The 72,089-nt window shown below is 33.3% G+C and overlaps 3 protein-coding genes and 2 long non-coding RNA genes across 7 annotated transcripts in view; 2 read left to right on the top strand and 3 right to left on the bottom strand.

Moving 5' to 3' along the window:
- Window positions 1-5,652: 5,652 nt before the first annotated feature.
- On the bottom strand, window positions 5,653-7,423 carry LOC148763717 (uncharacterized). The gene is made up of 3 exons (XR_016025132.1): window positions 7,327-7,423; window positions 6,588-6,672; window positions 5,653-5,759 (listed from the first exon to the last, which is right to left on the bottom strand). It is a non-coding gene; the product is annotated as an uncharacterized LOC148763717 (long non-coding RNA).
- A 16,352-nt stretch (window positions 7,424-23,775) lies between these two features.
- LOC148763716 (Calcium-binding EF-hand family protein) lies at window positions 23,776-24,429 on the bottom strand. Its single transcript, XM_088804607.1, has 2 exons — window positions 24,249-24,429; window positions 23,776-24,026 (listed from the first exon to the last, which is right to left on the bottom strand). Exons 1-2 carry the CDS (start codon window positions 24,427-24,429, stop codon window positions 23,776-23,778), a joined length of 432 nt encoding a protein of 143 aa, XP_088660733.1.
- Window positions 24,430-32,243: 7,814 nt separating this feature from the next.
- Window positions 32,244-38,177, top strand: LOC18604716 (HNH endonuclease). Of its 3 annotated transcripts, none has more exons than XM_088804382.1 (4): window positions 32,247-32,681; window positions 34,373-34,411; window positions 37,758-37,842; window positions 37,963-38,177. In XM_088804382.1, the coding sequence occupies exons 1-4, from the start codon at window positions 32,304-32,306 to the stop codon at window positions 38,013-38,015; spliced, it is 555 nt and encodes a 184-aa protein (XP_088660508.1). In that variant the 5' UTR covers window positions 32,247-32,303; the 3' UTR covers window positions 38,016-38,177. The 3 variants fall into 3 exon arrangements, with proteins under 3 accessions (XP_017973545.1, XP_088660508.1, XP_007037384.1); XM_007037322.3 differs by having other exon boundaries at window positions 32,252-32,681; window positions 37,933-38,177; XM_018118056.2 differs by lacking the exons at window positions 37,758-37,842; window positions 37,963-38,177 and adding an exon at window positions 36,517-37,660 and having other exon boundaries at window positions 32,244-32,681.
- Window positions 38,178-41,726: 3,549 nt separating this feature from the next.
- Window positions 41,727-45,187, bottom strand: LOC18604714 (cyclic dof factor 3). Its single transcript, XM_088804381.1, is given in 2 exon segments — window positions 41,727-43,598; window positions 44,466-45,187. A coding segment is annotated over 1 exon segment (966 nt). The 5' UTR covers window positions 43,103-43,598; window positions 44,466-45,187; the 3' UTR covers window positions 41,727-42,136.
- A 26,424-nt stretch (window positions 45,188-71,611) lies between these two features.
- Window positions 71,612-72,089, top strand: part of LOC18604712 (uncharacterized) — a 1,678-nt gene continuing 1,200 nt past the window's right edge. Inside the window, exons 1-2 of the long non-coding RNA XR_001926874.2 lie at window positions 71,612-71,903; window positions 71,992-72,089. The exon at window positions 71,992-72,089 is cut by the window's right edge and continues 107 nt beyond it. This is a non-coding gene — a long non-coding RNA (uncharacterized LOC18604712). The remainder of the gene's footprint in view (window positions 71,904-71,991) is intronic.

The raw sequence follows: 72,089 nt of genomic DNA, 5'->3' as shown, positions 1-72,089 counted from the left end.
CCAAGTATCGCTATACTTCAATCTATGAGATTGATTGCTTACTTCCAAAGTAAGGAACATAGAATATACCAGTCTTTAAGCATCATTGATGTCCAGTCTCAATGATACATTGACTAGGAACATTTTGAGATTATGCTTTGATGCATAGGAATCTCATAACTGCAACCCATTATAGTTTCCTTGCAAGGCATATTAATCTCATGGACTTCATCCAATTAGACTTATAACTCATTATAATTAATGTCTTATTGATGGAGGAAAACCTCTAATCATTCAACATGAATGATACTGTTGCATGATCAAAATCAAGCCTCAACCAATCCCAATTGGCTACAAGGCTCATCCCAACATCTCCCACTAGCACCAAGCCAATTGCTACCTCATCGTATGTGGATTCAATCCATCTAGCAATCGTGTCTACATGTAGACTCGTTTGTGCCCTTCAATATGGTTAATTACTTTTATCTATCTTCGTGATGTCCATGCATCACATCATGTCATATTACTATATCTAGATCCTATGAGACCCAGGTTCTGCTTGTATGGCTCCATTGTTACATTAGCAATGTTCAAAACCTTTTATTAGTTCCATGGACTAACGATCTAAGTATCTTCCTATTAGAGCCCTTTTAATAGGATGTATATGACTTTAATTATATACATGTACATAGTCCTCTTTCTTTCTTTGGAACCATTCCAACTAAACTATGTTGTATGCATCATATGCATTTGTCACTTTTCATTGTACCATCCGCCCCTTTTAAATTTTGGCACTTTCCTTTTATACACTTTGCATCCCATGTAATTGTATCACCAAAGAATTGTATTCACTCCCACTAACCTCCTTTTGTCTATGAGATAAATACACTTGTACATATTATTAAATCCAATCCTTTGGATCCCATATAATAGAACAAAGTGTATAACTCCAACGAAAAACATATTTAATAGTTCATCTCATATGAATAATACATCTTCAATGTATCTTACTAAATCCATGGAGTTCTCATACATATGATTATGCATCTCTATGCAAAATCTTAAGAGTTAGATTCCAATGTAACCATGTAATAACTAAAAAACTCCTTTTTTTAGTGTCGTCATACTCCCAATAAATCCAAGATCTTTTGTGAGAGTAATAATCAAACTCTTTTGAATTTTTAGTGATGTTACATACATACATCTCAATGTATGCTTGGAATCATATTGGTTTGGAATAATATAATTGGCTACATATAACTTGGAGAGATATGGACCAAATCATATCACTATGTGAGTTTGCTTTCTTCTTTGAACAAACATCTCTATGTTCTATTCATAAGAAAGTTCAATTTCACATGTATCTACATTCCTTTTTTGAATGATTAATTAATAAGTAAGAGTAATATTCACTAAGATCATATCTTAATAAGAGTACTTCATACTATATAGCTCGTATGATCTTATATTTGAGTTCTCTGAACATTTCAAGGTTTTAAATTTTATTTCTTTAAGTATACAAGACAAAATCTCAATTGAGTCTTGTGTAAACTTAATGAATTAGGAACATTTTCCATAACATTTTATGTTCAATGGTTCGTATACATTTATATGTAAAAGACCTTTTGAACATATCAAGTCATTCTCTTTTGCATGAAAATTGATTTGGTCATATAAGAATTACTAGCTCTTTTATGATTCCCAATCAAAAGGATCTACGTATCTTCATACTCTAATTCTTACTTCAATGACCAAGACAAAAATGCCATAATTGAGATCATATGCAATCAGTTTTCTTGACATTTATATTGAGCATTGACTTACTACTATTGTTTTGCACTTTATGTCATTACTTAAATACATTCAACATCTAGTATCGAATACTTATGATGTTAATACAACAGTAGTAACTTCTAACTCAATCAAAAACTTCGGCAAAGTAGAGGCTTCTATAAGCTTCCTCTTCCTTAACTCTATCAAGGAAACATTTTTTTTTATAGTCCCTCATTTGTCCATCTTTATCATAAAGATGCTTGAGAACATTTCCTAGTTAGTGCCATTATCGTGGGTGTCTTCTCAATTCATAATTAAGGCAATATAAATTCCATCTCATGGAAGCACACTCCTTATTATGAATTGTATTTGTTAGAGATTGTGGAACGAACAACCTTTCGCTTGAGAACATTTCTCAAGTCCTGGTACCTTTAAAAAAGGTTTGGTCTAGTGAGTTAGATTTGCATCCAAGATGCACCATAGTGACATTTTATTAGCCATGTATATAAATTATGTCTAAATAGATAAAATAAAACAATACGTAAATATCATGCATAAACTATTTAAAACAAGGTTTTAAAATTTTAAATAGTTCTCCCACTATTTTTTTTACAAGATGATAACATTCCATATCACCTCGAGAGATCTCTACTAGGATTCTCTTAGTGGGCTAGGATCCCATCCATCAAGTCATGACCTTGAGTGTGCTCAACAAACCATGATCGGTGGATTAGGTAGGCAACTGAGCTTACCAATTGTATCTCTATACAACTCCTAGATCAACTAGGTGACAACACATTGCCTAAACATATCATATATATTTCGCCTAGCCTTTGCCTCTAGTTTCATAATAATCAAGTTTCCAAGCATCCAGATTTTATGAAACTAGTTGAGTAAGACCCACCAATAGCTCAAACATACTCGTGTAAAAGTGTGACCTTGAGTGTGCTCAACAAGTCTCTGATTAAAAGAGCGACCAGGTTATCTTGCTATATGGTGGAAGGCAACTTGCTCATGTGTGGCATGTGACTCAATATATAATGAAGGATTTTGTTTTTGCCTTTATTAGGGTCTCATCTTTGCATGCATGGCATTTATTAAATCGCATAAAATAAATCTATCACATGCATATTACTTTGCATTGCATAGCATTTATTAAATTGCATAAAATAAATCAATTACATGCAAACTACTTTGGATGATTATGGACTTTAACTATACTAATTTCCTTGAGCCATCAAAGGAAACTAGCTTGGTCAAACCTAAGGGATTACATATAAGAATCTTCAAAAATTTCTTGCAATCTCCTTGTCCTTCTTGGCGCCTTTGATCTCCATCGTCAATTTTTTCAATTAAAATCTATCTAGAAATCAAAATAACTAGAACAAATTGTAAAATTTTAAAACTTACTAATTTGTGTAGAACAAAACCCAAACACCTCATATTCCTTTTCAACAAGGCATTAACAATAATAGACATAAGCATGAGTTAAAATCGAACCAAGGAAGGCTCTGATACCACTGATGGGTTTGGCTATGGATGGCATGCTCAAAATACGCAGCGGAAAGAAAATTAAAATTTATAACTAAACAACCAAGACATGCCTCCACCCATGGATCACCTTGGTGATTTTAACACATAAAAGCACAAAATAAACTATTGTTTAGAAAGTTACCTTGTCATGTAATTTCGTAATCACGATGGCACTTTTCGAAGCAATCCCGCGAACACTGCAAGGAGCAAAAACCCTAGCCAATCAAGTGCTTGGCCTCCAATGGTAGTACACACGATTGCACTTGAACCTTCAACAAAGGAAGGAGTTTTTAACTATACTTTGTGCTAGCAAAAAGGACAACAATTGCCCTTTTCTTCTTTTCACAATCTTAGCCGAACCTTTCTTGAAAACTGCTTTATAAGCAATTTTCTCTTTCACACAAAGGGAGTGGTGGCAAAGAAAGAAAGCGTTTCTCTTTTCCTGACAAAAACTACGTTTTCTTCAATTGTGAAAAACTCTCATAAGGAAAAATAATTAAAATGTGACTTATATTGTTAGGTTAAAATAACTTCAATTTTACAATTAAGCCCTCGATATTATAACACATTATAATATTGGGCCTATTACTTAATTAAACTCTTTTAATTAAGTCCTTGAAAATTAAAATCAAAATTAATTTCCTTTATATTTTGCAATCAAGGCCTTATAGTTATAACTATTTATAATATGACAAAAACTTAATTAAACTCTTTTAATTAAGTTTATAGAAGTTAATTACCTAGCATGTGATTTAAGTCTAACTTAAATCATCACTCTCCCAATTTAATTCAAATGCAATCATTGTGTGTGACCCATTAGGTTCCTAATATGTTGGCAATGGAGTTGATTAATGAGTTAATTGATTAATATAAATTTCAATCAATTAGTTTATAATCAATTCTATAGACCAAGATTGGCATCTAGCAATGCATCATGGCCACCCAATTGTTGGGAGAGTCAAAGGGTTCTTTGACAACCTTTCAGTGTACAGTCTATCAGTGTAATTCATTCCCTCATCGTATATCCCGGAGTTGATAAGAGCTTGGTACAATGTCTACTCTTATTGACCTCCATATTTGTTCCTGCAATTATAGCATTAGCTTTATAGAGAGTTATGAACCTTTTTCATAATCTCCATGTTGCCTTGGCCAAGGACTTCAATAAGCTAATGTTAACCAAGAACTGATAGGATATGTCCTCTAAAACACTTGAGGTGATGATTCCTATCTTGACCACTCATTTGCCTTCACATGCTTCATACTATACCCAAAAGCATCCTGTTTTGGCATCCTTGGTTAGGCACCCATAGGGATGAAATCAAAGCATAGCACTCCACACATAAGACAACATGGTGTCTCAAGTATAGGGAGTATTTACACAACTGACACATGAGAAGTGTTGCATAGACACTAGAGTGTATTACCAAATGCACTTCTCATGACGGGTCATGTTCAGTGAACTTGCTCTCCTAGGCAAACACCTATATTCTAGTTCCAAGTATCGCTATACTTCAATCTATGAGATCGATTGCTTACTTCCAAAGTAAAGAACATAGAATATACTAGTCTCTAAGCATCATTGATGTCCAGTCTCAATGATACATTGACCATGAACATTTTGAGATTATGCTTTGATGCATAGGAATCTCATAACTGCAACCCATTACAGTTTCCTTGCAAGGCATATTAATCTCATAGACTTCATCGAATTAGACTTATAACTTATTATAATTAATGTCTTATTGATGAAGGAAACCTCTAATCATTCAACATGAATGATACTGTTGCATGATCGGAATCAAGCCTCGACCAATCCCAATTGGTTGCAGGGCTTATCCCAACAGCAACAATGTCACGACCCGAAACCTCCCTCAGGCCCATGACAATCGTCGCGACGTCCCAATTGACACTCATTATCCGGAATGCCAACCGGAACCCCGCAAGGCTTACATATCAGTTTCTTTCCTTTCCTGTGAGCAATCATTGTTAAATATCAAGTTTTTAGAGAATATATACTATTTTAGATAAAAAACAATCAAAATAAAATTTTCGCCACACAGGGGTATTTTGGTCATTTTTTTTCTCAAAAATTTCAAAACTGGCTAAAACGTAATATACAAGTACAAAACACATAATTCATATTCAAAATGAGTTTAAAAGTCTAAAATCTTCATTTAAAATGAAATTACGATTATTTGAATATAATAAGAAAATAAAAGAAATATTAAGGGAAATATTCTATTTTCTTATAAAACAATATTTATAAAGTTATACGTGAATAATTTTTATAGCGTAAAAGCTAAATAAATTTATACATACTGAAATACAGTAAGCCAAAATATTTAATTTAATTTACAATAACAAGAGGGCCCCCGAATAAACAAAAGTAAAGAGGACTGTGAACCTACGGTTTGGAAAATGCAGATCCAATGGTAGTCCTCGATGAGATCAGCTATCTACAGTCTATACTGAACCTGAAATGGATGGAAAGGAGTTGGGTGAGATTTTGCAATCCCAATGAGTAAACAGACATTATCATAAATATCTAAAGGCGAGTAAAATGGAGGCAAGTTTAAACAACAAATTTCAATCCATTTCATAATATTTTCAATTTGTTTCTTAAACCATAAAATATTTGTAATTTACCAAAACAGTTGTTAAGGCTTATGTCTTTTATTAAAACAAGGCTCAAGCCAAAACTAATCCTCGGGGATACCTTGGCCGAGGTATCTAACCGAGTCCGCCAAGGGTGTTAAAATATTCACACGTGAAATACATTTTTTTTTAAAACTAGCCGTTCCTTGGCGTTGGCCGAGTTACACATTCACGTGGGGGTTCGACGTGAAGTGAGCTCTAATACTACCCCGGGAGTTACCCTCTTTGCCTCTACAACCGGAGTAACTATATAACTGGGTTTACCGTGCCCCTCTAATAGGCAGTCCACGGAAACCCGTCACTGCAGTGACTAACCCACCAATTTTAATAAAATTTTGACAGTATAACGTGGCTTTTATTTATTTATCTAGTCTGCATAGTAAAATCAACTTACATAAATTTTCCAAATGCACTCACAAAATATAGCCACATATATTCATTTCTCATAAGCCATTCCTAGGAAAATATATATTTTTTCAAGTCAGTTTGCAGCCTTTAATTACTCAATTTCATAATCAATACAATATATTTTTATTTATCACATTTATTCCTAAAACATCAAAAATTCCGTTTTCATTTCATAAAATACATAAAGGGCATTTAAAAATAAACTCTAGATAATTTACAATAATAATAAATTTACTCACCATTTGTACAAACTAAAAGCTTTCTAAGCGCCCCGATCACTACTCGTTGGGTACGACTTCTTTGCCTTTTCCAGAAGGCTCTCCTCTTAGACACATTAAAAAAATTTACACAATTCATCACATTGATGCTAAATCACTATATAATTAACTTAAATCCTATATTAATGCATGGTATGAAATGCAATAGCCTAAAACGGCTTAAACGCGATATTAACCTATTTTTGGTACTTTGCCCGATAAATTGCTAACGCGCTCCATTTTAGCTCTAAATCATCTCATTCTCTCTCCAACATTTCTAACCATTAAATATCAGCCAATAACCTTCGAAAAACAACAAAATCAGCTCACTCCCTTCCTTGGAAAATTCGGCCAAAAATGGGACATTAATTCGGTTAATTTTTTACTTTGTTTTTCAATCATGTTTAATCGTTTTTCATCATTTTCTCTTCATTTTCCTTAGAATAAAATCAATTCATCATCATTGTACAGCATTGAGCATCCAGCCAAGAGTGGGTATTGTGAAAATTTAATGATTTCTTACCCAATTTAATTTCTAAACACATTTAACTAACTAAAACTATCAATTTAACTAAAAATCAAAACCTAAAAATTTCAATTTCTCTCCCCTAGAATTTCGTCCAGCCCTTGATATCACTTTTTGATCTCTCTCCTCAAGCATGCTAAATGGAAATAAAGGCATAGGAAAGGTAGAAATCAAGCTAAAATCGAAAAATCTTACCGTTACAAGCGTAAACGGTCGAAAACCGCGAATTTCCCTTTGAATTTTCTTGTTTCTCTTTGGTTTTTCTTTTTCTCTTCCTTTCCTCTCTATTTCCTCTCTTGTTCTTCCTTATGGCCGGCCAGCACTTAAAATTTGGGTTTAAATGGGCTGACTTTTCATTAAAATAATATTATTTCATTAAAAAAAATGCCACGTGTCACTTTCCCATTGGCCCATTTTTAAAATTTCATCCATTTGTTTCCAAATTTTCACCATACACTTGTCCTACATATCCATAGCTTAGATAAAATTCTCAGACTTATCCAAAGTCTCGGTGGAGTAATTTTTGAAATTTACACTTTTGCCCCCGTAAAAGTGAAAAATTACATTTTTGCCCCAAAAAATTGAAAAATTGCCCATAGACATATTTTTCATCCCTTATACTCATACCATTCTCCAATTTGTCAAATTTGATCTAAATTCTCTCAAAATCTCAAATTTTGTCCGTGGGTGGCAAAATTACGATTTTGCCCCTACACTCCAAAAATCACCATAATTAAACTTTTTCACTTCCTATCATTAAATTATACTCCAAATAGTTAATCTTGGTCAAAAATTTCACTCCATGATCAAATTATTATCTTAAGTGGCAAAATGACGATTTTACCCTTGAATATCAAAATTTTCAATTTTACCCCAAATGAACCCTCGAATTCTGAACAATCATTTTTAGTCATTCCTAGACTATAAAATATTAAATTTCATCCTACAATTCCTATTTGAACTAGTTCGAGGTTAAATCAACTCAAGTGTACCGTTAGGTACGATATCGGGTTTCGTCTTTTCTTATGTGCTTTCCTAGCATAATAACATGCTAGTCAGTGCATATATATCATGACATGTATTTATAGAGTCAGGTTTTACAATTCTACCCCCCTTAAAATAAAATTTTGACCTCAAAATTTCACTTACCAGATTCGACAAATAGATGCGGGTATTGGTTCCTCATCTGATGCTCTACTTCCCATGTCATTTCCTCCATTTGAGCATTTTTCCACAACACTTTGACCATTGAAATACTCTTGTTTCTCAGTACTCGATCCTTTCAATCCAAGATACTCACAGGTTGTACCTCAAACTTCAAATCGTCATGCAACTCGATCAGAGGTGCTTCGAGGACGTGAGAGGGATCTGGTACATATTTCTTAAGCATAGAGACATGGAAAACGTTGTGGATCCGATCTAACTCCGGAGGTAATTCTAACCGATAAGCCACTGGTCCAATCCTTTCAATGATTCGGAATGGTCCAATATATCTCAGGTTGAGCTTTCCCCTCTTCGCAAATCGAATCACACCTTTCATTATCCAATAAAATACCATAATTTATCATGATAGTATAATCAATAAGATTTAATACTTCAAAGTATTCAAATTATTACCTTTCCAAGGAGAAACCTTAAGAAAAACTTTATCATCGATCTCAAACTCCAAGTCTTTTCTCCGTTTATCTGCATAGCTCTTCTGCCTATCCTGGGCTACCTTTAGCCTCTCTCGTATAACCTTGATCTTGTCATTAGTTAGCTCGATCAATTCCACACTCACTAACTTTCTTTCACCCACTTCATCCCAATAAAGTGGAGTACGACATTTCTTTCCATATAAAGCTTCGTATGGTGCCATACCAATGCTAGACTGAAAGCTATTGTTGTAAGCAAATTCCACCAATGGCAAATGTCTGTCCCAACTCTCAATAAAGTCAATGACACAAGCCCGTAACATATCCTCCAAGGTCTGGATAGTCCTCTCTGACTGACCATCCGTCTGTGGGTGAAAAGCAGTGCTAAATTTCAATTTGGTTCCGAGAGCTTCTTGAAATTTTGGCCAGAATCGAGAAGTGAATCGAGGATCTCGGTCTGACACTATAGAAACGGGAACTCCATGTAGCCTCACAATCTCATCTATATAGAGCTGAGCCAGCTTTTCAATAGAGTATGTACTATGGACAGCTAAAAAGTGAGCGGACTTAGTCAACCGATCTACGATCACCCAGATCGCATCCTTTCCCCTCTGTGTCCGCGACAATCCCAAAACAAAATCCATAGTTATATGCTCCCATTTCCACTCGGGAACAGGTAAAGACTGAAGTGTACCTGTTGGCCTCTGATGCTCCGCCTTAACTTGCTGACATACGAGACACTTTGCTACGAATTCTGCTACGTCTCGCTTCATACCCGGCCACCAATAATTCTCCCTGATAGTCCTATACATCTTGGTGCTTCTGGGATGTAATGCATAGGCAGATGAATGGGCTTCTTCCATGATCGCTTGTCTCAACTGGTTTCCCTCAGGAACACAAACTCGATCTCTAAACATCAAGACGTTATCCTCTCCAAATTTGAACTCACTGACTCCCCCATCGGTCAGTTTTTGAATTTCTTTTCTTAACTCATCATCAGACCTCTGAATGTCCTTGATCTGATTAAGTAACGAAGGTCGCACAATGAAGTTTGCCAATAAGGATCCATCCTCACCATTTCTCAACTGGACCCCAAGAGATTTCATCTCTATTAATGCTGAAAAATAACAACTCTGAAGTGCTGCTAAAGACGATGAAGACTTACGACTTAAGGCATCAGCTACAACGTTCGCCTTTCCCGGATGATAGTCTATCACCAAGTCATAATCTTTTATCAACTTCAACCATCGCCTTTGCCTCAAATTAAGCTCCTTTTGGGTGAGCAAATATTTTAAACTCTTGTGATCCGTAAATATCTGACAATGCTCACCATACAAGTAATGCCTCCAGATTTTTAAAGCAAACACCACTGCTGCTAACTCTAAATCATGGGTAGGGTAATTTGCTTCATGCCTCTTTAGCTGTCTAGAAGCATAAGCCACAACTTTTTCATCCTGCATCAATACGCACCCCAACCCCAACTTTGAGGCATCACTATATACTACAAATCCCTTACCATTAACAGGAAGTGTTAAAACGGGAGCGGAGGTTAACCGGTTCTTTAGCTCCTGAAATCGATTCTCACAAACATCATCCCACACAAACTTAACTCCTTTACGAGTTAGACGGGTTAAAGGAGCTGCTATTAAGGAAAACCCCTGAACAAACCTCCGATAATAACCGGCTAATCCGAGGAAACTACGAATCTCCGTCACTGTCTTAGGTTGCTCCCATTGTAAAATTGCCTCTATCTTCTTGGGATCAACATATATTCCAGTTCTCGATACTACGTGTCCCAAGAATACCACTTCCTGTAACCAAAACTCACACTTTGAAAACTTTGCATACAACTGTCTTTCTCGCAAAGTTTGTAATACTATACGCAAGTGGGCAGCGTGCTCATCATTATCTCTCGAGTAAACCAGTATGTCATCAATGAACACAATAACAAACTTGTCCAAGTAAGGGTGGAACACCCTATTCATGAGATCCATAAAAGCTGCTGGTGCATTAGTTAACCCGAAAGGCATGACCAAGAACTCATAATGACCGTACCGAGTCCTGAACGCTGTCTTGGGTACATCCTGTTCTTTAATCCTCAACTGATGATATCCAGACCTTATATCAACCTTGGAAAACACTGTAGCTCCCTGTAATTGATCAAAAAGATCATCAATCCTCGGTAATGGATATTTGTTCTTAATGGTCATTCTGTTAAGCTGTCGGTAATCAATACATAACCGAAGTGTACCGTCTTTCTTTTTCACAAATAAAACCGGTGCTCCCCACGGAAATATACTAGGGCGTATAAAACCCTTGTCCACCAACTCTTGCAATTGTACTTTCAACTCCTTCAACTCTGCCGGAGCCATTCTATATGGAGGGACAGAAATAGGTGCGGTACTCGAAAGTAAATCAATAGGGAACTCAAGCTCTCGATCAGGAGGCAGTCCCGGTAAATCATCAGGAAATACATCAGGAAACTCACTTACTATCGAGACATCCTCTAACTTAGGTTCCCCCTTTGAAGTATCAATTACATATGCCAAATAAGCTGGATACCCTTTCTGCACTAATTTTGAAGCTTTGATGGCCGAGATTACACAAGACGGTAATACTCGACGTTTCCCTACAAACACAATCTCTGCTCCCTCCGAATTTCAAAGAACAACTTCCTTTCGAAAATAATCCATGTTCGCCCGATGTGCAGTTAACCAGTCCATACCCAATATTAGATCAAAATCCAGGATCTCTAGAGGAATTAAGTCACCCCTAAATTCTTCCTCGCCTACCCTTACCCCACAGTCTCTATAACAACTGTTTCTAACTAGTTTTTCTCCTAAAGGGGTGTGAATTACAATTTCTTCCTCTAATGGTGACAAGTTTCTATCAACAATTGATGCAAATGTGGTGCTCACATAAGACCTATCTGAGCCAGAATCTATCAAAACATAAGCATCTTTATCAAATAAAGACATAGTACCTGTCACTGCTCCAGGTCGGACCTGTGTCTCATCTTCCGTCACAACGAAAACTCTTATCGAGGTACGAGTCTGTGGTCTCGAAGGTGGATGTGTCGGGGTATTACTCTCCACACCGGACCGTATGGTTACTCCTTGTCTCGGTGGTAACCCAGAAGAATCTCTCCTCTGCATATCAGTGTGAGCTGGTGAAGATGATGCAACTACCGTGGCTCGTCCTAACCGTGGGCAATTACTCCTAATATGACCCGTCTGTCCACATTGAAAACATCTTGTTGGCTCTCTACATAGCCCACTATGATAATTCCCACAATTTCTGCATCTGTCAAAACCTCCGAAACTCTTCCCAGAACCAGTCATAGCAGATCTGCTAAGCCTCAAAGGTCTCTGTTGTGATGGTGGAAATGGAGGTCGAGGAGATGTCACGGAAACAGAAGTAGTACTCCCTGAAATCGCTGAGTCCTTGCCTCTTTTTAATGGCTGACTAGAAGACATACCAGGATTCCTCCTTTTTGCAAACTTAGTCCGAATCCTCCTATTTTCAGTCGCAAGCTTCTCAGCCCATAAAGCCATCTGTACCATATCCTTATGCGGCTCCCTACCAGTCACTGTCATCCGCTCTCTAATCTCATTACGGAGCCCTTCCTCAAAATAACTAGCCTAATCCTGCTCAGATTTTACCAGATCCAGCACATATAACATCAACTCGTTAAAACGAGTCTCGTACTCCTCTACAGTTAGATTCCCCTGTTTCAAACTCAGAAATTCTCTCTTCTTTTCTTTTTGATGAAAATAAGTGAAATACTGACCATCGAACTCCTTGAGAAAATCGGACCACGTCTTAGGAGTAGTGGAACGGGACTTCACTGAATTCCACCAAGTATGAGCCCTCTTCTCTAATAATCTCGTAGCCACCATCAGTTTCATGTCGTCGTCTAATCTCATATCAGAGAGAGTCTCTGAAACCTGATTGATCCAGTCCTTTGCCACAGTGGCATCCAACTCACCCGTGAAAGACACACAACCAAGCTGTCTAGCCTCTTTTAGCTTCTTGAAAATGGATACATCTTGTACCGGTGGTGGAACTAAAGGAGTAACTGGTGGTACTATAGGTGGAACTTGACCAGTCGGAGCTCCACCAGCCATTCCGGTAAAGAAAGCTGCCAATGCCTGTGCTGCCTCAGTAGGCATGGCGGGAATACCAGTAGGTGGCGGAGGAGGTGGAGGATGTGGAGGACTATCGGCCTGCTCAGCAGTAGGTGCTGTCCGAATGGTAGACGCAGCCGATTCTTCCCCTACTGCATCTAGCTGACGACGTTGGGAACAACCTTTTCCCCTCCCAACCGATCTAGTGAGAGGTGTGTGTCCGCGTCGAGGAGGCATAATAATCTATAAGAGAAAACGAGCAAGCTTAGGGAACTTTAGGCTCTATATGAAAATGCATGCATTCTATTCAACCTAACTTAACTTAATCCGAGACCACACTAATATTGTAATTTTTTAAAACCACTTTAAAACCAAAAACTCTTATCTTTAAAATCAAAAGCTCTGATACCAATAGAATTGTCACGACCCGGAACCTCCCTCAGGCCCATGACAATCGCCGCGACATCCCGATTGACACTCATTATCCGGAATGCCAACCGGAACCCCGCAAGGCTTACATATCAGTTTCTTTCCTTTCCTGTGAGCAATCATTGTTAAATATCGAGTTTTTAGAGAATATATACTATTTTAGATAAAAAACAATCAAAATAAAATTTTCGCCACACAAGGGTATTTTGGTCTTTTTTTTTTCTAAAAAATTTCGAAACTACCCCGGGAGTTACCCTCATCGCCTCTACAACCGGAGTAACTATATAACTGAGTTTATCGTGCCCCTCTAATAGGCAATCCACGGAAACCCGTCACTGCAGTGACTAACCCACCAATTTTAATAAAATTTCGACAGTATAACGTGGCTTTTATTTATTTATCCAGCCTGCATAGTAAAATCAACTTACATAAATTTCTCAAATGCACTCACAAAATATAGCCACATATACTCATTTCTCATAAGCCATTCCTAGGAAAATATATATTTTTTCAAGTCAGTTTGCAGCCTCCAATTACTCAATTTCATAATCAATACAATATATTTTTATTTATCACATTTATTCCTAAAACATCAAAAATCCCGTTTTCATTTCATAAAATACATAAAGGGCATTTAAAAATAAACTCTAGATAATTTACAATAATAATAAGTTTACTCACCGTTTGTACAAACTAAAAGCTTTCTAAGCGCCCCGATCACTACTCGTCGGGTACGACTTCTTTGCCTTTTCCGAAAGGCTCTCCTCCTAGACAGATTACAAAAATTTACACAATTCATTACATTGATGCTAAATCACTATATAATTAACTTAAATCCTATACTTATGCATGGTATGAAATGCAATAGCCTAAAACGACTTAAACGCGGTATTAACCTATTTTTGACACTTTGCTCGATAAATTGCTAACGTGCTCCATTTTAGCTCTAAATCATCCCATTCTCTCTCCAACATTTCTAACCATTAAATATCAGCCAATAACCTTCGAAAAACAACAAAATTAGCTCACTCCCTTCCTTGGAAAATTCGGCCAAAAATGGGACATTAACTCGGTTAATTTTCTACTTTGTTTTTCTATCACGTTTAATCGTTTTTCATCATTTTCTCTTCATTTTCCTTAGAATAAAATCAATTCATCATCATTGTACAGCATTGAGCATCCAGCCAAGAGTGGGTATTGTGAAAATTTAATGATTTCTTACCCAATTTAATTTCTAAACACATTTAACTAACTAAAACTATCAATTTAACTAAAAATCAAAACCTAAAAATTTCAATTTCTCTCCCCTAGAATTTCGTCCAGCCCTTGATATCACTTTTTGATCTCTCTCCTCAAGCATGCTAAATGGAAATAAAGGCATAGGAAAGGTAGAAATCAAGCTAAAATCGAAAAATCTTACCGTTACAAGCGTAAACGGTCGAAAATCGCGAATTTCCCTTTGAATTTTCTTGTTTCTCTTTGGTTTTTCTTTTTTTCTTCCTTTCCTCTCTATTTCCTCTCTTGTTCTTCCTTATGGCCGGCCAGCACTTAAAATTTGGGTTTAAATGGGCTGACTTTTCATTAAAATAATATTATTTCATTAAAAAAAATGCCACGTGTCACTTTCCCATTGGCCCATTTTTAAAATTTCATCCATTTGTTTCCAAATTTTCACCATACACTTGTCCCACATATCCATAGCTTAGATAAAATTCTCAGACTTATCCAAAGTCTCGGTGGAGTAATTTTTGAAATTTACACTTTTGCCCCCGTAAAAGTGAAAAATTACATTTTTGCCCCAAAAATTGAAAAATTGCCCATAGACATATTTTTCATCCCTTATACTCATACCATTCTCCAATTTTTCAAATTTGATCTAAATTCTCTCAAAATCTCAAATTTTATCCGTGGGTGGCAAAATTACGATTTTACCCCTACACTCCAAAAATCACCAGAATTAAACTTTTTCACTTCCTATCATTAAATTATACTCCAAATAGTTAATCTTGGTCAAAAATTTCACTCCATGATCAAATTATTATCTTAAGTGGCAAAATGACGATTTTACCCTTGAATATCAAAATTTCTAATTTTACCCCAAATGAACCCTCGAACTCTGAACAATCATTTTTAGTCATTCCTAGACTACAAAATATTAAATTTCATCCTACAATTCCTATTTGAACTAGTTCGAGGTTAAATCAACTCAAGTGTACCGTTAGGTACGATATCGGGTTTCGTCTTTTCTTATGTGCTTTCCTAGCATAATAACATGCTAGTCAGTGCATATATGTCATGACATGTATTTATAGAGTCAGGTTTTACAAACAACCTGAAGGAACCTCAAAACAAGGAAACCGAAAGGAAGAAGGCAAAAAAAAAAAATCAATCACATTCAATAGAACACAAGTGGAAAAGAAGCCAACAACACCAAAGATCAAGAAGCAATGGGAGGACAGGCCATACTGTCATTAAAAGGAGGCAACCATTGAAAATCTAGATGAGATTGTTTGGTCTGTTAACAACAACTTTAGCAAAGCGGTCCGCCAATTTGTTTTCATCACGAGGAGCATAGACCATAGACCAATTGACAAATCTTTTTTTGAAACAATTAATGTGGTTCAAGAAGCTTCTAATACTCCAATGAGCTAACTTCGGTTGGTTGCACCACTTGACTGCGTTCGTGGAGTTGGATTCAATAATAGAAAGGACCCAAGAACAGGCCGCAAAAAGGACGAAAACTTCCCTAATGGCCTTAATTTTTACTAAATTTGAATCACCAATACCCAAAGACTTTGAAAAGATGATTTTAACATTACTATTGCAATCTCTCCGAACACCCCCATTCTCGAATCACCTAGGCAATCCCTAGTAGCACTGTCATGTTATTTTGATACAGCCATAAAGTCCAAAAGATAGCATACAATGTCGTACGCCAAACCGAGAAAGAATCACTACTAAGAAAAATATTGTTCCATTCAATAAAAAAGTCCTTCAAATTATTTGAGGGAACCCAATAAAAACTCCAAGCTTTCAACCAATAAGTCCAAATCCTCCAAGTCACCGTACAATTGACGAACAGATGATTAATAGTCTCAACTTCATTATTACAAATGACGAGGATGGTAGCCCCACTACTGATGAGTCTTTTTCTCAAAAGTTCACCCATAACAACAATTCTGCCTTTCACAAAAAGCCAACAGAAACCTCCACTATATGAGGAGCAAGATTAAACCAAACCATCCTCTAAAACCATTTATCTCAAAAAGGATATCCCATGGTAGAAATGAGAAAGGATTTGGCAAAATAGGAACCACCTGGTTTACCTTTCCATATAACCTTGTCAAAGATGTCAAAATCAAGCGAAAAATTACCAATAACATACATGAGACCTTGCCATTAATAATTTTCCCAATCAAACAGTGGTGTTTGAGGATCAATATTCCATATCCAAGTATTGTCAATCTAGTGGCCAAAATCAAAGAAGGTTCCATTCTTTTTAATTGAAAGAGCGTAAACGCAAGGGAAATAAGCTTTCAAGATTCTGCCATTTATCCAATCATCAATCTAGAATTTGATTTGATCACCTTTTCTAGTGATGAAGTTAATTCCATTTTTATCAATGTCAACAATCCAATCATTAGAAAAAAGAAGGCTTACAATATTCCGCCACACTTTAAACGTATTTCTAAAGGCCAGACAAACAGGAAGGAAGGAACTAAGATCCATATTATTTCTTTGAACAATAACCTTCCTTCAAAGGCAATCAGAGTCCTCCCCAAAGCGCCAGATCCATTTGTCGAGAAGGGCAACCAAAATTTTTCAAATTGAGATCCACAATTCCTAGTCCATTTTTGTCTTTCAGGTTGCAAAGAGTGTTCCAATCCACTAGATGGATTTTCTTGCTATCATTAGCACCGTACTAAAGAAATCTTCGCTGTATTTTATCAAGCTCAGCCTTAATGCTAGCAAGGATCTTGAAGATAGACATATAAAATAGTGGGGGCAAAGAGAACAAATTTCAAAAGAGTAATCTTGCCCTCAGAAAAAAGAAGGTTATGTTTCCAGTTAGAAAGGCAAGATTCAAATCTATTAACCATTATCCTGCACAAAAAACTAAAACTAAAGTTAACCCTATGAGGAAGACTCAGATAAGTAGTAGGTAGAGAACCGATATTACAAGAAATCTTCAAGGCCCAACTAGCAAGAATACAATCATCAATCTCAATTCCAAATATATTGCTCTTTCCAAAATTAATCTTTAAACTTGAAATAAGCTGAAAGCATCGGAGAATCCTTCTTAAAGATAAAATGGAATCCAAATTAGGCTCATAAAATAGCATAGTGTCATCAGCAAAGAAAAAATGAGTGATAGATAATCCGTTTCTCCTAATAGAGATCCCACAACACAACCCAATTGAATAAGCTTAATTAATCATAGCACCAAGAGCTTCTACAATGAGATTAAAAGGAAAAAAGGGGCATCCTTGGTGAAGACCCTTACTTATCTCAAATTGGTGTGAAAAAGTACCATTGATGAGCACAGAAACAGTAGCAAAAGATATAGAAAAAAAATCCTACTTCTCTATTTAATACCAATGCCCATTTTAGACAAAACCAAGTCTAGAAAACTCTAATCAATGTTGTGACTGCCTTTTGAAGTCAACTTTGAGAAAGACGCCTCTCGAATTATCTTTCTTAAAGTGATTAATAAGTTCATTAGCCACAAAAACATAATCCAATATTTTCTTGCCTTTAGTAAAAGTAAATTGGCTCTAACTAACAATAAAGCCAACAACCATACATAATATGTTGGCAAGAACTTGAGCGATCAACTTATACAAACATCAAACGAGACTAATTAGCTTGTAGTCATTAAGCCCAATCGAATTTTGTCGTTTCGAAAATAGTTAAATAAATGAAACATTGATTTTTTTTGTCAAAGCAACCAGTATCAAAGAATCCAATAAAAAGATTAAAAATGTCAAATTTGGCCTTGGGTAACTGGTTTTTAAGGAAGCTCATGTTAAAGTCGTCAAGGCTTAGGGCTTTATTTTCGTCACAGTCTTTAAGAGTCTCCTAAATTTCAAATTCATAAGAAGGTCTTTCAAGCCAAGCTGATAATTGAGGCTCAAGAAACTTAAGAAGGTAATTAAAATCAACAACCTTAGCAACTTTCTTTTTCCTGAAGTGACATTCAAAGTGGTTAGCAGCAACTTCGATAATAGGTTTTGGATCAGATAACTCCACCCCCTAAAAGGAAATTTTCTCAATAAAATTATGTCTTCTTTTGTTAGAAGCGATAGTATAAAAGAATATGGTCTTGCAATCTCCCTCCAAAAACCATTTGACTCTAGATTTTTTGTGCCAAGATCTCTCCTTGGCATTGTAAAGCTTCCAGAAATCAACTTTCAAATTGGAAATATCCAAGGAAAGAATAGATTTCTTCCACATTTTCCTTTACCTTTTATTCTATGATTTAATCTAAGTCTAAGCATTTTTAAAATTATAATAACCAAACAAATCATTTTTTTCTTGTCCAATGCTAATTCTACTAGATCACATTGAGTAAATGAAGTATCCACTAAACTAATGAGTGCAAGAAATTTCATGGGTCAAATCAAAAATGCCCCCTTAAAGCACTTCAAAAGGACACTTTGGTCTCTCTTATTTCAAAATGATGTTTTTGGCCATTTGACTGTTAACACCGTTAGTTAATAGTTAAAAAAAAATACCTTTAGACTTAATACTACATAAATATTTTAAGACAAAGTATATTCTCTTTTTAAAAAAAACTTCTCATCCTTCCCTTAAAGACCTCAATCAGAAAAAAAATCTAAAGATTTTAATTTGAAGTCTTGGAAATTTAATGTTATATCTATTTTGAAAACCATAAACTTCTTTCTTGAGGTAAAGTCTATTATCATTAAATTCTTTATTTTTTTCCAATAGTAGGAGAATCGTTTTTCATTGAAAGAATGTATTAAAATTAATTTTTTTTTTCAATGATGGATATTTTAAACTTGATGTTGTCGAGTCAAGAGATTAATTTTTTACTGGTGATTATTAATTTTGTTGAAAAATTTTTACCCAAAATTTGTTCTTTGAGATTAAGATTTAAGGTGGCGTAAAAGGATTTTGACTTGATTACTATATATTAAAAGTTTAAAGGTTTAATGGTGCACCATGTAATGAGTGTTGTTCTCTATTTGTGAGACTTTAGCTCTACCATGTTTTTGTTTTTGTTTTCCTAGTTCAACTTTATTGTGTTTTTTATTTTGTTGGGTTTGAGTTTTGCTAGCTATTGGGAAAGGGCTTTTGTGGTTGCCTTGAGATTTGATGGGAAATCTTCTTGCAAATTGAGAAGTGATCTTGAGTTTCTATTTGTTGATCAGATTTGGATTTTTTGGGTTCTTGTTTTACCACAGCTAGTAGACCTTTGTATTTTTTTTTTGTTATGAAATCAAAATTGCTTTTCAAAAAGAAAAAAAGTTTCAAGTTTTTTTTATCAAATATTGAATTTTATTAAATATCAAAATGAGACAAAGTAACGCATTCACAAATCCCGTCTTAGAAATTTATTAAATATTAAGTTTTTTCTTCTTTGTCAAATATTAAATTTTGTTAAATATTAAAGTGAATTTTATTAAGTTTTGGAAGGAAACATTGTCATGACCTGGTACTTCCTTCGATCTCGTGACAACTGTCGCGATGTCTCGATAGACATTCATTACCCGAAATGTCAACCGAAACCTCGCAAGGCTCTTGCATCAATTTTACGTCTCCCTTGTGAGCAACAATTACTAAATATCATGTTTTAAAGGAATATAAACTATTTTTAAATAAAAAACAAATAAAAAGTAATTTCTACTATACATGGGTATTTTGGTCATTTTTACTCGAAAATTTTGAAACCAAGTGAAAATACAATATATGATCGAAAAATATACATTTCTTATCTAAAAATAATTTTAGTAATCTAGATCATCCATTTAAAATGAAATTATGGCTAATCAAACAAAAAAAAATATTAAATAAAATATTCCATTTTCTTATAAAATAATATTTATAGAATCCTTCATAAGCAATTTTTGTAGCGTAAGAGTAAAATAAATTCATATATATAATAGCACACTAAACCAGTTATACAAAAATATTCTACAATGACATGTGGGCCCCAAAATAATCGAAAATATACAAGACTGTAGACCTATGATTTCTAAAGGTGCAAATCTAAAAGCAAACCCTCGACAAATTTGACTATCTACAGACTGCTCTGAACCTGAAAAGGGTGAAAAGAAGGGGGTGAGTTTTTATAAACCCAGTGAGTAAGTAAAGTTCATCTGCAACATCTAAAGCCAAGTAAATGGAGACAGTTAAATCATCCCATCATAATATGATTCATAACATTTGAAATGCATTTCAATTCATATAAAACAATTACATTTCATCGAAATAATCAACAAGGCTTATGATTCTCTTAAAAAATTGGCTTGTGCCAAAACTCATACTCAGGGACACCTTGGCCCTAGCATCCAACTGAGTCCTCCAAGGATGTTAAAATGACATATACTCATAAAACATGTTTTTACTTTTAAAATATAGCCATTCCCTGGCGTTGGCTGAGTTTCATCCTCACATGGTGGTTCGACGTGAAGTGAACTCTAAACTTACCCTAGGAGATACCCGCCGCGCCTCTCATACTAAAGTAAAATATAACAGGGTTTACTGTGCCCCTCTAATAGGCTGGTCCACGAAAACCCACCCACTGTAGTAAGCTAATCAAATAACCCACCAAATCAATACAATTTTGACAGCATGACATGGCTAATATAATATTACATAGCCTGTCAAGGTAAAACAAAATAATTTATATAATCCACAAACCACAAATCCAGCTATTCATGCCATCACATTGTCATAAGCCGTCAATTCAAACCATATATATATATATATAGATAACACAAGTATATAGTCTCCACCTACTCAATTTCCAAAATCGTTATTGAATTGCAAAATAATTTATAAATTTCATTCATTTAACCAACACTTAACTTATAAAACATAAAAATCTACGGTTTAATTTCATTATTCTTTAAACTCATAAAAACGAGTATAAACTACTTTAGATAGTGAAGGTGAACATTTGATTACTCACAATAATGGGAGTTTGGAGTACTCCTATTCTTGGTCCTCGGGTACGATATCTTTACCCTTATCAGAGGGCTCACCACCTATACATAATACACGATACGTAATTCAATATATTTGTGTCAAACTGTTATAAAACTATTTCAGGCTCTATATGAATGCATGAAATTGAATGAGAATTGTTCGAATAATCACTTAAAGACGGTGTTCTAAGTGGGTTCAATTATGATCGAACTACATTTGTATTCGACCTAACTCGAACTATACACTGTTGAATTAACCAAAACATCCGATTCAACTTCAAATATATTCATTACACTTCCACTATTCCAAATACACCAAAGTACCTCAATGAGCTTGATTGTGACTTAATTCATCACAACCGAAATTCATTCCGATTTCGAATTAACGTGCTACTCAGTGTTAACACAGTCTAATAAATCCATCTATATCATTAAGAATCAAATCCAAGTTCATTCACTATGATTTTCTCATTATTGTTCAAGTCGTTTACTAAAGGAACTATACTTTTCGATAACCGTTTTCGATATCCGATACCATAAATCATCAATTACGAGCTAAATAACATGAAATACAACAAAATCCATCATCAACATGTCACCTATAACATTCAGCCAAAGAGGGTTGTTGAAGGGCATGTGATTTTCTTGCTTGTTTTTCATGCCAAACATCATCAAACAACTAAAAACACTAAGATATCATGAAATCTAGCAAAATCCATCATCAAAACCTCTCTCCCTATGTTCGGCCAGCAAGTATTCCCTCATGAAAACTTGTGTTTCAACCATAGAAAATGAAAAAGAAAGCATGGGAAAGGTAGATTTTAAGCTAAAATTGAAAAATCTTACCTTTGATTGCTTTGTTCTTTGAAATTCAACAAATATCTCTTGAATTTTCCTCTCTAGGGTTTGTTTCTATTCTTTTCTCTTTGTTCTTTGCTTTGGCCGGCCATGAAGAGTGAAATGGGAGAGTTTATGTTGAGTTTATAAAAGAAATTATAAAAATATTAAAGCTTGACATGTGTCACCATGTGATTGGTCCATGGTTAAAACTTAACAATTAAGCATTTTCTCACCACCACATGTAATCTCTTAATTATCCAAAGTATAAAATAATAATAGGTAAAATTCATGGGCTTGACAAGTGTTATGGTGGTGTAAAATTCCAAAAATTTCAATTACGTCCTTGTGGACACGTAAAATGACTGTTTTGCCCTTATGTTCGAAAAAATGTCGAAATTAAAATTTTTCATTTCTCAAATTCAAATCATGCTCCAATTAGTCAAACTTGGTAAAAAAAAAAAATTTCGTCCAACATTCCAATTTTGCCCCTATGTTATGAAAATTCCTAATTTGACTCCAAATTAATCATCGAACTCCAAATCACCATATTAAGACATTCTAAGGTTCAATAACTCTCAAATATATCCTAAAATCTCTATTCAAACTAGTTTGAGCTTTTAATCAACTTAATTGTACCACTAGGTACGATACTGACTTTTAACGATTCTCTAAGGCATCCCAGTATGTAGATATGCTATCAAGTACATGAATGACATGATAAGTATATAATAGAGTAGGGCTTGACAAACATGAATAGATTTTTTTTTTAAGAAGGTATTTGTATCTTAAAATATTTATGTAGTATTGGTATAATTTTTTTTAATTATTAACTAATGGCATTAATAGTCAAGGGATCAAAAACATCATTTTGAAATATGAGGGACCAAAGTGGCATTTTGAAGTATTTTGAGAAAGTTTTTTTGATTTTACTCAAAATTTTAAAGTGCTCATAGATTGACCTAGACTAAGCTTGATTACATGTTAACAGTCCAAGGTTGAGTTAAAATAATCTTATTTGAATATTTTTAAATACAATTTAGCATTAAAATTAATATTATTTATTAATATAATAATATTCTCAAGTCGAATCCGAATCTAAAAATTATGTTCAAGACCAGACTTAAATTTAGTCAAGCCCACGAGCTTAGTAAGTAACAAAGTAGAAAAAAAAACAAATCAAGAAAGAAAGAAAGAAAAAGTAAAAAAAGCAAGGTAGGCTAAATGCCTAAGTCTAAATGGGTAAAAACACTCAATTGTTGACCTTTATTAACATTTATGCCCAAGTCTAATGAAGGAACTGATCAACTTATCTAACCCTTATTAAGGTTACTCTTGAATGGATAATTCTCATGGAATGCCTAGGGTTAGGGGTGTCCATCAACTTTTGTAAATCGTACGACGGTGTACAAACCACTTATAAAGACAAAAGAGGCAATTACTTCAGCAGAAGCTTCTCTCCAAAACTTTTGTCAATTCACTTAAACCTATCTGTCCATTTAAATCATCATTAAAGGCTTTGATCATTCTTCTACACTCCTCTTCTGAAGGTTCTAGAAAACCTAACGAAATTAGCACATTCCTTAACTCTTTGGCATCTATGAACCCATCCTTGTTCTCATCAAATACATCAAAAGCTTCTTTAACTTTCTTTGGACTTGGTTCCTCTTCCTTGAATAGGCCCACAATTTTATCTATTCTTAGATTCTCTTGAATTTCACAGCTTTCTAAGTTGCATAAAGTTCCCTATATCACCCTTTTCACTCTTAATAAAGAGAGATTTTGATCATTGTCATCTGTTTTGTCGACCTTGGTCTTTGTTTCATCTTTTGGTAGTTTAGTCTCTGCTAGAATACTTCTACAGGTTTAACAGTTCTCAATTGGACTTACTGTCGCAACTAAAACATTTCAAATACAAGAAATGATGCGTAGAAAAGATTTGAATATACTTACAATGCAATGAAAACCTGAATAGAAATCATGCAGTATAATTACCAAGTTAAAGATGACAAGAGATAAGATGATTCCACAAAACGGAATCAGATCAGTCGATGATGAATTCTCTGTTTTCCTTTTGGTTGTACCATTGAGCGGCATTGAAGGAAATCCACCGAAAGTGTAACAACCACTAGACCAAACTTGCTTTATTATTAAAGGAGAAGAAAAGGTGGTCACCTTGTCTCACTCCCCTACTAGGAAAGAATTTATCTAATTTAATTCCATTCCACAATGAGTGAGAATTACAGCATTTCCAACTTCGTATTAAGATGTTAATAATTTTACTTAGGATTCGAGCTTCACCAAGGGTATCATAAATAACTCCTATCTACGCCGATCGTAAGCCTTCTCAAGGTCAATTTTAATCATCATCCATCTCACCTTACCTTGATTTATCTTGAATGAGTACATTACTTCCTGCACCACAATTATAGTATCCGTTAGCAATCTTCCTAGAATAAAGTTTGCTTGTGTTTTTTGCACCAAAAATGTCATATATGGTTCTAGTCTATTAGTAATGACCATCATTGAGACTTTGAACACAACTGGCAAAAGACTTGTTGGTCGAAATTGGGAAATGTATTCTAAAGAGTTGATTTTTGGAATTAAAACTATTAACGAACTACACAGCTTATCCCCAATCTCTGCACCATTGAAAACATTTTGAATATAATCAACGAATTTTTACCCCATCACATCCCATTTTGACTAAAAGAATAAGGTTGGATATCCATCAATCTCTGATGCCTTGAAGGGCTTCATTTCAAATAAGTTACATGTACTTTAGTTTTCTCCACAGGTCGACTCATTTGCTCATAAGTTGCATTAGGCAAGATTGGAAATTCACCACTTATTGAGCATGTAGGAAGTATTTCCTTCTTTTTAGAATACAATTATTGAACGAAAACGATTGTTTGTGCTCGTAACCTATTCTGATCATCCTTCCATCCTCTAATTGGGTTTCGAAAGTGTACTATTTTTAACTTATTCCTCCTCTGAGTTACTTTAAGGTGGAAATATCGAGTATTACGGTCTCTTAATTTCAACTAATCAACTTTGGATTTTGCATCCAAAAGACTTCTTCTTGTTGTAGCATTGTCTCATATTCCACTTTCAATCTATATTCCAAGTCTCGTAAGTGTCTATTAGGCTAAACCTCTACTTTTTACACACGTCTTAACTTTGCCAATAGTCTCTTCTTCTTGTAGAATATATTACCAAATGCATTTTTATTCCACTGTCGAATCTTTTCAGAGAGTTGCCTTAAAGCAGTTTGAATATTAATGAAATTGTTCTAAGATTGTTTTAAAAAATCATCAAAATCTACATGTGTCAGCCTAGCTGCCTGAAATCAAAAATAAAAAATTCACTACTTAGATTACCCATCATATACAGAAATTAACAATGGCCTATGGTCGAAGTTAATCCTTGGCATGTGATTCACAACATCATCACGGAACATTAACCTCCACTTCTTATTACATACTGCTCTGTCGATTCTTTTAGATACTAGTCCTCTTCTTTAAGTTAATTTCGGACCTTTGATGTCAAACCTTGTTCTATAAAATAATTACGACGTCATTTACATGTTCAATAGAATGTTTGCAGATTTAGAAAGTTCGAGGAATCGTTAAAAGATGATATTGCCCCTAATGGTACCATTGAGTCGATTAAGCCTCGAACTAGTTCAAATAGGAATTTTAAGGTGAAATTAAGAGTTTCACAGTTCATGGATGACTCAAAATGGTAATTCGGAGTTCGAGGATCAATTTGGAGTCAAATCAGAATTTTCACTATCTATGGGTAAAATGGTCATTTGCCACTTGGGGACAAAATGAAAATTTTTAGAAAAGATTTTTTTTGGTCCATTTGACTTATTGGAGTATGATTTAAGTATTGGAGTATGATTTGAAGTTTAGAAGTGAAAAATTTTAATTCCGGTATAATTTGGAGTATAAGGGTGAAATGGTAATTTTGCCACCCCGGGGGCAAATCGGTAAATTTTCACCCCCGACACTTGTCAAGACCAAGGGATTTTATTCATCATGGAAATGGATAAACATGAGAAATGTGTGGTGGAGAATTAAAGAATTAAAAGTCAAATATTTAAAATTTGAGCCAATAAGGAAATGCCATGTGTCATGTTTTTATTATTTTATTATTTCTTTATAAAAAGGCAAAAAATCAGCCCATTTCTCCCATAGTGATCAGCCAAACCAGAAGAGAAGAGAAACCAAGGAAGAACAAACCCTAGGTGGGAAAAATCAAAGAGAAAGTGTTGGAATTCAAGGATTTGATCAAGCAAAGGTAAAATTTCTTCGATTTTGCTAGTGATTTACCTTACCCATGCATTTTTCCTTAATTTCCATGGTTAAATTATATGTTTTCATGATGAAATTATGGCTGGTCAAAATGGGTATGGAGAGAGAAAGATGTTGGAATTGTTTGATTTTGAGTTATGTTAGTGTTTAGAGTTAGTTAAACATGTTTAGAAACAAAACAACACGAAAAGAATCCATTTTCCCCATGAACCTTCAATGGCCGAAAGTTCCAAGAAGAAAAGTGAAGATAAATTTGCCTAATTGTGTGTTAATTAGTTGTGCTTGGTGAATTGAGGGATTGGAAAAGAAATGGAGAAAGTTGAAGTGAAATTGGACGCATTGGCCAATTTATTGGATGAAAAATGGACTTAGGTCAATACCGGGCCTAGATGGCTACCTGTGCATTTTTCATTTCATATCATGCATATATATCGAGCCTGAAATAGCTTATGACTGTTAGACACAATTTAATTGAAATATGTGCCATGGATTATGGCTAGGTGGTGAGCCATTAGATACGGGTAAATGACTGTACTTGCGGACTGAAAATAGGAGTATATCGACTCCTAGAACAGTGAGTAAACATACTATCGTCTTAATTATCTAGAGTAGATTTATTTAATTGTGTGATTTTATGGAAAAATGGTTTAATTGGAAAATTATTGTGTTTTATGGGAAAATGAGATTTTATAAAATAATTTTATAAAATTTTTGTAAATTTAATAATGATTTAAAAAATAGAGTAATTGGAGACCTATACTATGATTATGTTGTTTATCCATGATTTTACATTAAATGGCTTATGATAAATGTGGGTATGACTGGTTATTTTTATGATTTTAAGAATATGTGAACTGTGTGTTAAGTGAGCCATGTCATACTATTATGATTTTATTGGTTGGTGGATTATAAAGTGGGTACTACAGTGACGGGGGTTCCGTGGGCCAACCTAATTAGAGGGGCACGGTTCTCAATTATTGAGCTTACCTTGATTGGAGAGGCGCGTAGGATAACTCCCGAGGTAGGATTTGAGTACATTTCACGCTAGCCACCACGTGAAACTGGGACTCAGTCAACACCGAAGGACGGCTGTGTTGTCAGAGGTGAAATGTGTTTGTGTGTGTGACAATAAATAGCCTTGGCGGTCTCGGTAAGATGCCTTCACGGGGTATCCCCGAGAATGGATTTTTGGCAAGGGCCAAGTTTTTGAAAAGTGCACAAGCCATGTTGAGTAATTGGATGAAATCCAATTATTTATATGGGTTAAGATGAATTATTTTAATTGTCTCCTATTACTCGGCTTTAGATTATTTTGATGATGTCTGTCTACTCACTGGGATTTTATAATCTCACCCCTTCTTCCTATCCATTTTTTAGGCTCAAGACAATTTGTTGATAGATGATTAAGACGAGAATTAATCTCGGAGTTGCATCTTAGAAAGTAAGGGTTCGTAACCCTACATTTTCTTAGTCAGTTGGGGGCCCACGTGTCACTGTAAAAGAAATTTTATTCTTCAGTTATTTAATTTAAAATATGTATGAATATATTTAGCTTTTACACCATGTTTTTGGCGAGTTTCGATATTTTCGAAGAAAAATGACGAAAATACCCCTGTGAGCCAGAAAGTAATATTTTATTGTTTTGATTTGGAAATGACTTATGCTTTTTTTTGAAATGTGAGATTTAATAACTGTCGCTCACTAGGGAGATGCAGAAGCTGATGCTAAGCCTTGCGGGGTTTCTATCGGTATTCGGGGTAATGAGTGCCTATCGGGACGTCGCGGCGGTTGTCACGGGCTCGATGGGAGCTCCGGGTCATGACATTTGAACCCAAGATCAATTAACAGAAACTCATTTACAAATTTTTGATAAATAAGACATGGTTGACTACCTCTATTTGAGCTTCTAGCTTTTTCATGGGAAAATAAAAAAGAGTTAAAATCTCTGCCAACATCTAGGATTGGGCAGCAGTCGGTTGCAACCGGGCAACCGTCACGAAGGATATAGGAAACACATAAACAAAGCATGTCCTAGATTTCGTATACCGTCGTGATGGACTGTTACTAGGGATTGCTATAAGGTTTATATTGATGGAAAAACTCGAATGAGAAGATTGTTAAGATCATGTCCTGGTAAAATGTGTCTCACCACTAACACATGGATTTCGATACAAAGAATTAATTATATTTGTCTAATTACCCATTTTATTGATAATGATTGGAAGTTGCAAAAAAGAATTTTGAATTTTTGTCCGATCACTAGTCATAAAGGTAAGGCCATTAGTAAGGCAATTAGTAAATGTTTGGGGGATTAGGGGATCCAAAAGATTTTTTCTATCACTGTTGATAATGCTAGTTCAAATGATGTTGCAGTAAGACATTTGAAGAAAAAATTAATGTTACTAGAACTAGTATTTTAGGGGGTAGATTTTTTCATGTGAGATGCATTGCTCATATTGTTAATCCTGTGGTCTTTGATGGATTAAAGGATATGAATACCTCAATTACTCGTGTTAGAGGGACAGTGAGATATATTAGACAATCCCCTACTAGATTAGTCAAGTTTAAGGAATGTGCTACTAGTGTGGGAGTTGAAAGCAAGTGTTTATTGTGTTTGGATGTGAGCACTAGATGAAATTATACTTTTTTATGTTGGATACAGCTTTGAAATTTCAGAGGGCTTTTACATCATTTGAATTATGTGATAATAGCTACATACCTGAGCTCATAAGGTTGGGAGATGGGGTGCCCGATGATAGAGATTGGGTAAATGTTATGAGGATTTCTAGTTTCTTGAGAGAATTTTATGATTTGACCTTGAGTGTTTTAGGTACATCGTACATTACTACTAATTCTTTTTTGGATTCCATTTCTGATGTGTATACTACTTGGATTGAATGGCAAAATGGTGATGATGTTGATTTACAGTCTATGGCAATTAAGATGAAAGAGAAATTTGACAAGTATTGGGGGAATGCGGACAAAATGAATTTGGTGTTATTTATTGTTGCTATACTTGATCCGAGGAAAAAGCTTTCTTAAGTTGAATTCACTTTGCTAGACATGTATCCTCCTACTCAAGCTTCAAGGATGTTTTCTTTGGTGACACAAACAATGGATGAGTTGTTTTGTTGTTATAGAAATATGTTATAACCTTCAACTCATGATGTTGGTGAAAGTGGTCAAAAGTGTCCAATGTCTATGGGTCAAGGCACTAGTGGTGGTTGTAGTGATAGTGTTGCTTCGACTTTGATTGGCAAGGACACAAAACGTACTAAAAAAAGATTGGATAGGTTCAAGACGCACCAGTTAAACACTAGATCAAAAGAACTAAAAACGGAATTGGAGAAATATTTATCTGAGCTTGTGGATGATGGGGGTTTCGATGATGATAAGTTTGATGTTCTCATGTGGTGGAAACTTAATCAATTTAGGTTTCCTGTAGTTGTCGCTATTGCTCATGATGTTTTGGCTGTTCCCGTATCAACAATTGCTTCGGAATATGCTTTTAGTACCGGTGAACGTGTGCTTGATGCATATAGGAGTTCTTTGACTCCTAAGGTCGTGCAAGCACTTATTTGTACTCAAGATTGGTTACACGGATTGGCACGTGGTGATCCGGATTTGATTGAAGATGATTTGGATGAGCTTGATAAACTTGATTTTGATAACTATTTTATTTATAATTTAATTTATTTGATTTGTCAAAAATTAATTTACCATATTTGTTATTTTATTTTTTAAAGTTGACTACTATTGCGTTGGAGACAATAAATGAGTCTAAGCCTGAATCAGACTAACATTTTCAGGTAATGTTATCATTAGGTATTATGCAAAATTTATATGTTATTTATAATTCATGTAGGTTATCTTACCACAAAAATTTACACTAATTATATATTTGCTTTTAACTTTTTTAGGAGCATGTTTTGCAAAATCATTAAAAATTGAAGTTGTAGCCTTGGAGATCCATATTTTGAAATTTAGTAATCTATGTCATTAAGCTTTAAGTTGTGGAACTCTTCTTTGTTCATTTATTGTATGAAGATTAATGTTAATTTCTTTGTGATCATATTTAATTATAGAACTTTTGAAACTAATGTTTATTTATTGCATGAAGGTTAATATTATTAATCATTTGAAAAATAAATAAATAGGTCAAAAAGATGACCTAAAATAACTCTTTGTAAGAAATTATATAAAAAAGGCCCATGTCAAACAAAAAAAAGACCAAATTATTTAACTATATCAAAAGTAGAAATCTTTGTGATCTATATACCAAAAAAGTATCATTGTTTTAAAATTTGATTTGCCTTGTTTTAGAAAGTGACAATACTCCATTCTTGAATTACTCTAGTACTCATGAAAAAATAAGAGCATGAAAAGATTTAGCAAGACCATTATTAGCCCTTCCGTCCTTGAACAAATTAATGTCATTGTGTTTGACTATTTGCTACCCATGGATTGTTAAATCATTATTAGCTCATGGATCCTTAATCATAATTAACAAGACCATTATTAACCCATAGATTCTTCACAACCTAAGTCAACCCCATGGATCTTTCACAATCCAAGTCAACTGTCATAGCCCAAGTCAACTCCATGGAACCTTCACAGCCCAAGCCCAAATTAAAGTCTACTAAACCTATAAAAATCAAATCACAACTGACTAAACCGAAGCCTCTTAAAATCGATTGGATCGATTTTAGTCACATGCAGTTTGATCAGTTAGAATGTCTTAATTTTTTGATCAATTTTAAAAAAAAAGGGAATCGAAAATCGACCGAACTGATATTTGCACACTCCTACCAACATCCACGGTTTTGTGATAGAGTTTGCAAAAATATGAGTTCCTCCCGTAAACTCTTTCTGATCCTTTGGTTTGGATGACCATATGGAACCATCAATACCCACTTGTTTCCCACTGAAAAGTCTACCAAGAGGTGTATACACTGAACGTGATGCCGAAGCATAGATATCCGAAGATCTTCCTTCCAAAAAGGCGAATTCCTCTCGAGAAATCATTTGCATCCACTCTATATGATCTATCGAACCCAAGTGACCCTATAACTCTATTAACATGAACACCGCTAATTCTGAGCTCCATTAAAACTAAGATAGAGAATTGGTAGTGTTGTCAATAATCTTTAATTAATCTAATAAACCCTCTTATCTCCCGCACCTTGACAATTCCAAACCAACAGCTTTAATTCCATCCGTTAACAATTAAATAAAAGGTCAATCACAGAGGATTTACAAGCCATCTTCGTTCTCCGCTCCAAATGATGCTAACTTTACTGGATCACCAACCAAATCATTGGACATCTCAGAATCCACTGTATCTATGGTGTTTCAGATGCTAGGATTATTCTCATCCAGTAGATTCGGAAGTACAATAATCTGCTTGCTCGGGACCTTACCTTGGGACCGACCGTGCCAGTTTTTTAAGGGAGGTCCTGTGCATTCGAACCACGGGCCTTTTATCCGGTGGTCAAAATATATTTAAATAATTTAATTTTTTAAAATATTATACCTAAATTTAATTTAAGAAATTGAAATTGTTTGCGTGGCAAATGATATTTGGCCAACATATAATACCCGAAATTAACCACGAAGAAGACCAACCAAATCCACAACCAGAAAATCAGAAAAATGATAATGCATGGCAAAGACTCCAAGAGCAAGAGACGAACAAGCTCCCGCCCTTCTTCTCCACCTCGTTCACGCTCATCAAAACTGACTCCACCGTCAGCCTCTTTGGTGGACGGTGAACCGGTGACTGATCGAGAACGAAGCTCCACAATTACTAGTCTCTTTGAAGATCTCCAAATTTCACAAGATGTAAACTCTAACCCCAGGAGCTTTCCTTACAGCGTCAAGCAACAATGTTGGGAAAAGGCGGAGAAGGTCAAGGGACGAGACCCAGATCGCTGGAGGCGAGACACTGTTGGTAACATTGTTTTCAGGAAGCTTGTTGGTTGTCCTGGTTGCTTGTGCCATGACTATGACCATATTATCCCTTACTCCAAGGTGGTTTTTTCTTTCCCAAATTTTTATCTTATGAAAAGTTGTGTTTTTCTTTTCCTGGTTGTTGTTGGAGTTTTATGAATTGGCTTTTTTGGGGTCATTTCTTCAGATATGGTTTATGGTTTTTGATCATGTTTGTGTCATTATTTTCGAAAATTTGTTTTGTGGGTATTGTTTATTTGGTTTTTTTCTGGGGATTTTGTTGAGTGAATTGCTGTAACTTTAGTAAATCTGGTTATTTTTTTTTCTAATCCTAATAATGATGGACAATTCTATTTTGCATTAGCTTTGAAACTTCGAGGACCCTTAATTTGTATTATGCCTGTATTTTAATTGCATTGTTTGAACTTCTCAGACAACTTATTTTTCCCCAAAAAATTCGATTCTTTACTAATTGTTCAATAATACTCCGCAGAATGTTATTTGTAGGCTGATTTTAGGTCATGCACCTTACAATAAAGTGGAATATATTTCAAAAAATGGTTTCTTGATCTTCTCTAGTGAAAAATAAATATTAAGCAGCGAAGAGAGGAAGAGAGATCGAAGATTAATGTTGATCTTTTGCTGCATTTCTTATGTGAAAATATAGCCCTGATAGGATTACAATGGCATATGCGATTACTCAGAAGCAAAGAATTCCATCACTATTCTATTGCTGGGAGTGAGTATAAAATTCTAATTGAGCACTTGCCACCTTTTTTCCATTTTTGAATGGTATTTCTTTATAGAACTAGAGAAAAATTTCTTTTGGGGGCTGAGTATTGTATTCTGAATTGCTCTTCCTGATGCAAAACTTGAAGCTTGTACTGCAATCATCGCAGTACAGGAGGCAAAAGAATTCAGTTTCTTTTGGGTTGAGAATCAGTTGGTAGAAGGAATTTGGCTGATGAGTTGCAAAAATATAAAATTTTAAAAGGAAAAGTGCAAACTTGGTGTAGAGGCTTCTCATTTTTTTTTTTTAATAGCAATTAGAGATGAGGCTTCTCATATTTAAGTGAAGATCAAAAGTTGGTAATAATGTGGCAGAAGCCATGGTAGTTGATGAGACTTGAGGATAGTAGCATGTGAAATGTCTGTCTGAGCTAGCATAGAGAAAATTTTCCTGCTTGAGCTGGCAGATTCATTCAATTTATAATTTTCAAATTCTAAATTGACACATACAAAAAGATACAGAGGACCTTCTGAGCCCTAGTGGAAATTGAGGCTAATCTCAAGTTGTTAGGCCATATGCCCAAAAGGTTTGAATACATGATTCTGTGATCCCATTCAAATATTAAAGGACGCCTTCCAGCTATTGACAAAGTTGTGTTTGAAGCCAAATAATTTCAACATAAACCTAGACTGAATGTGATGTGCCGCTATTCGCTAGAGAACCCACTACATTGAGATCTTTTTGCTGCTTTCATTTTTACAGTAATTGTAACTTTTTTGTGCCATATATATAGCCTCCTTTTGTATCATGAACTTCATTTCTATTCTTTGCTTGGCTAAAGTTCAATATATGCATACTTAATAAATTGTCGTTTTCTCTTTCAAACAGTAAAGTCTCAAAGATTGTCCTGAATTTCCTGCCTCTATTGAATTCCTTATGTTTCAAGTCTTCAAAGTTCTTGTAATATGCATGAAATCCCTCATATTTTTTGTGCTGGATCTGCTGCTTGATTGTTGATTCAAATTCTTTTCATGAATTTCAGGGAGGAAAAAGCACACTGGAAAACTGTCAGGTCTTACAGGTATGAGGTTTGCCCCTTGTGGCATATTAAATTTTCATTTATCTTTTTTATTTTCCCTTGATTCTTAATGTGAGTCTGTTTTCAAAATTTTATGCAACTGGCCACAATAGAAATCTTTTTTAATTTTGCATGACAAGAATGTGCATCAAGTATCAAGGTTAAAATTGTTAAGTATGATATTTTAGTTTAGCAGACTCGTTGCTTCAGCTAAATTCTGTCTACTCAGGGTTGTTCAAAATGTTATAACGTATGTATTAAAAGAGCTCTGGTTTATACTCATTCTCTGGATTAACGGGAAAGGAGCTTCTTGCCTCTCAAATATGCTTCATTGACATGAATCACATGAAAATTATAATTTGAGGCCAAAGAGTCTTTTGGATTCTACCTCTACATCTTGGGACTACTATTTTACCTTCCTTTAACTGGGTGCCAAAGACCCATTGGCTTACGTCTAGCCTGCCCTGGTTTTGCTTGCCATAGTAAAGCCTGTATAAATCCCCCTGGAAAAAAATTATCTTCATAAACTGGTGCAATGATGATCAGGTATTTTGAACTAAATATAGAGAAAAATGTTTTTGAAAATATATCATTCCTGCACCTACCTCTAGAAAGCTACCTCAATCAATTTGCATGGCATGAGTAGCCATAGCACAGTTGAAGTTGCCATTTTTTGGCCTGATAGCAATCAGTGGTGAAACCAAAAGTATAACTATATAAAATTGTTTTTGAAAATATATCTTTCCTGCCCCTACCTTAGGAAACCTACCTCAATCAAGTTTACATGGCATGAGTCGTCATAGCACAGTTGAAATTGCCATTTTTTGGCCTGATAGCAATCAGTGGTGAACCCAAAAGTATTAGTTAGTGGGAACAAAAAAAAATTCTATTGTTCTTTAAAGCAGTTGGAATATAGGGTTGCTAGGAAGGTCAATCTGTTCTTTATTTAAAAATTGATTCCAGGCCTCCAATGGGATATCAGTTCGGGGTTTCCAATTTAGAGATCTTAGGTTTAAACCTTGGGAAGTGTATGGATTATAGGATTGAGACAGTTACCTTCTATTGTATAGCCCAAGGCTTAGTTGTCATCCTTTATGTACCATGAAAAAGTGATACCAATGTTTAGTGGGTCAATATTTTCTCTATCTAAGATGTGATAACAACCTCTTTATATTAGTGGGTTCAATCTTTTAAATTATTGAAGACAATTATTTATCAACGGGGATACAAATAAAAATAATCCAAAATTTTTTCAAATCAAGGCAATTGCCCAAAAATTGTTGTATGTGGCTCTCCTTATGATGGCAATTCCAAGTGGTGTTGTATTTTAGGCTTTTGTCCAACTCTCCAAGGAGGCTTGAACACAAGTCTTCCTTTTCTAATACAAACACAACTACCTACTAATTCTAAAAAGATCTGAGAGTTAAAAATGCAATATTACACCCCTTTTCCCTTAATGTGCCTTCTTTAGGATGCTCCACAGGTACTTGCTTCCATTTTTTTGAAAAAATTTAACATTTTCATTGAGTTTAGGTGGTGTTTGGTATCAGGATTCAACACCACAATCCCAGGAATATAACAAGTAGGAATGACATTCCCATGTTTGGTAAGGCAACTTAGCCAATGGGAATGTCATTCCCATTGTAACAGGAGGGAAAGTAACTTTCCTAATTGCTTGGGATAGTTACTATGCCCCTTTCCCCCGTGTTGCTATTGATGTATCAAGCCACTCCATTTGTTGCTGCCTCTTCTTAGGTCAAATCTCACCAACATTTTTGATGAAGAAGATGAAGAGGAAATCCATAGAAGTAAAAGTAAGGGTACATTATCAGGGTTTTGAACTTTGTTAATAGAATTTGGTTTGCTTGTGGGGAAGAAAGGATCATTGTATTTACAATCAATCATGTTGACAAACTAGTTATAACTTTGATTCGAAAAGGAAAAATGGATATGCACATTGAATTATCCTATTGCACCTTTGGAGGGTTGAGGGTGTTGGTAAAGAATCGTTTGGATCTTGACTCACATACTTTGTTTGAAAAGATTGGAGAGTTGTTGGGGGAAGTAAACATGATTCCAACTAATGTTTCTGAGCATTTGATCCATAGCAGAGTGAGAGGAGATCCAAAGGCTTGCCTGGAGAGCCTGATACAGGCACTTGAAATTGCCAAGAAGAGAAGGCTGAAGAGGAGGAAGAAGAAGCTTAACAGAAAGAAGAAAGAGTGTAATGCGTTTTCTTACAAGGAAGAAAAAGTCCAATCAGAAGATTAATTGTTCAAAAAAACTTTTTTTAGCTTTTTTAAGGGGCAAAATTGTATAGGAATTTAGTAGAATAAAATATACATTCAGTAACTTTGCATGTTTTAAAATTTAAATAATTAATATTTAAATGTTGTGTTATTCTTGTCATGTTATTATATATTGGTTTAGGGTATAAAATTTAAGAACTTAAAAATTTACATAAAAAAACATGTAAGTGTATTAAACTTAATATTTTCATACACAAAGGTAATTTTGAAAATTAACACATTTTTAGTAAAGTGTTTGTAAATCAAATACTGAAAATGTTATCTTTTCAAAATTTTAATATGCACTTTTTCACATATACCAAACATTGTGATGTTATCTTTCTAGCAATTACTTTCCCTGCAATCACATTTTATTGGAATGTAGGACTGATAGGGCACCAAACGCCCGCATAGTTTCTGCGGGTTTGCATTGAGGTTGCTTGAAAGATGTCTGACGTGGTTGATCATTTCTTGATTTTTGTTTGACCTAAAACAGAGGGTTTAACTGTATAACTTGAGAAGTGTTATCTTGTGGATTGTTTTAGACATGATGAATGCTGTCTGATTCCTCACATTGCAGATCAGTTTGGCCCTCCAAGTGGCAAATTGTATTCCACAAGCACAGTGTGTATGAACATTTTGACTGAATGCATTTCCAAATCAATGTGGCGAGAGAACATGCCTTAAACATGATTTCTAGTTTCCAAGCCATTTATACAATGATAGTTCTTGGAAGAGACAGCTGTATATGCAAAACATGCTAGTGCGTATTTGGCTGTTGAATCTTTTGTGGTTAAGTCTTCTTCGATCCGCATTTCTAAGGATCTAAGCCTCATTTCTGGAATTAGATGATGTAGGGAAACCTGTATTAGAATGCTGGTTGCATTAAGGTGTATTGCAATGGATTGTTTCTTTGGAAAAAAAAAAATAATTAAGATCAATACCATTTGATGATTGAATAGTTTGGAATCACTCTGAATTTTTTTCTTCCAAGTTTCTTAATGTACAATTACCTAAGAATTTGGAAACTGATGTTTGGGATTTTGTCTCTATTACTTTAGGCAACCGTTAATCGATCAAAGGGAAATCGGACTGAGTTGTCTAGAGCTGATCTTATCCAGAGAAGTTCTTATTGCCGGGTTTCAGGTAATGCCAATAGTTTTGCAGGATAAATGGTTTTCAATTGGAGACTGGATTTGCTAATTGGAGACTTTCAATTGTTTCATTGAACTTTAGGGCGTGACATGGATCTTATTGAACTTTCAGCCTATGGCAATGTGCGTCATACAGAGGACCCAGCGGGGTGTAGAATTCAATAATCAATGCTTGCTGTAGGCACTGGTCGTAGTGTTGATTTCAGGATAGATAGTTATATTATTGAATTGATGCCTAAGGTCAAAGATGAAATCCTAAAAGAACTTTTTCTTAATATTATGTAATGATCAGAAGTTGAAGAAAAGGTCTAATTTCTTCGTACTGAAGTTCGTTTTATTATATGTATATATGTATGTATATATATATATATATATATATATATATATATATATATATATATATATATTAGCACTAGTTGACTAGTACTAGTATATTATAAGGATAAATTTCACCCATGATCTCAATTTTTTTTATAACAATCCAGCCGAAGTAGAGTTCATTTGTTTTGACGAAAAAGAGTTTTTGAAAAATACTTTTAGAATTTATATTTATTTGGAAAACGAAAAATTTATTTTAAATGTAAAACATTTTATGGATAAAGTGAAAAAATCTCGATTGATAATGTGAAATGTTTTACATCTTTGAGAGACAGTAATATATTTTCTAGAGAACAAAAAAAAAAACTCATTCTAAACCTAAGAATATATGTTTAATAAATATTATTATTTGACTCAAAATATTAAAAAATTAAAAAGATTTAATGTTTCATTTAAAATATTGACGTGTGGTTTTTTGATTGAGAATTTTCAACCCTTCAAGTTATCATCCCAAAGTGTCAATGGGATGTGTTTTTGGTATTTAAGCCCTCCAGCCGTAGCAATTTCTTTTAGAATATTTTGTTGTGGACTAATAAAATAGCGTGGATTTGAAAATAGAGACTTGAGAGCCTCAAATCAGCTAATGTGAATATAACATCCGCGTACCCATTATTTTAGAAGATGGATTATATTAATCTTTTGGTAGCTTGACTGTTTGCAATATTGGCATTAGTAAAATTCGTGAGTGGAATAAGGGTCAAATTTGCTTCCCAAGGAAATGAAAAATAAAACCCAAGACTTGGAGGGCGGCCCAAGCAACATGATGGCCTTAAACGTGACATAAAATCTAGGCTTAAAATAGAAAAAATAATAGTAAGTCCATTTCTCAAAAGTACTGTGCTTTCCCTCAGTCCCCACTGCCCACTGTCATAAGGAAAAGAACTAAGAAAGCAACAACTGTTTTTCTTTTTGTTGGAAAGGGCAGCTTCACATCCACACTTTCCTCTTTACCAATTGTTTTTTGAGGCCAATGTTACCAAAAGAGACCCTTAATGGAGCCTCTATTCAATGCCACACACGCGTCCCACAAAGCAAAACCCTTAGTTATGGGAAAAAATTGAGTGTGCATTTTCTTGGTTGAAAGTACCCTAAGTTTCTATTTCCAATTATTATTAGGAAAAAAGGTTGCTTTTTGACTCTATTGCACCCCAAATGCGCAATGGCTTTTTGATTGACCAATGAGGTAGGGTTTGTTTTTCTTTTTTTTCTAGCCTTTCCAAGTTTCAACTCCAAATCAAATCGAGGGGTCGTTTTTGATATGGTTTTTGGAAGTTTGGGTTCTCATTAGACGACTTTGCCTTGTGTTGGACGGCTGAGATTACTAGTTTCTGATGAGACAATGCCTTTGGGGAAACAAAAAAAAGTGCCTTTTACATCTCCACTTTAAAGTTTAAACAACAATAAAAGGCACTAGATTAAGAGATAAGTTGTAGTGGGAGGTTGACTCTTGAGTCCCGATTAATCAGGTTTTACTTTAACAGCTTAAAGTCAACACCAAGTAATTGGTTCTATGTTCATGCCAAACTGCACCTATGCTAGGTAAAGATTAGCTTAACATAAAGGAAGTGGAAATTTACTCGTTAAAAGTCAAATTCAACTCATTAATCTAATGTGCCAAACAGATCTAATTCTACTTCCATATTGATTGGATCCATTTTCAGCCACCAAGGGAGCAGGAAGACCTTCTGAGGGAACAAAGTTTAAAATGTGTGAAGTCAAAGGGCTTTGACCATGTCAGTTTTGGCTGGTTTTTTTTATGAATCCAGCAGCTTGCTAGAAAAGTTCCACTTTAGACCTATTGTTTAAGTGGTGAGTCTTTTTCCATATTAACTAGACCTACCAAGTTTCTCTTCTGGAAATTAGAATTTCCTTCGAGTATCAAAGTAGAGGCCACAATTTTGATGGCAGGCAGGCATCTTGATCGCTTAATATGATAGGATTTCTGTTAGTCGAGGGCTTTCACCACGTTGGTTTAGGTCCACAAGCTTGCTTCTTTTGTGCCCGAGTAAAGAAAGTAACCTTGAATTTACTCTACATAAGGCATTCAAACTAGTGAACTTGAAGCATTACCTTGCTGCTTAGAACTCTTCATCCTAACTAAAACGATTCCTTGTTCCTTTCATTTCATGAAATAACTGTGGCAGCAGCCCCATTTTAGGTACGAGTTATGAGTGAGATTTCGGACACTTAACGGCATTGTGATGTTTCACAACTTGGCCAGATAATGGAGGGTTGCAAACTTACAATCAGGCAATCTGGTTACGATTTTAACTTTAATTTAAGAAAAGTCAATAGGAATTCCGTAAATTGATTCAGGATATTCAAACCAAAATGGCAAGGAACTGAAGATCCACATTACATTAACATTAGCACACTTTGAATAAAGTAGTGCCATTAACTTTATGTTCCAACAGAAACTTATAGGAGGGCATATGGATGAGAAGAAATGGGCAATTGCTTTTTTAAAAAAAGAAAAAAACAAAAAGGAAAGAAAGCAAAAGCAGCAGAGAATGCCAAAAGGATTCATGGCGTAGTGTTCAATTGGGTCCCATAACAACTCATCTACTACGCAAGATGTGGCCTGAATTTGCTGGTTGCAACAGAATATCTAAATGTTTTTTCCTGGTGAGGGACCAGGAACACATACTGCTCAGATTTTGATGTATTCATTAAGTGCCGCCTGAAGAAAATTAGATGGAATCATTTTCAAGGTGGGCACAAATTATTCTTATTTGTTGAAAATGGCGATCCCCTGCTTTGTCCCTTGTTAAACCGGTTAAAGGAATCAATCTGTGTATTAACAACGATCACTGATCTTCTTCTGATATTTTCAAGACTTTTGTAATCTTAAATTGACCCATCTCATTGGGAATCGGCTTAATGCATGATTTGGCTACTCACTGCGAGCATAAAGCATTCTGCAAAACTTTAAGATTCAGGGAATGATATAACCCAAAGACTTGATGTTGGTTTCTATTTATCATTGATACTGCACCAACCATAAAAAGAGGATTTTGAAAAGAAAATGGAAGATAACAGAGAATGTGAGAAAAATATCAGGGAACTTTATCTGAGCATTTTGCCTTTTGTGCAAGTGGTTCGGGTCCACTGGTGTGTGAAAAGAAAAGTTACTTAGCTTGCTTTGAAGGGGAAAAAAGGAAGTCAAGCTTATTTGAACAAGAGAGTGCCTAAAAGGAAATTCAATTTTTGCTTGGAACAATATCCATAATAGCCCCACCAGCGTCCCCTTTCAGGATTATTTCTTGCATGGTTGCTAGCACTTCCCTCAGTTTTTGGCACCATCTAAGCAGAATTAACTTATTTCTAAATCCTTCCGTTTATACATTTTTCCTTGCTTCCCTCTTTTACTGTCTATTATAAATCTTTCCCTTCTCTTACTTCCATTTGGTACATGCCCCTTTCAATAATCTCCAATAAAGAGCTTGATTACTGCTAGTGTCAAAGTTCAAGTATAGAACAAAAAAATGGAAAACTGGAAAAAAACAAAAAAGGATCCATTCTTCAGCTTCAGTATGAGAATTTAGTTCAGTGCACCTAGGTTTTGGTACATCTAAAGATTTTTCTCCAACTCTGTCACTGTATTTTACATATATAGAGATATGTACATGCATTACAAACTGAGCAAACTAAGCAAAACAAAAGGCACCTGTTTAACGTTTATATTGTTACAAGAAGAGAATTAGTTTCCCTGAGCTTTTCTCATCTTGCCAAGGAGAAAATGATTAAACCATCTTCTCTGTTCCCTACCCCTCATTTGTCTTCATCTCAATTAGCTTTCTAACTCGTCTTTAGCAAGGCTTGTGATCAAATTGATCCCCAAGAAGATGCTGGTAAGTGATTCAATTCTTTTTTTCTGGCCTACATCAAGCACCTAGCATGTCAACAGTTCAAAAGCTCTCATGGAAGTTAAGGGACCTCGACAAGGCTACAGGATTTGCTCTCAATACTGGAGATGTTTCAGCTATATGATTCTTTTCATCACTCTTTAGGTGGAATGCCTTGAAAAGCCCTCCCCCACTAAGTGATTCATTCTTAATCCCAAGTGTCGCCCATATGGAACTCTTTGCGGCCTCACTTGGATCATCAATCCTTAAAGTTTTTGGAACCAAAATCGATCCATTCTTCTATTTGGATGGCTTTTCTTTTTCTGAATCATCTAGTTTAGCTATGTCCCCTTCCCTAGAATGTTTCCTTAGTGTTGAAGAATTTGGCCTGGAAGTTGGAGTCTTCTGGTTCAAAGAAGAAGACTGAGGAGACAACCAAGGAATGTTCCAAGTGCTTGGAATACCACAGTTCCAATAAGCTGCAGCAGGATAGAATGACATAGGAAATCCGAATGTACAAAAGGCTGGTAGAGGCACTGTAGAATTCCATGGATAAGGCCAAGGAACACTTGGTAAACAAGGAATTGGGGAAGGGAAGCCATTAATGTTCCCCATCATTGTTTCTTGAATGCAACTTTTACCTTCTTCCTCCATTGAGTTTGAAATCGTGATAGAAGATCCACTTGAGCAATTATCACCGTTTTCCCCTCTGCATGGAACTGAAATTTTATCTTCTTCAAGACCATGAAATCCATTTCGAGTACCATTCATAACCTTGTTCTCCCCAAGATTTAAGACAGAAGCCATGGAATCACAAATAGGTGCATCTATGCCAAAGTTAAGGACTCTGCCATTGCATTTCAATGCATGGTGATGTGCTCCATTTGGAGCATCAATTCGAGCTACTTGCAGAGTGTCACGACCCGGAACTCCTATCGGGCCCGTGACAACCGCCGCGACGTCCCGATAAGCACTCATTACCCCGAATGCCGATCGAAACCTCGCAAGGCTTAGCATCAACTTCCACATCTCCCCGGTGAGCGACAGTTATTAAATCTCACATTTCAAGAAATCATAAGTTGTTTCCAACTCAAAACAATACAATATTATTTTCTAGCTCACAGGGGCATTTTCGTCATTTTTTTTTGAAATTTCGAAATCCGTAAAAATGTAATATGTAAGTGGAAACACATATTTCATGATTTAAATTAAATTTTGAAGTCTAAAACATTCGTTTAAAGTAAAATTATAGCTATTTGAATATAATAAAAATATTAAATAAAATATTCTATTTTCTTAAAACACAATATTTTCAAAGTCTTCCTAAAATAACTTTTGTAGCGTAAGAGTAAAATAAATTTATTCGTATAGTAATAAAGATAATTAAAGTATGAAATTTCGTTTACAGTGACACGTGAGCCCCCCAACTAATCAAGAAAGTGTAGAGCTACGAACCCTTACTTCCTATGATGCAACTCCGAGATTAATTCTTGTCTTAATCAACTATCAACAAACTGTCCTGAGCCTGAAAAATGGATAGGAAGAGGGGTGAGATTAAATAATCCCAGTGAGTAAACAATTACCATCAAAAGCATCCAAAGCCAAGTAGATGGAGACAATATAAAAACGCTATATCTCAATAATGTTCATAACACAAATTTCATTTCAATATATACCAAACAATTTCTTTTCATCAAAATTTCCCGGCTTATGAATTTCTTAAACTTGGCCCCTACCAGAATCATTCTCAGGGGTACCTTCGTCAAGGTATCCCACTGAGACCGCCAAGGCTGTTCAATGACCCATACCCATAAACATGTTTTCACATCTAACACACAGCCGTTCCTTGGCGTTGGCTGAGTCTCACTCTCACGTGATGGTCCGAACGTGAGGTGCACTCAAATCATACCTCGGGAGATACTTCACCCAACATCTCCCCCCCGGAGGTAAGTATATAATTGAGTTACCGTGCCCCTCTCATAGGCAGTCTACGGAAACCCCCACCACTGCAGTGACCGTTTAATATACCACCAGACCCATAAAAATTTCAATAGCATAATATGGAAAATAAAATGTAATCTAGTCTACCGAGACCAATCCAAAACTATTCATATATTTCATGCCAACCCAAAAAATTTAGCCATCATGCTACCATAGTGTCATAAGCCACAATTTCAATAACATATAAAATCATAAATTTCAACACAGTCTCCATATACTCAATTTTCCCAAAACAATATTTGATTTCAAAATCAGTATAAATCTCATTTTTATTAAAAAAAACATTTTAATTAGAAAACATAATATTTAATAATTTAAGCTCACCATTCAATAAAAGCATCAAACAAGTATAATAACTCTAGATATTTAAGACGATAAGTTGTCCACTCACAGTTCTAGGAGTCGATGTACTCCTAATCTCAGTCTTCAAACACAATTTCTATACTTTTACCAGTGTAATTTGCTCACCACCTATCCACAATGTACAATACATAATTCACCACATCAATGCTTGACCACTATAAAATCAATTCAGGCTTAGTATATATGCATGATATGACATGCAACTTATCCGACTACTGCTTAAATGTGGTGCTGACCTAATTCGGCCTATTACCCGATTAAATTACTAACGCGTCCAATTTAATCTCAAATTAAATTTTTTCAGTTTCTATACCTCAATTGCACCCAAATTGACTTAATGTTCCTCAGTGTGGTGCAAATTATCAATCTTGATAGCAAATTACGAAAATACCCCTAGTGGGTAAAAATTCGTATTTTTGCTCCGAAAATTTCCATTATTTTTCTAGGCTCATAATCTATCATTATTCATCATAATTCCTCAAATAAACATCAAGATCAGCAGTCAATATTCCCCTAGAAAATTCAGCCAATAATGGTAATGGAGGAAAATAAATTCTTTTCTTGTTGTTTTGTTCCTAAATATGCTAAACTAACTTAAAACACTAACATAACTTAGAATCAAATTAATCTAACAAGTTTCTCTCTCCTAACCCATTTTTTCAGAATTGAATTCATCCTCAAATCACATGATTCAACCATGAAAAATGATGGGAAATGCATGGAAATGATAAATCTTAAGCTAAGCTTGAAAAATCATACCTTTAAACACTTGATTCCTTGAAAAATCACACTTTTTCTTTGAATTTTCTCACTCTAGGGTTTGTTCTTATTTCTCTCTCTCTCCTGCTGGTTTTGGCCGACCATCCCAATGAAAAATTCTGAAATTTTCAAGCCTTTTAATAGGCTTAATAAAATATTATTATTTTATTTACCTTTTGAATATTTTATTATTTTATTTTTTTCTAGCCATCTTTTTGACTTTCTTTTTCTACCACTCAATCCTCTTCACTTATCCATGTCTTCCATGAAATTTCTAGACTTTTCCAAAGTTTTGGTGGAGTAAATTTTTAAAAATTACACTTTTACCCCTGTAAAGTGAAAAATTACATTTTTACCCCAAAAACTGAAAAATTGCCCATAGACATATTTTTCATCCCTTATACTCATACCATTCTCCAATTTGTCAAATGTGATCTAAATTCTCTCAAAATCTCAAATTTTATCCGCGAGTGGAAAAATTATAATTTTGCCCCTATATAGTGAAAATTCCGGTTTGACTCCGAATTGATCCTCGAACTTCTAATTACCATTTTGAGTCATCCCTGAACTGTGAAACTCTTAATTTCACCTTAAAATTCCTATTTGAACTAGTTCGAGGCTTAATCGACTTAATGGTACCATTTTGGGCAATATCGTCTTTTAACAATTTCTCGAACTTCCTAAATATACAAACATTCTATCGAGCATGTGGATGACATTATAATTATTTTACAAAGTAGGGTTTGACACAGAGCCTCATAAATAGGGATGTGACGATAATGTGAGGCAGAGTTCTTATTCTTACGACGCCCGGCTCCCACTGGCATATTCCTCATGGTACCACTTGTAGTCCAGTATCTTTGACAGGCTTTGCAGAAATGATGGGGTTGATTGATGTTATAATTATTGTAATAGCAGAACTTTGTATCCATGCTATTGCAACGGGGGCACGGAAGTATTTTATCTAGCTTTTTAAGTGTCTTCTTTTGTGAGTTAGTAGCATCACTTTGTTCTTTATCAGTCTTGCCCGTCTTTGTTTTTTTGGTTTCTTCATCGATAGAGGGAGTTTTGGGGTTTACATTAGGCTTTGGCGAGGTTGAAGGATTTGTTGCCTCCTTTGTATTTGAAGGGAGAGTGTCATCTTCTTGTCCAGTCTTAGTGGTCTTTTCTGCTAAAGAATCCTGAAATTTAATATGGTTTCCTATTAAGAAATTTGAACAAACCTTCTAAACCAAATATTTTCTATACGATCCTATCTCAACAAGAACCAAAAATAAAAAGAAAAGGTAGAGAAATTTTTAAAGAAACAAGTAAATTACGGTGAAGATTCTAAGAACACCCCTCACTCTTTATAACAGATTAATTTATCTCTCTCAATCATATTTGTTGTATGGTTTTATGGATATAATGAAGGCCATAAATATTAAAATTAAGATATAGCATGAAGGTTCCAAAAAAATGGACAATTCAGTTACTAAGCTACAAATTATCAAGATATCTTATGAAAATTTACCTTTTTAAATTTCTTTTTCCATAAAATTAATGAAATCATCTAAAAACCACCCTAGATAATTAAAATGACAGTAAGTTTACTCACAATGTCTAGAATGCAGACTTTCGATGCACTTTGTCTACTGGTCCTCGGATGCAATTTTCTTGCCTTTATCGGAGGACTCACCACCTTGACACAGTACAAAATCGAGAAATTCACTACATTGGTACTAAATTGAAATTAAACTAATTTAGACTATTAATGCATAATATGGAATGCAAAAATGCACTGGTAACTATCTAAACTCGGTATTGGCCTAATTCGTCTTATCACCCGATTAAATTACTAACGAGTCCAATTTAATCCCAAATTAATTTTTTTCGGTTTCTATATCTCAATTGCACCCAAATTGACTTAATGTCCCTCAGTGTGATGCAAATTATCAGTCTCGATAACAAATTATGAAAATACCCCTAATGGGTAAAAATTCGTATTTTTGCTCCGAAAATTCTCATTATTTTTCTAGGCTCATAATTCATCATTTCTTAACCAATTCTCCTAGAATAAAAATCAAACTCATCCTCACTCATACATGGTAAATTCGGCCATTAATGGTTGTGGGAGAAAATAAATTCTTTCCTTATTGTTTTGTTTCTAAATATGCTAAACTAACTAAAAACACTAACATAACTTAAAATCAAATTAATCTAATAACTTTCTCTCTCCTAACTCATTTTGATCAGCCAACAATTCATCATAAAAACATGTAATTTAAGCATGAAAAATAAGGAGAAATGCTTAAGGAAAATAGATTTCAAGCTTAAGTTGAAAATCCTACCTTTTTCACTTGTTTTCCTTGATTTTCCACACTTTTTCTCTTGAAATTCCTCACCTAGGGTTTGTTCTTCCTCTCTTTCTCTCTCTTCCTTGCTTGGCCGAATATTTGGAGAGTAATGGGCTGATTTATGCTGATTTTTTAGTTAAATAATAAAATATCCTAAGCTTGACACATGGCATTTTCTTATTGGTCCATTTTTAAAATTTTAAAAATTTAAACATTTTATCTCCACCACATGATTAGTCAAGGGTCAAAGATGAAGATAAAGGAAGACCATGTGCTGGAAAAAATGTCCTGATGGTGGAAAATTACAATTTTACCCATGGGGTGGGAAAATTACCATTTTACCCTTTTACTCCAAATTATACCGAAATTAAAATTTTTCACTTCTAAACCTCAAATCATACTCCAATAAGTCAAATTATACTCCAATAAGTCAAATGGGGTCAAAAAAATCTTTTCTAAAATTTCTATTTTATCCCCAAGTGGCAAATAACCATTTTGCCCTTGAATAGTGAAAATTTTGATTCGACTCCAAATTGATCCTCAAACTCCGAATTACCATTTTGAGTCATCCTTGGACTATGACGATCTTAATCTCACCTTAAAATTCCTATTTGATCTAGTTCGAGGATTAAATCAACTTTGTTGTACCTCTAGATACAATACCGATTTTTGTAAATTTTTCGGGACTCTCCTAGCATACAATCATGCTATCATCACATGTATGTCATGAATAGTATTTTATAAGGTTAGACTTTACATAAGCTCTTGAATTGGATATGTTAATAAAGTTGGGGACCGTTGAAACGGTTTTGCTTAAGACAATTGTTACGAATATACTTTATCAAGACATTATGGCACTAATTTGGATGTTTTAAGCAACATCATACGCAAAACAAGAAAGCAATTGTTCGACCAATTGAACAAGATAAGATGGCTTTCTGGAATTAGCTTGATCCAGAATCAAGCAAGAGGAACTAAGTTCGGGGTTCCTCTATTTTTCAATTTCAAGTCCTGTCTGAATATTACTCTTGAACATCTACTGTGAGGAAAAAAATAAAATAACCCAACTGAACTAGCCGTAGCAGGTTCAGACCAGCAGTCCATTAGTCAAACCTAAGTTACGCTTTGATGATTGGAACAAAGGGAACTGCTGGCCTGGCTCAAGAACTAAAAGCTTAATCTGACCATGTCACATTCTTGGCTAGAAGATTTGCATGTAGCGAAGGATTTCACCTTCACCATCTCACTACATCTATTAGAACAGATTTAGATTTCTTAGGTAACATCAAGCTCTTTGTGACTTATATATAGGACTAGATCAATACATGTTGGAGAAATCTATTGTAAAACCCAACCCTATAAACGCATGTCATGACATACATGCACTGAGTAGCATGTTATTACACTAGGAAAGTCTCTAAGAATAGATGAAACCCGATATTGTACCTAACGATACACTCGAGTGGATTTAACCTCAAACTAGTTTAAATAGGAATCGTAGGATGAAATTTAATATTTTACAGTCGAAGAATTACTAAAAATGATTATTCGGAGTTCGAATGTTCATTTGGGGTAAAATTGAAAATTTTGATGTTCAAGGGCAAAATCGTTATTTTGCCACCTAAGATAATAATTTGATCATGGAGTGAAATTTTTGACCATGATTAACTATTTGGAGTATAGTTTAATGATAGGAAGTGAAAATTTTCAATTTCGGCAATTTTCAGAACATAGGGGCAAAACGGTAATTTTATTGTTTCGGGGTAAAAACCGTAATTTTCATTACCCAAAACTTGTCAAAATCATAGGATTTATTTATTTTTGGTATGAATAACTATGGTATTGTAAGTGGTGAAAAATTGAAGTTTAAAAGACGAAATTTTAAAAACGGGCCAACGGGAAAGTGACACATGGTATTTTTTTAATGATTTAATATATTTTAATGAAAAGTCAGCCCATTTAAACCCCATATTAAGTGATGGCCGACCATAAGGCGAGAACAAGAAAGAAAATAGAGAGGAAAGGAAGAAAAGAGAAAAACCAAAGGGAAACTAGAAAATTCAAAGGGGAAATCACGTTTTTTGTCCGTTTACGCGTCTAACGGTAAGATTTTTTGACTTTAGCTTGATTTCTACGTTTCCCATGCCTTTATTTCCATTTAGCATGCTTGAGGAGAGAGATCAAAAAGTGACACCATGAGCTGGCCGAAATTCAAGGGGGAGGAATTTGAAATTTTTATGTTTTGATTTTTAGTTAAATTGATAGTTTTAGTTAGTTAAATGTGTATAGAAATCAAATTGGACAAGAAAGCCTGAAATTTTCACAATACCCACCCTTGGCTGAATCTTCAATGATGTACAATGATGATGAATTGATTTTTATTCTAAGAGAAATGAAGAGAAAATGATGAAAAATGGTTAAATGTGATCGAAAAACAAAGTGAAAAATTTACCTAGTTAATGTCCCATTTTTGGCCGAATTTTCCAAAGAGGAAAGTGAGCTGATTTTAGTGATTTTAGAGGGTTATTGGCTGATATTTAATGGTTAGAAATGTTGGAGAGAAAATGGGACAATTTAGAGCTAAAATGGAGCGCGTTAGCAATTTAACGGGTAAAGTACCAAAAATAGGTTAATACCGCTTTTAAGCCGTTTTAGGCTATTGCATTTTATACCATGCATTAGTATAGGATTTAAGTCAATTATATAGTGATTTAGCATCAATGTGGTGAATTGGGTAAATTTTGCAATGTGTTTAGAAGGATAGCCTTCGGGTAAAGGCAAGGAAGTCGTACCCGACAAATAGTGATCGGGGCACCTAGAAAGCATTTAGTTTGTACAAATGGTGAGTAAACCTATTATTATTGTAAATTATCTAGAGTTTATTTTTAAATGCTCTTTATGTATTTTATGAAACAAAAATGAGATTAACACGGGATTTTTGATGTTTTAGAAATAAATGTGACAAATAAAAATATATTGTGTTGATTATAAAATTGAGTAATCGGAGGCTGTCAATTATTTTGAAATATATATTTTACTATGAATGGCTTATGATATATGAGTATATGTGGCTATATTTTATAATTGCATTGAGAATAAATGTAAGCTATTTTTACTATGCAGGCTAAGTAAATAAATAAAAGCCACGTTATGCTGTCGGAATTTTATTAAAATTTGTGGGTTAGTCATTACAGTGATGGGTTTTCGTGGACTGCCTATTAGAGGGGCACGGTAAACTCGGTTATATAATTACTCTGATTGTAGAGGCGAGGAGGGTAACTCCCGAGGTAGTATTAGAGCTCACTTCATGTCGAACCCCCATGTGAATGTGTAACTCGGCCAACGTCAAGGAACGACTTGCTTCAAAAATAAAAATGTGTTTCACATGTAAATATCTTAACAACCTTGGCGAACTCGGTTAGATGCCTAGGCCAAGGTATCCCCGAGGATTAGTTTTGGCTTGAGCCTTGTTTTTAATAAAAGTCAGAAGCCTTAACAACTGTTTTGGTAAATTACAAATATTTTATGGTTTAAGAAATAAATTGAAAACCTTATGAAATGGTTTGTGATATGTTGTTTACACTTGCCTCTATTTTACTCGCCTTTAGATATTTATGATAATGTCTGTTTACTCATTGGGATTGAAAAATCTCACCCACCTTCTTTCCAAATATTTCAGACCTGTGGTAGCTTGTAGATACCCAATTTTGTCGAGGATTCCAGTTGACCCCTCTATCTCACAGACAGTAGGTTACTAGCACCAACACTGGGTGTATTTTGGGCCACTTGTCATTGTAATTATTATTGTACATTATAACTTTGTAAATTTTTGTATGTATGAATTTATTTTACTTTCACGTTATAAAAGATTATTTACACGTGTTTCTATTTTATATTGTTTTATATAAAAAAATGATATATTTTTGTCTTTTGATTTACTTGAGCCAAAAACGACTGGTAATTGTTTAAAACGGAATATTTAAAAACGATTGCTCACAAGAAAGGCAAAAAACTGATATGTAAGCCTTGCGGGGTTCTGATTGGCATTCCGGGTAATGAGTGTCAATCGAGACGTCGCGACGGTTGTCATGGGCCTGAGGTTCCGGGTCGTGACATCTATTGATTACAAAATTGCAATATAATCTTATTTTGATCACACCTGCAACAAGTTTTTACCTTTTCAAAACTAATGTAATTTTTTTAAAAGTTAAAAGACTTTCATTTTATTAACGAAAGAAGGCATCGTATGCCATTGCAAGTGTTTAGCCACATACTATAGGAGACTACTATGAACGTTTTATGAGTCTAATGATCTCCAAAAAAAGCTTGCGGTAGGAAACTACTATGGAAACAATTAATATCCACACATTTCACAACACAAGAACCTTAATCTAACAATGAAGGAAGAGTGATAGTTCTCTAGAGAGGACAAAGTTTGATCTTCACCTTAACCTTTTTGACTTTCAATAATTGTGATTTCGTGAAACTCAAACTTTTTTATAAACCTCTTTTATCAAGTAGTTTGCTAACTTTAAAACTAAAAAAATTATCATATAATTATCTTTAATTTACCAAAAGGATAAAGCATTAGTCCTATCCAAATAAGATGATCATCATAAATATTATCTTAAAAAGTCCAACATCTCTCACTCACATATGGTAGTTATCAAGCCATATATCACTCTTTTAAACCATCTCATTACCAAGTTCATATTGGTTAATGAATTGTGTGATCACTGAGCATACTTGAATTTGGAGGCTTTATACTAAGAATTTGTTAGAACCACATAGATGCATCAACCCTTTTAGAAATATATATATATATATAGTACCTCATATAGGACAGACTCATTTGTTCACACTAAATTGAGTATCTCAAATCTCTCAATGAGTGTACTTCAACATTTTTTTCACATTGCAACTTATATTCATGATTATTTCATAGCTCTCAAAACCAGCATAATAGGTCGACCTTGAATATAGTATTTTGATGCAATGTCAAATAGTTTTCCCTTTGCTCTCATGCCACTTAGTTTATAAAAGATCGTTTTTTCAGTAATGTCCTATATAACTGAATCATCCATGGTCTTAAGTAATATATGAAAAAAGCATACATCCATTCTTCACTTTATGACATAGTCAAAAGTCACAAAGGGCACAATGCAAGTATTGTTAACCTCTTTAGGACTCACACAGTGAAGAAGTAAAGCTCCATTCCTCCACCTCCTATATTAGTCATAAAGTACATGTTGTTTGAAGTACATGCTACGGTAAGGTTCTCTTTTTAAGAATTTACGTCAAACTTCAAATACTATACAAATCTTAGTCTAGTTGCTCTTGGAAGTGACTAACTTGAGTTTCCCATTTGCTTGCCATTCTAGGCATCAAATTAGGTCTCACATCTAACTTACCCAACACGTTAAACTAATCAATTTGAGAATTGATGATAAATGTAAAGGAACTTAATTAATCTAATTCTAGATTACTTTGGATTATATTTTATATTTATAGCGAACATGTTAAGAACCTAATTGCTCATAAACAATAAGAATGACTTTGTGATTGAGTAAAACAGAGAAATTAAGTTGGACTTAATTGCATTAAAGTTATGAACTTCAAGTGTTTAATTAAAATGTTCAATTAAATCATGAGGATAAATTTTGTAAGTACTTAATGGTAAAGTTAACAACATTGGCAACATTAGTTGTGGTTGATTTCGCAACCTTTAAGCACTTATCCTCCAATTCCAAATGACTTGATATGTTATCAAAAGTTTTGATATTATTATTATATGTCATATTTGCCTTCATATGAGGAAATGATTACTTGAATCTGTTGCTCATCTATTACGACAATACCTTTTGCCTCAAGCTTGTAAATCAGGATAGATATCGTTCTCAGATGTTGTTTCATTGATGATGTGCTATCTTTTGATAAGTATTGAACTTTATGTTTAATTCGAGCAACTTAGTTAGAGAAATCACTCCATATTTGTTATTGAGGGCTAGTCTCATCTCATTTCATACTACTTAAACTCACTTAGCAAACCATTGTGCATGTTGATTAGCACAGTAAAGCACACATAATAATTTTTCTTGTGTCAATTTTAATATGTTGCAAGATCTTGGCAATGTTGATATTTCCAACTTTAAGTTCTTGCATGATTCGGTTGATATTCTTTTTTTATTAAAAAAAATCTCTTCATCATCAAGGAGATAATGGTCTTATTATGCTAAATGTTATATTCCTCGTCATCTAATTTCTCCGCTTCTCTAAACAAGCAGTAATTTTCTCAATGGCCATAATTGTCTTCATTAGAAAATGTCCAATGGACATTAACAATTAGCCCCAAAAGATAATAGTTTGCAACAAAAATTTAAATCAAATAATGAAAATGATACACAAGTCACAAGATCGAAAATTCGCTATGCTCCTAATAATCTCTCGCATACAAGTAATTGTTAACATTATTTAAAATGATTCATGCATAAAATTTTAGTTCTACGAGTAAAATCTGAAAAATTTCACTCAACTAAAACCTCCTACTTGACATAAAATTCCTTGACATGTTAGTAAATTGCATATTACCGTAAAAATTAGCATGCTTAATAACTAAAAAAAATATTATGCTAAGCATATGCAATTAATAGAAATTTAATCATATGAATAATTAAAGAGTAAAATACATCTATCCCTTAAGTTTTGTCTATAATTTTATGTGGGTCCATATGATAGTTTGCCTAAACCGTGTGAACGGTGTTAACAACATACTTGAAATGACTAAAATACCTATCGCATAGAAAGGCCTAGTCATGTGTTAAAGAACCCTAATCATTAGTGACTAATGTGTACATCCCTTTCTCCTCTTTATTCAACTACTCCTTTACACCAATTGATTAGGTTTTTCTAGATTTCCTTTTGATTAAAAGCTTCATCCTATAGCAAAAAAGCCATAAACTAGTTTGTTATTTTGAAGCCTTTAAATCGCAACCTAAATTGAGAGTACCTAAATCGTGACTGAAGGTTAGGGTTCCTTGGTTTTGTTGTGTTTGTGGTAAGTATTGTGGTTTTGTGTTGTTGTGGTGAAGGTTAAGGTTAAGGTTTTTATTAGGATTTGGGGATCTAAGGTGAAGGTTTAGGGTTCTATTGGTGCTTGAAGTTCACTTGAAACTATTAATGTCAAGCCCGACCTTATAAAATACTTGTCATGTCATTCATATGATTGACAATATGCTTGCATACTTGGAAAGCCCCGAAAGAAAAATCGTTAAAAGACGATAATGTACCAAATGGTACAATTAAGTTAATTTAAACCTCGATCTAGATCAAATACAGAATTTAAAATGAAATTAAGAATATTAAAGCCCCAGAATAGTTTAATATGGTGATTTAGAGTTCGAGGATCAATTTAGAGTCAAATCGAAATTTTCACTGTCTAGGGGCAAAATGGTCATTTGCCACCTAAGGACACAATGAGAATTTTTAAAAAAGATTTTTTTTGGCCCCATTTGACTTATTAGAGTATAATTTGAGGGTTTGGCAGTGAAAAAGTTTAATTTCGATGATTTCTAGAGTGTAGGGGCAAAATCATAATTTTACCACCCGCGAACAAAATTTGAGATTTTGAGAGAATTTAGATCAAATTTGACAAATTGGAGAATGGTATGAGTATAAGGGATGAAAAATATGTCTATGGGCAATTTTTCAATTTTTGGGGCAAAAATGTAATTTTTTACTTTTACGAGGGCAAAAGTGTAAATTTCAAAAATTACTCCACCAAGACTTTGGATAAGTCTGAGAATTTTATCTAAGCTATGGATATGTGGGACAAGTGTATGGTAAAATTTTGGAAACAAATGGATGGCTAGAATTTAAGGAATTAATAAAACAAAAAAAATGAATAAAATAATATTATATTATTTTAGCCTTTAAAAAGGTCAAAATTTCCAGAATTTTCATCTTCTTCAAGCCGTCCAAACCAGGAGAGAAAAGGGGGAAAAGAAATAAGAACCCTAGCTGAAAAATTTGAAGAAAATCAAGAGAAATAAAGAAATCAAGCATTAAAAAGGTAAATTTCATTGATTTTCCTTGTGATTTTCACTACCCATGCATTTTTTCTCATTTCCATGCAAAATTATAAAGTGGGTATGGACACCCATGCTGGACAAACCTCCATGGATGAGTTTTGAGCTTTAGTTTTGGTTGATTTTAACTGAATTAAGTGATTTTAGTTAGGTTATATTGAAATAGAGCAAAAATAAGCTAGAGATATAATTTTCTCCCATTGAAACCCATTATGCCGAATTTTCTAGGGGAATATTGGCTACTGATCTTGATGTTTATTTGAGAAATTATTATGAATAATGATGAATTATGAGCCTAGAAAAATAATGGAAATTTTCGGAGCAAAAATATGAATTTTTACCCACTAGGGGTATTTTCGTAATTTACTGTCGGGACTGATAATTTGCACCACACTGAGGGACATTAAGTCCATTTGGGTGCAATTGAGGTATAGAAACTGAAAAAAAATTAATTTGGAGTTTAAACGGACGCGTATATCAATTTATCGGGTAAAAGACCGAAATAGGCTAACACCGCGTTTAGGCAAAAATTTAGTCATTTTTGCATTCCATATCAAGCATTAGTAGTCTAAATTAATTTAATTTCAATTTAGTACCAATGTGGTGAATTTCTCGATTTTGTACTGTGTCAAGGTGGTAAGTCCTCAGATAAAGGCAAGGGAATTGCACTCGAGGACCAGTAGTCTGAGTATTTTAAAAATCCCCACTCTAGACACTATGAGTAACCTTACCATTATTTTAATTATCTAAAGTATGTTTTTATTTGGTTTTGGTGAATTTTATGAAAATGAGTTCAAATGGTAAATTTTTATGTTTTGTAAACAAAATGAGTTTAAATGAAAATATTTTATAAATTGTCTTGAAACGAAATAACGATTTTGAAAATAGAGTAATTGGAGACCACTGATATATTGTAAATTTAAAATCGAATTAATGGCTTATGTTATTGTATTGGCATGACTGGCTGGGTTGTGTTTTTATGAATTGTATGAATTGCTTTATTTTACCCTTGCAGGCTGGGTAGTAATATATTAGCCTTGTCATGCTGTCAAAATTTTATTGTATGGTGGGTTTGACTTGCTGCAGTGGGTTGGGTTCTGTGGACTAGCCTATTAGAGGGGCACGAAATCCTGTTATATTTTTACCTCGGTTGGAGAGGCGAGTAAGATAACTCCCCAGGTATAACTTTTAGAGTTCACTTCACGTCAAACCACCACTTGAAGGGGAACTCGGCCAAAGCCAAGGAACGACTATGTTTTCAAAATAAAAACATGACTTTCTAATAGCCTTGGCGGACTCAGTTGGGATAGCCCTCGGCCAAGGTATCTCAGATAACTGAGTATGATAATAATTTTTAGCATGAGCAAAGCTTTTTTTAAGAAATTCATAAGCCATACCGATTCCTTGCTTTAAATAAATTGATTTCATTTGGTTGAAATAAGTTGAAAGATGATAAATTACAGTTTGATGAAATGTTTTAATAGTCTCCTTTTACTCGACTTTAGATATTTTGAGTGATGTTTGTTTACTCACTGGGATTTTATAATCTCACCACCCTCCTTTCCACCCATTTCAGGCTCAGAATAGATCGTAGATAACTAATATCGACGAGGATTACAGTTGAACTTGCCACATCCAAAAACTATAGGTTCATTTCTTTTGATACTTTTGGTCATTCGTGGGCCCATGTGTCACTATAAATTAAATTCTATACTTTGGTTATCTGCATTACGGTGTGTAGGAATTTATTTTGCTTTTACACTGTAAAAACTATTTATGAAGTGTTTTTAAAATATTATTTTATGTGAAAATTGAATATTTTATTTAATACTTTTATTTTATTCTAACAGTCATAATTCCATTTTAAACAAATGTTTTAGACATCCAAAATTATTTTTGATTATGAAATATGTGTTTTCCACTTACATACTATATTTTTAACTGATTTTGAGATTTTTAGATTAAATGACCAAAATACCCCTGTGAGACAGAAATTATTATTTTATTTGTTTAAGTTGAAAATAGTTTAAAATCTTTTAGAATGTGGTATTTGGTAACAATTACCCACAGGGAAGATGAGAAGCTGATATTAAAGCCTTGGAGGGTTCCGGTTGACATTCCGGGTAATGAATGTCGATCGAGACGTCGCGGCGGTTGTCACGGGCTCGATGGGAGTTCCGGGTCATGACAATTAAGGTGAAGATCTAGGTCTGGGTTTGGATTTGGGATTGGGTTCGAGTTAAGGGTTTAAAATTAAGGACTTAAGGTTTTGTAAAAAATTGAGAATTTAAGGTTAGGGTTTTAATCAGTTTTGAATTTGGGGATTTATGATTTGGTAGGAAATTGAGGATTTAAGGTTATGATTTTGTTTAAGGTAACCTAAATTGAAAGTTGATCAAGTTAGGGTTTAGGGTTTTGGGAACCTTAATTGATTTTAAATTAAAGGTTTGTAAAATTAGTTTTAATTTAGTTAGGGTTTAGGGCTAGCATTGGGAATTGGGTTATTATCCAAAATTATAGGGTTTACTAACTTATTGTAATTTTGATTTCAAGTTTGGATATGGCAAAGATCCTGTATAACTTTGTGGTGCACATTAGAAACGTGGATCCAAATAGATATTCCTATATAGAGATGACAAATGATGTGTTTGAAGTGTTGGTGGATAATTATAATGTTGGGGTAAGTTTGAGTGTCTCCATTGGTGTATGGCATCCTAAATCAATTGAGGTTTTTGAATTGAAGAATGATGGTGATGTTTGGAAGTTGTTCCAACTCTATGAAGGTGCCAAGGAAATCCACCTCCATTTAGACCTAATCCCATAAATTCTCTTATAAACTATGGACTCTGGTAAGTGTTCGACTTTTATAAATGTGAGGCCTGATGTTGCTGCTGGTGTTAATGCTTTTGATGTGAATGTGAATGCTAGTTTAGGTACTAGTAAAAGTAAGATCTGTGAGGCTAGTTTTAGTGATATTAAAGCCTCTATTTCGAGTAGAGGTTAAGTTGAAGATTATGGTTATAGTGAGGTTGATGTTAGAACTTCAAGTAGAGGTAGAGGTAGAGGTAGAGTTGGTGAAAGACTTTTTACTACTATTAATGTTGATGTTAATAGTGAAAGTAATGATTCATCTAAAGACATAAATGGGGTAGATTTATCCAATAAAGATGTAGACAAGATGCCTAAAACAGAGAGTGAACAAAAGATAAGTTAGTCTCAAGGTAATTTTAAAGATGATGTCGAGGTTAAGGAACATGCAGCAAATGATGGTTTGTTTGATATTGACAGTGATGTAGAGGAAGGAAACTAAGATAACTATGACTTTAATAGAAAAGGTAGAGTGATAGATAAGTCCCTTAGAGGAATCCCTTATGCTATCAATGAGAATAGGAAGGTTATTCTAGTAGAAAACATGTTGTTTGCCATTGTTTATCATTTTAGGGAAGTGATGCAGATTATATGATTTGGGAAGAGATTGAGTTGTATGGAGCCAAAAATGAGAAACCTAAGTATAAGGCATTCTATAAAGGAAATGGTTGTAAATGGATGATTCATACAACCTTATGTTTGGATAAGGAGACCTTTAAGGCTAAGAAGGGATGGAATGAGCATTCTTGTATTGGGGTGAGTAACAATAATTTTGCTGCTACAAGTTTGTGGATAGCTAATAAACTTGCTATTTAGTTGGAATCTGAGCCCAATATGTCTTATAATCTAACGCAACATGAATTACAAAAGAGGTATGAAGTAAATGTTCATTCTAAAAAGTTATATAGGACAAAGAAAAGAGCTCGACAATAGTCTGAAAGGATTCTTGGTAAGTCCCATTCATACAAGCATTTGTATGCGTAAATGGTAATGGATACAAATCTTGAGAGCATAGCCATAATGCAATTAGAGAGGCTTGAGGTTAGCATGTACCTAACATTCAAAAGGCTTTTTCAATCCTTTGATGCTATGAGGAAAGGCTTTAACAATGGATGTAGGCCTTTCATTGGGGTTGATGATTACAACTTTAAAGGGTCATAAGAAGAAGCCTTATTATCTGCCATTTCAATTAATAGGAGTTTTGATTTATTTCTAGTTGTTGTTGTAGAATTAAAAAAATGGTGATTCTTAAGCATGGTTTTTGAATATGTTGAATACTGCCATTGAGGACTTCAACAAACTATTGACAGTGATGAGTGATGGTCAAAAGGTAAACCCTAAACCCTACTATTCTCCATTTAATTATTTAATTTCAATTACTTATTATCTTTTCAATTAATGTGTCATTATGGCAAGGCCTAAAAGATATAATTACAAAGGTAATGCCTCATGTAAGTCAAAGAAAATGTGTTAGGCACTTGTATAGTAATTTTAAACAGAGGTTCTCAAGTTTAGGGTTGAGAGTCAATTTTTGAGGTTATCAAGTTTAGGTTCTCAAGTTCTCAAGTGGGATTGGAATGAAGCTATAATGAAGATAAATGCTGAAAATGATGATGCATGTAAGTGGTTGATGGAAAAACCATTAACATTAAGGGTAAGGCACACTTTTGACCCAAGTGTAAAGAGTGACCATGTAACCAACAACATGGCAAAAAGTTTCAACCACTGGATTGGGCTTGTTAAATCCAAACTAATTTTGACTCTGTTTAAATAAATTAGAGTGAAGATAATGAAAAGGTTCTATGATAGGTATGAGAAGGCATGCACATGGGAAGGCCAAGTGACCTTTAAAATAAAGAAGAAATTGGATTCTTCCAAGTATAATGGGAGGTTTTGTAAGGTTGTGCCTGTCTCAGATAGTGAGTTTAATGTGTTTGAAGGTGGCAGGACCTATGCAGTCAGCTTGGGGGTGAATAGGATAACCTGTCCTTATGGTGTTTGGAATATTTCAGGAATTCTTTGCAAGCATGCAACAGCGTGCATAAGTAAAAAAAGAGGGTGATATACAATAATATTGTAACAATTACCATTTTAAGGAGACTTTGATGCTAGCAAACACTGATTACATTCACCCTATACTTGACATCACAATGGCTGAGTTCAGAGGTTAGATTGATCACATGGATCTTCCACTATTCTGTTGTATGCTTGGTAGACTAAAGAAAAACAGAAAAAGGGAACCTAGGGAAGAGCCCTCTAGATATGGCAGTGCTAGAAGGAGGAGCAATGTTAGGAGCATTTTCTACTCCAAGCTTGGTCATAATAGAAGGACATGTCCTAGGGTTCCTGTAGGACATAATACAAAGGTAATCCCTATAACTAAGTTAGTCTTTTAATCTATACATTAATTATGCAATTTAATACAGCTAATACATTTTGTATTTTAAAATGAAGTTATATACCTTATCTGAGTCTTTATCAAGAGTTTTTGGGTTTTCATCAAGAGTTCCTAAGTTTGCATTAAGAGTTGGTGGTGGGTCTACAACAAGAACTTCAAAGGGACCTTTTGTTGGTGCATAAGGAAAACTTGCTGCTGTTGTTGAAGAACATGATGGTAGTAGCGGTGCTGCTGGAAAACATGGTAGTGGTGGTGGTGTTGGTGTTAGATTACATAATGGTGTTACTTGAATGTCAGGTATGCTTTATCTATAAAAAGGCCTTCATTTGTTGCTGCTTTTGTTGGACATGCTACCCCTACTGTCCTTACTTATTCGGTAATGAATTCTGTGAATGCTCCATTTGAATCCAGTGTTGATGTTGCTAAAGGGACACATGCAAGTGTCTTTAATGTTGTTGATATGTGAATATGTGAATCTAATATAATTAGGGTTTTTGTATTGTTTTAATGACTATAATGTAATTATAAATGATGCTTTGTAGTTTTTGTCTTTGTTTGTTTGTCATTATTTAGAGATGTGATATTAGATGCTTTGATTATTGATTTTGATATTAAACCAATTGGCAATGGTTCTTTTTTGTAAAGCTGAGGACTTAATGGTCTTTAGGTTTTTTTGTAAAGCTATTGGTCCTCTGTGCACAAAGGTTTAGGGAAAATAGTGGTCCTCATGTGCACAAAGAGACTTGATGCAATTAGGGTATTTTATTTTTCCCATAATATTAATCAATATACATGTATTACAATGCAGTTTTATATGTTGTATTTATTGACATTATTGAGTTAAGGATTTACTGAAATTATCAAGTCAAATTTGCTTTCAAGTGGTCTATTTCCAGTTGTAAGTTTTGTATTTTAATGTTCATTTCAGATTTGTAATTCACTAACTATTTACTGACATTAGTAGCAAGAAATTTGGAGTATTTGAGAAATGAAATTTGGATTTTGAAAGACCTTTAGCTTCTAGTTTGAGGAAGTTCTAGAAAGATTAAACCTTTTATTTATCTAATGAATGAAGGGTAAAATTCTCTTAAAAATGCTACCACATCATTAAAGTAATAGAAATATTAGTGGTTGACTAATTGCAGGACTTATTTGTTCAGCGAAAGATAGCTTTTTATAATAGACTATTTATTTTGAATACTAAAAGACCTGTATGGAATTATGAACAAAACTTAAGGGAGCAGTTGTATTTTACCTATAATTAAAACAATACATGATATAAGATCGTATATTATATGAATGTTACTCAACTGTCACATATATTGTTATACAAAATTCTAGAATGCTAAAAAAATTTATAGACAAAAATTAAGTACTTGTTATTAATTATTGAAATTTCTTAAAGGTATGGATCACAAAAATATTCTAATATAGGGTTTGAAATTTTATAAAATGCACACTTTATGTCATTATGTTGTAAACATTCCCTGAAAGTGCGACATAAACTCTTATTAACATGAAATGTAATGCACGTATTTCCACACACATAGGTGATTTTTAAAAATTTTAATTATAAAAAAATTATTAAATATCAAAATTATGAAATAATTATGGAAAAATTAAAAACTTTATTTCTAGAATGTTGATGGTGATGGTGTAAAAATGCACCTTTAAATCATTGTCATCTGTTCCCATGCACTGCCTAAGCATGAGTGGGCTTCTATTTTTTATAACAAAAATCTGGCATAAAATATTCTTTTAAGGTGATGCATGGAAGCCACACACCATCTTTTTAGTGATTTTTAATCGCGTTCTTAACATAAATAGATTAGTCTCGACCAAAGGAGTCCATTATGGTGATTGGTGTGCTAATCAAACTCCATGATGATTCACACACGTTGGACTGAGAGTAGGTCAAGTTTTTAGTCCAAATTTCATTTTTTTTAATTTAGTCTTTAATTTTCTTTTGTAACTCAACATACAAATCCAAATGATGCAAATAATATGCCAATAAAAAGCTTATCATAAAAGATTCTATTGGTATAAAAATCATGCATAAAAAAAGTAATGAAGGAAGAAAGAAAATTCAGTTAATTAAGTTTCAAGGTCAAACAACTAGGGTTTTATTTTTCTCCATATTTACTTAATCACATGAAACTCAATTTTTTCTGATTTTATTAGACATATTTAAGCATCATATGATGAAAAAATTAAACCCTAAAATGTGCCTTCTTGTAAATACCATTAACATACCATGGAAGCTTCGGAAATGAGATAATCATAAAGTAAAAACATAATTAATTATTTTTAACATATTAATCATGTTTTTTGGAGACCATAATATAGTATGCTCAAGTGAGCTCTGATACTAATGTTAAAGAAATATATAAATAAAAAAATTGTAAAATAATCTTACTCTAATCACACATGTAACTGTCTTTTACCTTTTGAAAACTAATGCAGAATAATGTTACGATCTTGATTTTGGACTTTTTGAGAGTTTATTGATTAAAAAAAACAATCGTGAATTGAAACTATTACAAAAATGACTTGTAACTACCTTTTTACATTATAAGAATCACAACCTAATAATGGAGGGAGAGTGATAGTTCTCTAGAGACGGAAGAGTTTAGTTTTCATTGTCTATAATTGTCATTTGGTGAAAGATCTAGAGCCTTTCATAGAACCCTTTTATAAGATAGTTTGATAACTTTAAGGGCGGGTTTGGTTGGGGGGAATGGAGTAGTCATTCCTCTTCTATTCTCATTCTTAAGATAAAGCTATATTTCGTTCAATGGAATGATTATTCTTTAGAATAGTCATTCTAAGATAAACTTGAATAGCCACTACCAATACTCTCTTTGGTAATAGGTATTCCAAATTGTTGGGAATAAGAAAAGAAGTTGATTAGACAAATATACCCTTTTACAATTTAAAAAATTACCTTATAAAAAAATACTAAACCTATTTTTTTCTCTCTTTATCACTTCTTTTCTCTCTAAAGCACAAAAGACAAAAATTTTTTTACTTCATTTTCAAAAAAAAGGAATGAAAATATTTAAATATTATTTAATATATTAATATTATTTAACTATAATAAATATTATAAGAATATTATTTAATATTATTATTTGAATATAATAAATGTAATAAAGAATATTATTGAGTATTATTTAAATTTAATGAAGAATATCTTTTTCCTTTTAATTTTAAATATTATTTAATTATAATAAAAGGTTTAATTATCTTTTAATACAAAATATTATTAAATTATAATAAAAATATGTTTGTATTTTGGTGAAAATATTATTTAATTATAGTAAAAGTTATTTTGTTTTTATTTCTTAGAATATTTTTATCTTTTAACAAAATAAATTCTTTAATTTTAATAAAGAATTTTTTTTCTCAGCATAGTATTTTTGTTTTTTAATTAAAAGATCTTTAAATTTTAATAAAGTGTATTTTTATCATTTACCCATTATTCCTTAGCTATTCTTAAAATTATTCATGCCAACTAAAGAATAGAATAAGTAATAATAGTAATTTCTATTTTATTCCATTCTTATGAATCAATCTACATAATAGTTATTCTTTCCCTATTTTATTTCTTTGGAACGGTTATTCTATTCTCATTCTATTCCTTCTAATGAACCAAGCATACTATAAAATTTCAAATAATTATCATATAATTATCATTAATTTGCCAAAATAAAAAATAAACTATAGTCTTATTTTTATAAGATGATCATTATAGGTGTTCCCTCAGAAAAATCCAATGCGCAATTTGAGACTTCTTCATTTGTAGTTTATTTGGCATGGCCAATCTACGTAGGTTGTATGCCAACAGCTCACAAGATTAATACCAGCATTTTTAATTTTTAAAAAATGTGTATATGCATATTAATTATAATAAAATATACCATAAATTTAAGTGACTTTGTGTACATAAATTCTTCTTGCTGGTCTGGCGCAGAAGTGAAAATTGATATCTGATTGAATTTAAATCAAAACTCAAGTCTTGATATGAATTTATTGATAAAGTAATATTAATTTGTTTCACATTCCAATTATACGGCTAGCAGTAAATCATACGGAGGTGATGAATACCAACTTTAAAAACATTTAATTTTTATCAAATAGTTAAACACTTTTACTACTTTTCTTCCAACTCTATGCAAGCACTTGGCTTTAATTACATTATTGGCTCAAACAAGAATAGGCTGCGGATGCTGCAGACTCCTCATATTTGAGGATATTTTTGCATTTCAGAATTAAACTTGAAATGGGCCTGGAGTTCTGACAGACATGTTTTCCTTCTTCTTTTTGGGCTTTGACAAAATTGTGTCGGTCGCAAGGGAAATCCCCTGGCTATGTTGGGTTTGAGAAGCCTAGAAAATCAAGGAGATTCCTTGACCTATCTCTCCAATCAATATTCTCATATAATTGTGAATTGTGAATTGTGATTGGGGGTTTTTATCTTGTTTTTGTTTCTTCTTTTTAAAACTTTTTGTCCTAAAATGTAGATCAAACCAAACCCAAAGATATAGCTAGATACCCAAGATAAGAGGGAATAATGGATGCTACATATATGCTAGGATAAAGGACCTTCACCAGACAATTGGTATAGACTTTAGCCTTTCTTTCTTCAATCTAATAAGGATATGGCTTGACTACTAGAGATAAAGTTATATCTTACCATATGCCATAGCTTATCCAAGATCTTCACTTGACCAAAAGATTGATGACATGAGTAAACTAATTTTGACAAAACATTTATAAACATTAGCAGCTTTATATGACAATTGCATAATCCTACTCTTTTCTTCTCTCCAAAAATCAAATGTAAACATGAGGTAATTCAATTTTCAGCATTTTTGACCTCAGCAAGTACATAATCTGCCACTAATTTTCTATGAGTTGACTAGATATTACTCAAAGATATTATCAAAAAGCATAGAAAGTTGTACAGTGGCTTTTAGTACATAGGCTAGAGGTGCCATTCTTTTATGTAATTTTTTTGTTTGTTAACAAGTCAACCCTTTCACTGATGGCTTTGAAAAGTAGCCTGCAACATTGTCTATATATTCTTTTGACCAAAAAGTTTGTAGCCAGGCACATATTTTGCTCAGTCTCAATGCAAGTACGTTGCATTCTTGAATGTTTCTCATACTACTAAGATATTTAGACTTTGTGCTGCATCATATATGATGTCAAAACTGACATATTGTCAATTAAACTTAATTCTTATTTAGCTGCTAAGGATATATACTATTAGGTCCAATTGGCTGGTGTATAAGATTGTTTGTTTGTGATTGACCTTATATATATATATATATATATGGTAATCAAGGTCTTGCTTTAAGGATGATATGTACATCATGCTAATTATGAGTTCTTTTTTTCATGGGATTGTGTAAATTTGTTTTTTCTGATTTATCCTCAATTGAATCACCAAATTTTCTTCAAAGCATTGGTTTGTTTATTATTATTATTATTATTATTATTATTATTAATTTTTAAAATTTTATTTCAACTCTTAAAGGAGGTTGGAAAAGGAAACAAACTAAGATACTGCTGAATGCTAAACCATGATAACAAATACTTTGTATTCTTGGTCCCTTATCATCTATCAAAGCATCAATCTGGAGTAAAAATATGTACACAATAAGATTTATAATTTAGCAGATATTTTAGATGCATTGTTGTAGTTAACAGCGAAAGCCTTGTCCTATCTCCGTTGGACTAAGTAAAGAAGCACAGATTTGGTCAATCGTATTGATGTGTTTTATATGTACTTTCCTAGGTACATGATTAAAGGGGCATGTTAAATTTTATGATCCTATTGGTCTCCTTGGAGTGCTAGAAAAAGATAAATAGCACTAAAAATTTTGAAGTCAACCTTTTGAGCTTGTAGAGCTTTTAATCAATTATAAGACAGAAGGTTTTAAACTTATTGAAGTTCAAAGACACCAAGTAAGGAAAGGTAAAGAGAAGTGGACAATACACAAGTATTTATAATGGTTCGATTCTCTTGACGTACATCCACCACTTTGATATTCTAATTAAGTATTTTCAACCCAACTTCACTAAACCAATGAAATTAACAACTTTTACCAAGCTTTTACAAAGTGAGCTTCTAACCCAAGCTTTAATCTCTTACAATAAGTCTTAGAGTGTTTCCCACACTCTAATCAACCAAGAAAAAGGAATACTCGTGATCACCCTTGCTGATCTAAGATAAATACAATCAAGCTCAAACACTTCTACAAGAATAGGAATGAAAAACAAGTGTGTAAGAGAAAGTTCTTTGGCTTTTTGCTTTAAAAATAGTCTTGGTAGCTTCACTCTACCTTCTTTGACCGTTGGAGCTTCATTTTATACTTGAAGACTCAAATTTTTCTGTTAGAAATAGTTTCTAACCGTTGTGAACATGTTTAACGTCATTCTAGCTATTATTTTGTCTTTTAGCATTTAAATTTAAATGGACAGACAGTGTTCTATTAACTAGTTAAAAGCAGGCTTGAACTGATTAAGCCTTCTCTGTCTTGCACTGTCTGATAGCTCATTCTACTATGTTAATGTTGGTTAATTTAGATTAGTTTTAGTCTTTAGTTTGTTTTTCTTTTTAATTTAATTTTTAATTCTTTGAATAAAATTAGGGTGTTATAATTTTAGTACTTAACAATAGAAATTAAAACAATTCTCTGTAGGAACGATACTTTACTTTAATATAGTACTTGTTAATGATACAAGTTCTTGCATGAGAAATCAACAAATTTTTGACGTCGTTGTCGAGGAATTGATTTTTAATTCTTTCTTGTTAATATTTATACCAAGCATTCCTAATCTTACTTCAAACATTTCTTTTCTTTTCAATTATTTTATTTTATTTATTTTTTCTTACATTAAACTCTATTTATATTCTTTTTGTTGTAAAAAAAAATCCTCCTGCAAGTGACTATGAGGAAGATGATGATAAGGAAAAGGAGGAAGATTATAGTTTCTTCAAATTCATTTAACCATCAAAGGAGTATTCCTTAACTCTCATTTATTTTTCCTAACATTGAGGACAATGTTTAGTTTAGGTTTAAGGGGGGTGAATTTTTTTTTTTTTGGTAAATATTTTGTGAAGGTTTTAGATTTAATTTTATTTGCATGTTTATCTAGAGTTTTAAATAATTAGGATTAGTTAGTAATTTAATTTATTACTAGCTCGAATTTTAGGAATCTAGAGTAGAGTTGTGCCAACTTTTTCGATAATTTCCCTATGCAATGATGACAACTAGTTGTCTGGAATTCTTAGCTTATGGTGAATAAGGTTTTTGTTTGGATTTATGCTAAATTCTTTTGATAAGTATGATTGTTAGGATGTGATTTCTATAATTTTGAGCACTATATTTTTTACTTTGAATTATTGTGAATATTTAGAGAAGGTTTATATTGATGTGAATTTTAGATTATGTAATAAATTCTAGAATTTGCTTGATTCTCTCTCTCAGTGAAATCCTAGATAATATTTAGTTAGGGACATGATTTAGGCCATCTTTGAACTGTTTGAGCCTAAAAAGCCAATCTTGTTAAATCTTTATCCCTAGTGTACCCTATTGAGCTTAATTTTCCTTTTTTTTTGTTTAACTACATAATAATGAGTTTGGTCTTAAAATCAATTTTCTAATTTTGCAACCCTCACTCCTAAGCATGTATATTGTTTTAGGAAATATAAAATGAGTTAAATGTTGAAAAAAGTGGAAAAGTGATGTTGATATGAAAAAAAAAGAAAAAAATTTAAAATATTAAAAATCACCCCACTATCTACAATACAAAGAAAATAAGTTTATGAGTGTGAAATTGTGAACAAAAAATGTTAAACAAAATAAAAGTTCAAATGTGGAAGAAAAGGTATCCTTGGAGAAGGAAAATAGAGCTATATATATAAGTCTTAAAATTATTATGTCCTTAGGGTAATTTGAGTCACATTATTATCTTTTATCCTATCTAGACCCTAGCCATACATAAGAAGCTTTGTGAAAATCCTATTGATCCCTAGCTCCGTGTTAGTCTATATTAGTGGAGAGGGAGATGAAAAGTAAACTTATGAAATTCGAGTACTAATTTGAAATTTATGTTGGCGTAAACTCATCCGGATGTCATAATATTCTTAATAAAAGATTTCACACATATATGAAAATCTATTTGAGAATGTGCTTGCATTGGAATTGAAACATGGATTTAAGTAATACTTATATTTTTCCTTAAGTTGAAATTCATAGACATACTTTTGAGGAAATTATAGGGAATCTTAAATTGGTGCACTTTATCTACTAGTAGTGGTAACTATATTTATTTGGTTTTCACCATTTGAAATTAATTTTCGTAAGTTAGCTTTTTTTCTATGTTTTGCTCAAAGACTAGCAAAATATTAAGTTTGGTGGTGATTTTTTTTACTACAAAAACTTGTTATTGATTTCTCATTCAAGTGTACGTATCGTTAACAAGTACTATAGTGATAAAGTAAAGTATCGTTCCCATAAAAAATTATTTTAATTCTTATTCTTAAGTACTAAAATTGATACACTCTAATTTTATCCAAACAATTAAAAATTAAATTAAAAAGAAATCAAACTAAAGGCTAAAACTAATCTAAAAAAACCAACAAAATTATTTTATTAAATGATTGACTTTAAACCTAAGATTATGATGTCCCTCAATACTTCATCTGATTATTGTCTCTCTCTCTCTTAACTTAGCTTAATAGATTAAGTTGCTAACCTAGTGTCTTAAATTATTTACAAGTCTCTGTCGAGTTTCTCATAAAATATCTCTCATAATTAATTTACTATATTCCTATACAAATTAATTAAAGATAAATTCATAAGTTTAGGCTTTAATCCTAGCTACGTATGGCTTAAAGGTATATGCCTACCCTATATGCAAATCAAACCACTTAATCAACTACGTGCATTAGATCTTATGCTATTTTATTCAAGGTCTACCTAAATCTCTTTCGCTAAGGTTTAACCTAAGTTTCCAATTCAATCCACTACAAGAAAACAGCTTTTTTCCAACGGAAAAAATTTCATTGGAAATTTCCAACGAAATTTGAACAAAAAGTTTTCTTAACTTTTTCGACGGATTTTCGACGGATTTTCAATGGAATTTTTCCATTGGAGAATTTTTTGGCCCTCAAAAAAATTTCACCCACCATCTACTCTAACGGATTTTTCAATGGATTTCCTTTAGAATTTTCCAACGAAAAACTATCCGTTGGAAATCCGTTAGAAAGTTAAAGGACTCAAAAAATTTTAAAGCCCGCTAAATTTTCCAACGGAATTTTCTGTTAGAAAAAGTGATTACTAGCGGAAGATTCCGTTGGAAATAGTATTTTTTTAATTTTTTTCCAAAAATATTTTATACTTTTTATAAATTTTATTAATCTTTTATAAAAAAAGATATTAATAAAAGCAAATATATACATATGGAAGTTTATAATATTTAAAAATTTAAGTATGTTTTCCTTTGATTATTTTTATACATTTTTTAAAACTTTATTGAATCATACGTTATAAATTAATAATTAATAATTCATTAATTTTATAACATTAAAAAATTTATATAAAGAACAAAACTAATTTGTTAATTTTATAAAAATACATGATAAGATATAATAATCAATTAAACAAAAACTAATAGTAGTTTAGAAACATACTAATATTAGTTAATATAAATTATAAGAAGACTGATATATATAATAAACTTATAATTAATATAATATATTTAAAATATATTAGTTTATTATATGTATACAAATTATATATATATATATATAACTACTTATAAACTTGTATTAATATGAAATTAACTGTTATCTATTTTAAATTATATAACTTTATAAGTTTATATATATATATATATATATATGAGATATTAAGTATCTTACATATATATTAATATGTTATAATTATTACACTTACATTTTTTATGTTAGCTTATAATAAATTTTATTTATATGATTACATTTAATAACTTTATTACTAATTATTACTTTAATTTTTATAACATATTGTTTGCAATTAGTTATTAGTTATACAAACTTTGTAAGATATACATATAATATTATAACATATAATTTGTGTCATTAATATGTATATAATAAAATAATATAACATTATGCTTCACATTGATTATATTCATGTAAGATAATTCTAAATTGGAGTAAGTGCGTCATTCTTTATAATTAGTTTCATATTATAATTTTAATAATTGAATTGATGAGTACAATATAATATATAACCATATAAGGTATACAAAAATAATAATACTTGATGTATACTAATATTAGTTAATATAAATTAAGAAGAATTGATAGTAAATTTAAATTAAATAATATACTAAGTAATATAAATATATAACTTATATATATTGATATTGAAGTAATTTACATTTAACAAGTAATATACTTGTTTAATAACTAATAAACAATATATATTATATAAACAACAAAATAGTATTATATATTTGATAATATTAATTAATATATAATATGTATATTAATACTAATAGTTCATTAAATAATATATATATATCAACTGATTGTGATAAGACTCAAACTCAAACATTGAAAATGAAAATTCTAAAAATCTACAAACTTTACTAATAATTCTTATAAATAATTAACTATCTAATAAAAAACTCATGTCAAATACTATATAACTAGGGGTACATGCCCAACTCTTTCCCCAAATCTTTTCCCAAATTTTCAATCTTTCCCGCCCTAGTCTCATCCCGTCCCTTGCCGCCCCTTGCCCTGCCTTGCCTTTACTTCGTCCTTCTTCCTGGTCCCTCTCTGCTTATCTTTCCCTCCCTTAGATATTCTCTCAGTCAAATCAAAAGAAATCTAATTTGGGTCGTTGAAAGATGCGGGAGGAGAGGGAGGACACAAGGAAGAAGGATCGGATGGCAGCACTGGAAACAGAATCAACGACAACAATAACAGCAACAATAGTGGCGGTCATGACTGTGAGGTATGTGGGCAGTCATGACTTTGTATTTAGATGCTTTTAGAGACTAATTGAGGGATGTTAATTTCACAAATACTTGGTTCTGTTTCAGCATTCCATCTTTGCTACCCACTATTCAAGATCGGCTTCTTGATTCCATATCCTTGGTTCTTTCAAAGTCCCCATATTTTTAGGCAAGGCCAGCTGCTG

The sequence above is a fragment of the Theobroma cacao genome, chromosome 3 (assembly GCF_053813885.1).
Source record: "Theobroma cacao isolate CCN51 chromosome 3, ASM5381388v1, whole genome shotgun sequence".
Classification (NCBI taxonomy): Eukaryota; Viridiplantae; Streptophyta; class Magnoliopsida; order Malvales; family Malvaceae; genus Theobroma; species Theobroma cacao.
The sequence above is the reverse complement of the archived record's forward strand: the minus strand, read 5'-3'. Positions and strand labels throughout refer to the sequence as shown.

Excerpts from the sequence above, each read along its gene's own strand:
- LOC148763716 (XM_088804607.1), bottom strand. The coding sequence starts at position 24,429 with ATGCCGCTCAATGGTACAACCAAAAGGAAAACAGAGAATTCATCATCG. Across the intron at positions 24,027-24,248 it reads TTTTCTACGCATCATTTCTT|ATAAAATTGTGGGCCTATTC; the intron begins GTATTTGAAATG and ends ATCTAAGAATAG.
- LOC18604716 (XM_007037322.3), top strand. The coding sequence starts at position 32,304 with ATGATAATGCATGGCAAAGACTCCAAGAGCAAGAGACGAACAAGCTCC. Across the intron at positions 32,682-34,372 it reads ATATTATCCCTTACTCCAAG|GGAGGAAAAAGCACACTGGA; the intron begins GTGGTTTTTTCT and ends CATGAATTTCAG. Across the intron at positions 37,843-37,932 it reads TTCTTATTGCCGGGTTTCAG|GGCGTGACATGGATCTTATT; the intron begins GTAATGCCAATA and ends ATTGAACTTTAG.